The sequence below is a fragment of the Mesoplodon bidens genome, assembly GCF_964165515.1.
Source record: "Mesoplodon bidens genome assembly, chromosome: 1".
Taxonomy (NCBI): domain Eukaryota; kingdom Metazoa; phylum Chordata; class Mammalia; order Artiodactyla; family Ziphiidae; genus Mesoplodon; species Mesoplodon bidens.
The window spans coordinates 46,519,464-46,591,552 of NC_138176.1; the positions used below are offsets into that span (position 1 = coordinate 46,519,464).

A 72,089-nucleotide genomic window follows, 5' to 3' on the forward strand; every position below is an offset into this window, starting at 1 on the left:
AACACCAACTTCCTGACTCTGGGCTAAAGAGTTGCCCCTTTTATGAGAGGCCTGGGCTGGGCAGCACAGGCCACCTTCCCACAGTCACCTGGATGATTTAAGATCTCATCAGGAAAGAAGCTGTAGATGCCAGTTCCCAGGTCCACATTCAAACAAAGATTCAAAGGGAAAGGCCTTGGAAACAAATATGCCTGACTCTTTCAGAAGCAAAATGTCAGCTGGTCGCAGCCAAGCTCTGAGTCCATTTTAAAGGTTTCATTGTTAATCAGGACCAACTCTGTGAAAATGAATTTTCTTATGAAAATTCAGATGCTGTAGGCTCTCCCTCAGCCCTGGCAAAGGGAACATAGGGCCCACATATAGAATAAAGAGTAGGTCCCACTTAGAGCACTCAGTTGCTTTGGGTACTCTGGTTACCAGCTTGATACCTTCCTGCTTGCCTCAGATCTGGGGCTAGTCCAGGATGGGGTGTCCTGAGAGCCACCCCACAGAGGTATGTGCACCTGGGATCCCTGTCTCCCACCCTGGGCTGGGCCCACCCGCCCCACCCTCCCCCACTGTCCCTCCCTACCCCCCATGCCCAGGCCCCTCATCAGCATCCCTTCCTGTCTGAGTAGGAGCATCTGCCAGGTTGACTGAGTCTGAGAGGGACCAGGACAGACCCTCCCTCATGTTTTCTTTGGTCCCATATTCCCAGGCTTCCTGGCTGTCAGCTCAAATAGTGGCCAACAAATGGCATGCCCTAAACAGTCCTGAAGGAGGCTCCACGCAGGAATCCTGCTAAGACTGGTACTCGGAATACAGCCGAGTGGGCTTCCTTATCCTGGCCCAGTGCCGCGGAGCGGGACCTGCATTCCACGGGGGGCCCAGGATGCTTTGACCTCCAAGCTGCTGGCCCAGCAGCCTTGGCTTTGTGTGGCTCCGAGCAGGCGGGCCTTTCTTCATCGGGGCCTCCCAGGGCAGTAGAGAAAGTGCCCCAATCCCGTTTCCCACCCTCTAAAAAGCAGGGACTTTGACTTCCCTGGGTGTTCTAGGCCCTTCTTGTTTCATCAGGAGGATCCTGTGCGTTTGATCTAAATCTGGTCTCCCGCTGGAAAGACCCAAACAATCTGAGTCAAAACAGTATTAACAGGAAACCTGTTTCTTAAGGCCAAGAATGCAACCAAAATAGCTCCAAGTCTTTAATTCTGATAGCAGCACCATTTGGGGAAGGCCTTTACCTGAGAGAAACAGTAAGTGGAACTCTGTCCCCAAATATTCTGGCCTGCAGGGCCTTGCCAACCAGGGAGCCTGGGGCTGCAGGGCTGCATAGCGCACAGAGGGGGCAGGACCCCCTACGCACACCTGAGCACAGAGAGCAGGGCATTCCCTGAGAGCCACGCAAGCAAAAGGTGTGTTTTCACTGAGTGAACTGACCAGGTATTTCTGTTTGGTGGAGATAACTGAGAATTTTAGGAGGAAAAAAAAAATCCTGTTTTTTTTAAAGGGACTTTCATTTTCAATGTGGAATATTTGTGAACTCAAAACACTGCAAAGAAGAAAAGAAAAATCCCCCATAATCTTACAATACAGAAAGAACCGCAGTAAGAGTTTTCTGGGAACTTTAATGTTTCTTTTATTTATGCGTGCACACACATACACACTTTTTAATGGTTTATGTGCCTCTTGTTTTAGTTTAGTTTTTTTTTTCTCTTTTTTCTTTTTTGGCTGCACCACTCGAACGCGGGATCTTAGTTCTCGCAACCAGGGGTGGAAACCTCAACCCCTGCAGTGGAAGCATGGAGTCTTAGCCACTGGACCACCACGGAAGTCCCTGTTTTAGTTTCTTGGCCACCTATTTCTCCCTCTCTACATGCAGTCACTGCTGCCAGCTTCTAGACATATTCTCCCCATGTGCAAGCATTTATTTTTGTATTTATGTATTTATGTTTTCATATGCAAGTGGTAGCATAGCAAAATACTTTTGTGGGCCTTCCTTTTTTTTTTTTTTTTTTAACTTGACCATATATCTTGGAGAGTTTTCCATATCAGAATGTATAGATCCATTTAACTCTTTAAAAAAGTTGTATAATATTCCACTGCATGATTGCACCATAATTTATTCAGTCCCGTATTGTGAACATTTAGATTGTTTTCAGACCTTTGATATTAAAAAAATACCATATCTCACTTCCTAAAAGTGACATTATTGGGTCAAAGGATTTCACATGTTGAGAGCTGCTGCCAGACTGCTCTCCACAGAGCAGCTAGTCCCAGTCTTCACTCGCACCTGCAAGATATATGAGGGTGTTTATTTCCCCACACATATGGCTCAGAGTTTGCTATCATAGTTTAAAAATTTTGCCAGTCTCAGAAGTGAAAACTATATCATTGTGTAGCTTTACTTTGCATTCTTTTCAAGAGTGTGATTGAAAATATTCTCCCATATTTGAAAACATTTGCATTTTTGTTTCAGTGAAATGTACATGTTATTTGTTTGCCCACTTTTCTTCTGGGCTGTTGGTATTTCTCTTTCTCAACTTCCTTTTTGAGAATAAGGTTTTTATTTTTGGGTCACTACTCCTTTACTTCTTTCTTCTTAGCCCAACAAGAATGGAAGCTAAGAGCTGCTCACAATACAGTTTCTTTTTCTTCTTTTTAATCCCTGCCTCACTGGCTGTCTGCTTCCTGAAAATATGGCTTACCTGTGCAGTTCCTCATTCAGATAAAAACTCTCCAGAAAGTGGGCATAGAGGGAACCTACCTCAACATGATAAAGGCCATATACAACAAACCCACAGCAAACATCATTCTCAATGGTGAAAAACTGAAAGCATTTCCTCCAAGATCAGGAATAAGACAAGGATATCCACTCTCACCACTATTATTCAACATAGTTTTGGAAGTCCTAGCCACGGCAATCAGAGAAGAAAAAGAAATAAAAGGAATACAACTCGGAAAAGAAGAAGTAAAACTGTCTCTGTTTGCAGATGACATGATACTCTACATAGGGAATCCTAAAGATGCCACCAGAAAACTACCAGAACTAATCAATGAATTTGGTAAAGTTGCAGGATACAAAATTAGTGCACAGAAATCTCTTGCATTCCTATACACTAATGATGAAAAATCTGAAGGAGAAATTAAGGAAACACTCCCATTTACCATTGCAACAAAAAGAATAAAATACCTAGGAATAAACCTACCTAAGGAGACAAAAGACCTGTATGCAGAAAACTATAAGACATTGATGAAAGAAATACAAGATGATACCAACAGATGGAGAGATATACCATGTTCTTGGATTGGAAGAATCAATATTGTGAAAATGACTATACTACCCAAAGCACTCTACAGATTCAGTGCAATCCCTATCAAATTACCAATGGTATTTTTTACAGAACTAGAACAAAAAATCTTAAAATTTGTATGGAGACACAAAAGACCCCGAATAGCCAAAGCAGTCTTGAGGAAAAAAAACGGAGCTGGAGGAATCAGACTCCCTGACTTCAGACTATGCTATAAAGCTACAGTAATGGAGACAGTATGGTACTGGCAGAAAAACAGAAACATAGACCAATGGAACAAGATAGAAAGCCCAGAAATAAACCCACGCACCTATGGTCAACTAATGTATGACAAAGGAGGCAGGGATATACAATGGAGAAAAGACAGTCTCTTCAATAAGTGATGCTGGGAAAACTGGAAAGCTACATGTAAAAGAAGGAAATTAGAACACTCCCTAACACCATATGGAAAAAAATAAACTCAAAATGGATTAAAGACCTAAAGTTAAGACCGGACACTTTAAAACTCTTAGAGAAAAACCTAGGAAGAACACTCTTTGACATAAATCACAGCAAGATATTTTCTGACCCACTTTCTAGAGTAATGGATATAAAAACAAAAATAAACAAATGGGACCTAATGAAACTTAAAAGCTTTTGCACAGCAAAGGACACTATAAACAAGATGAAAAGACAACCCTCAGAATGGGAGAAGATATTTGCAAATGAATCAGCGGATAAAGGATTAATCTCCAAAATATATAAACAGCTCATGCAGCTCAATATTAAGAAAACAAACAACCCAATCCAAAAATGGGCAGAAGACCTAAATAGACATTTCTCCAAAGAAGACATACACATGGCCAAGAAGCACATGAAAAGCTGCTCAACATCACTAATTATTAGAGAAAGGCAAATGAAAACTGCAGTGAGGTATCACCTCACACAAGTTAGAATGGGCATCATCAGAAAATCTACAAACAACAAATGCTGGAGAGGGTATGGAGGAAAGGGAACCCTCCTGCACTGTTGGTGAGAATGTAAATTGATACAGCCACTATGGAGAACTGTATGGAGGTCCTTAAAGAACTAAAAATAGAATTACCATATGATCCAGCAATCCCACTACTGGGCATATACCCAGAGAAAACCATAATTCAAAAAGACACTTGCACCCCAGTGTTTATTGCAGCACTATTTACAATAGCCAGGTCATGGAAGCAACATAAATGCCCATCGACAGATGAATGGATAAAGAAGATGTGGTACATATATACAATGGAATATTACTCAGCCATAAAAAGGAACGAAATTGGGTCCTTTGTTGAGATGTGGATGGATCTAGAGACTGTCATACAGAGTGAAGTAAGTCAGAAAGAGAAAAACAAATATCATATATTAACGCATATATGTGGAACCTAGAAAAATGGTACAGATGAACCAGTTTGCAGGGCAGAAATTGAGACGCAGATGTAAAGAACAAATGTATGGACACCAAGGAGGGAAAGCGGCGGGTGGTGTGGGTGGTGGTGTGATGAATTGGGAGATTGGGATTGACATGTATACATGATGTGTATATAAAATTGATGACTAATAGGAACCTGCTGTATAAAAAAATAAATTAAATAAAATTCGAAAATTAAAAAAAAAATTCTCCATTTCAATGAAAATTTCCCCCTTGTGTCGTTTTGTTTGTATATTTGTGCTGTCTTTTTTTCTTGCTAGTGTTTCTCTACTTTGTAGATTTCCCCCCAAAGCAATAACTTTTTGATATATTTATTAGTTTTATTGCTTTTTAATTTTCTAACTCAATGTCTGATCTTTATCCTTATTAATTTATGTCTTCTGCTGTATTATATTAGCTTTCTTTCCTATTTTTTATTGATATAGATATTTAATACTGTGATTTTTTTTTTCCCTCCAAGCACAGCTTAACTGTGTTCTATAGTCTCCAGCCTGTGTCTGCATGTTTCTCCTTTCATCTTCTATGCTTGGCAAACGTTCTGTGTTGTCAGGTGCATAAATATTAATAACATATCTTCATTATGAAATTATAGCCTTTAGCATTAAAAAGTGTTTTTCTTTGTCCTATTTATTGCTTTTTGTCTAGAATCCTACTTTGATATCAAGATATGCCTAGTATGAATTTTCTCATCCTTTAACTTTTATCTTTTCTGAATCTCTTTGCTTACTTGTCTCTGTCTAGAGCACAGAGTTGGATTTTGCTTTGGAAGTGAACTTGATAAAACTTTGTTTTTTACAGATGAGCTTAGCTCTTTCTTTTTGACACAAACAACATATTCAATCTCAGTTTGACCATGCTATGTTTTACTTATTCTTTTATTTGGTATTGGCTTTAGTATTCAGGAAGATTTGTCTGTGTTCTAGTAATTACCTCTATGCTAATTAATGATTTATATAAAAATCCTACTTATCTTTTTGTTTAGATACTATCTGTTGGTGTCCTACTTTGAGCACTGTGGAAATTATGGAAACCACTTCTCCTTCCATTTTCCTAAGCTTTGAATTTTAGGCACTAGTTTTATCTTATTGTTAATCTCTGTACTCTTCAATTTACTTAAGCTTCTTCTACTTGACTTGTCAGCCTCAAGTGACATCCTTTTACTCTCAGTTAACATTAACAGGCAATCAGTGATCTTATTCTACTTTACAATGACTCTGTTATCTCCTCATCTATTCTCTGATGAAGAGTGTGTTCAAATATTTTGCTCCTTTTCTTTTAAAACTGAGTTTTTGTTTCTTTATTGTTGAGTTTGCAGAGTTCTTGATACACGTTCATTTAAAAAACTGGGATTTGCAAATATTTAATCTCTTCATTCTCTTAACAGTGTCTTTTAAAGAACAGTTCTTAATTTTGATGGGGTTAAATTAATCAGTTTTTTTCCTTTGGTAAGAAATCTTTGTCTAACCCAAAGTCACAAAGATTTTCTCCTACATTTTCTTCTAGAAGTTTTATGATCCATTTTGAGTTAACTTTTGCATATGGTGCAAAGAATGGGTCAAGCTTATTTTTTGCATCTGGTTATCTAATTGTTTCAGTCTTATTTGCTAAATTAACCGTCTTTTATCCATTGTATGGTCTGTGCCATTTGGTTAAAAATCAGTTGTCTATCTATATACATTGGTCAACTTCTGGTCTCTCTATTCTGTTACACTGACCTCTTTTTGTATCTTTATACCAAAACCGTACTGTCTTGACTATTATAACCTTACAATGAGTTAGGAATCAGGCCCTTTGTTTTCAAAGTTGTTTTGGATACTGTATGTCCTTTGCATTTCCATATGAATTTTACAGTGACCTTGCCAATTTCTCCAAAAAAGCTGACTAGGATTTTGATTTGGATGAGGTGCTGTATCTATAGATCAATTTGGGAATAACTGGCATCTTAACAATATTGAATCTTCATGTACCTGTTATATTTCCCCATTTATTTACATCTTCTGTAATCTTCTTCAACAGTGTTCTATTGTTTTCAGTGTATAAGTCTTGCATTTTTCTCATCTATTCCTAAGTATTTCATAATTTTATGCTATTGTATGCTATTGTAAATGGTTTTGTTTTTAGATATAGAGCTCTGCTTTTCCATTGCTAGTATATAGAAATATAATTGACTTTCTATACTGATCTTGTATTTATAAACTCTCTTATTAGTTCTAGGAATTTTTTTTGTAGATCCATAGGAATTTCTGGGTATATGATCATATGATCATGTTTTCTGTGAATAAGGTCAGTTTTATTCTTTATTTGAGATCTGGATGACTTTTTTTTTTTCCTCTTCCTTGGCTTATTGCACTGGCTAGAATCTCCCGTACAATGCTGAATAGAAGTGGTGAGAGAAGAAATCCTTGGCTTGTTCCCAATCTTGGGGGAAAGCATTTAGTCTTTCACTAATAAGTATGATGTTGGCTCTAGATTTTTTTTTCCAATAGATGCCCTTGATCACATTGAGGAAGTTCCCTTCTATTCCTAGTTCACTGAGAGTTTTTTGTCAGGAATGGTTGTTGAATTTTGTCAAATGTTTTTCTGTGACTACTGAATGTTCATAGAGTTTTTCTAATTATATTGACTGATTTTTGTTAAATCAGCTTTGAATTCCTGGGATAAGCCACACTAGGCTATGAAATGTTATTCTTTATATTTATTTGGTATGTTTTAAAAAAGAAGTTTTGCATCTATGCTCATGAGGGATATTAAATTGTACTTTTAGTGTAATGCATAACTTGTTTTGGAATGAGAGTAATACTGGCTTCACTGAATGAATGGGGAAGAATTTTGTATTATTAAATTATCTGGAAAAATTTGTGTAGCATTAGTATTATTTCTTCCTTAATTGTTTGATAGAATTTACCAGTAATAGATTTCAACAGTCTTCTGGACTTGGAATTTTATTTCTGGGAAAGTTTTTAACTACAAATTCAATTTCTTTATAGATATAGGGTTTTGTTTTTCTCAGGTTATCTACTTTTTCTTGAGTTAGTTGTGGTAGTATGTATGTTTCAAGGAAATTTTCCATTTCATTGAAGTTACCAAATTTATTGGCATAAAATTGCTCATGATATCCCCTATTATTTCTTTAATATCTGTAAAATTTGTAATGATTCCACCTCTCTCATTCCAGATATTTGAGAATTTTTTATTTTCTACTTTTTTCTTTAGTAGTCTGTCTAGAAGTTTATAAATTTCATTGCTCTTCTCAAAAAACTAACTTTTGTTTCATTACATTTTCTTCATTGTTTTTCTGTTTTCTATTTTATTATTTTTTGTTATCTTTATTAGTCCCTTGATATTGCTTACCTTGTGTTTAATTTGTTCTTCTTTTTCTAATTCCTAAAGATGAAGGCTCAGATAATTGGTTAGAAACTTTTCTTCTTTTCAAATACAGGTATTTATTGCTATAAATTACCCCCATATACTGCTTTAGTGGCATCCCAGAAATTGTGATATATTATGTTTTCATTTTCATTCAGTTTGAAATACCTTCTAATTCTGTTTTAGTTTCTTTTACATCCCATTGGTTATTTAGAAAGCATTTTCTTTAATTTCTAAATATTTGAGAATTTTCCAGAGATTTTTCTGTTCTTGACTTCTAATTTAATTCCATCATGGTCAGAGAATGTATTCGATGTAACTTGAATCCTTTAAAATTTATTAAAATATTTAATCCATTAAATTAATTTAAATATATTAAATTTATTTTATAGTCTAGAATATGCTCTTTCATGATGATTATTTCATGTGAACTTGAAAAGAATGTGTATTCTGCTGTCATTGGGTGGGTTAGTAATGTCAATTTTAGATTTCACATATAAATGATATATGATATTTATCTTTCTCTAACTTACTTCACTTTGATTTCTTTTTCCTTTTAAGTGACTGGGTAGTTTTGTCTGGATAACAAAATGATTCTTCTGAATTTAATACTCCTTTTTCAGTTTTAACTACTGTTTTCAGATTATCCTCTCTTGCTTTCTGTTGGACATTTTTTGTTCATTGATTATAAGTGTTATCAGAAGTCTCATAATCTTATGTAGGTCATGGGGTTGTAAATGGTTTGTTCCTGCCTACGTGTGATTTGGAATCATGAAGATATGTTGGCATCTCAATATTTTGGTAGATATTGCCTGTGGGCTTTGGTTTTGCTATCCTAGTTGCTCTATTTATGAGAGGGGCCTCTTAGGAAGATTCACAACCTATGCAGTTGTCGTCATGGTTGTTTTCTCAGACTCCTCCTAATATGTTTTGAAAATCTTGGATGTATTTGTTTGTGTTTTTGTTTGCTTTTTTTTGCTTTTGTTTTTGGTCTTCGGTTTTCATCACTTATAGGGTACCAGGGCCTTCCTCTCATTTTCCTAACTTGAGTCCTACAGCTGCTGATCTCCTGTGGTCCTATTCACCCACATCCCTTATTCAGGTTCATAGAGGATTCCCTATCACCCAGTGTTATTGAAGAGGTTATTCATGGATTTATTTCCTCACTCTTATGTTTGGTCTGTTTAGTTTTAAGGAGGTTGGAAGATTTAAAAAAATGCTGCTTGGCCTCTATGGTTAGTTATATCATTGGAAGCTCATGGCTGTAAAAAAAAAAATTACCTAAGTGTTATCCCATAAACATTACTATGTCATTATGCAACTTCCTCTTTTATACTTAAATTGTTTTTGAAATCTATCCATGTTAATACATACATACAAACCTGAATATATAACTTCTTTAATTGCTGCATGATATTTTCCCATTGTATCAATATACCACATTTACCAATTTTCCTGTTCATTTGCATTTCAGCTATTTCAAGTTTTTCACTATAACAAAAAAGACTGCAACAGAAATTCTGATAGATTTCTCTTTGAAATCATGTCTGAGGGTTGCTATAGAATTTATTTATAAAAGATTATCTCTACTTTTTTAAAATTTAAATAACATGAAAGAGTTTTGTAAATGAAATATGGTATACAAATGTTAGGTACTTTAAGTATCTTAGATTCCGGCCTTTTCCAATCTTTTACAAAGCTGTCGTATGTTTTGATATTCACTATTTTGGATAGGAAAGACCTGTTTTATTTTTTTTTAAATTAAAGGTTATTAAAGTAACCATCTCATTTCCCTTTGCAAGTTCCTTGATTCTGCTACCTTTTCCTTTAATGGCTCAACAGACACTTAAAGAAACACACACACACAACAGAGAGCCTTGTGTGAAAATCCCTGTGTTAGTAGATTTCTATGGTGGTTACCCTTGTAGTTTGTTCTAAATCAAATAGTCTAAAAAGAAAAAGGAGGGGTATATTGGATTCCTTTACAGGGGTTTCCACTCTCTATCCATGTCCTGGGGGTTTCTGCTAGGATCCAAGCAGTTCTATCCAGGCGACTTAGCCTGAATTGAAACAAAGTTTCTTAGTTGCATAATATTTCATTAACAAATAACAGCCTGATTCTTTAGCCTGGAGGCCTGTGCTTTTCATTTGGGTCAATTAATTTAGGAAACTTAAGTTCAAGTCTTTGAATTTCCTGTGTATTCTTTTGTGGAGGAAAGCAGTGATCCTCGTGTTTTTAGATGTAGTCCAGGGAGTGTGACTGCCCCAAATCAGAGTAGGTAAAATTTCTACTTTTACCCAAGTCATTGTTTAATAAGTACATTTATTTGTTCATTTGTTTGACAGAACTTTATGGAGCACCTGCTGTGTGACAGGCTTGATAGGAGCTAAGGATGCAAAGATGATAATGATGATGGTGATGGTGTTGATGACACTGATTACAGTGGTGCTGTGTATAGGTGTATTTCCTTAATGGCTGGAGGGTATTTTTCCATTGTATGAAAACACTGCATTTAATTTATCAATTTCCCTATTCATTCACATTTAGATTGTTTCATAATGTGTATTAATTATTCTAGTGATTTTCATGTATTAACTGCTTTCATCCTCACAATAACCCTATGAGATTGGCAATTTTGCTATTGTCCAGATTTTACAGATGAGGAAATGGAGACACAGAGAGTTGAAGTAATTTTCTTTTAAGGGCTAATAAATGGTGAACCTGGGATTCCATCCTAGGCAACCTGGTTCCAAAGACCAAAAATTCTGTTCCTTCTACCTGCCTCATAAGTATTCACTGTCCTAAGGATTCACAGGCTAATAGCTTGTCATGTAAATAAACAAATTATAGTAAAAAGTAATAAGAAGCAATAAAGGAACATTTAAAGTACAGATGTGGCATAGAGGAAAGTTGACCAGTTGGCCTTTGGGAGGTAGGAGGAAGTCTGTCAGGGAAGATTTACTGTCTTAAAGGACACATAGCCCAAGACAAATCAGTATAGATTCATTGAGGAGGGCATTTGCACACATCCAGGCACAAACAGCGTGAGGTCCTGAATGACAGGGTGGTCCAGTGGACAGGGCTGCTCCCTGGAGTGTGTCCACTGGCGGTCAGAAGTTCAGGCGCTCCACTTCTGCGTCTTAGTGGCCTTTGGCAAGTCACTTTACTCTCCCGACGTGGTTGTCACTGAACAACCTCACATGGTTGGTGCCAGAGATCTGAGATCTTCATGCATGAAACAGACCTGTGTTAAAGAAGAGGCCTGTTTCTTAAAAGTGTGGAGAGATGGCTGTTGATGGGATGCTCTCTCTCTTCATCTCAAGGGCTACCTGAGGAAGCGAGGGCCCCTGAGGGGTGTCCACAGTTGTAGCTCCCTGTATTGCCTGAGTGCTCTTCCCATTGCCTTCTCTTGTCTGCTCTCTCTGGGTCAGGATGAGTGATTTCTCTTGTGCGAGCATTTTCTCTTGTCTTCTCTCTGAGCCAACAGCTTGGATCTCTGGCTGAATCCCCCACCGCTCAACTTTATGGCCTTCAGGGCCATCCACGTGACTCTTCACTTGGGGCCAGTTCACCGGGTAGGCACCTCACTGTAGGTGCACTGGAAACCCTGTTATGCACCGATGCTCAGAAATTCAGTCGGTTGGTTATTCTTTCCCAGATGAGTTGACCTGAAAGACTTCCTGTCACAGGGACACACAGAGTGCAAGTGAAGGCTGGGGCCTCCCATGGCCTGCAGATCCAGTGGGAACAGAGCCAGTCCCTTCCAAGGACTAATTTTGCTTCTCAGTGTTCACATCACGGTGCATATTACAGTTGTCTGCTTAGATAAACTCTCCAAGATAAAGGGCCTGATATATTGGCAAGAGACTTGGATTTTGGAAAACACATTTCCTCAAATTTGAAGTTTTAAACTCTCTTTTCTCTCCAGCTTTGTGGAAGAAAATACCTTTGACAAAGGTCAGATGGGCTGGCACCTGTGTCTGCTTAGCCTCAGGGAGAACTGGCTCGTGCAGTAAGAACCTGCTTCTTCCAGATCTGATTTAGAAATCTCATTGATTGTATGGTCTATAGTCAAACCTAATTCCCTCTGGCCAGTGTGCATTCTATCTACTTGGCTGTTTGGTCCCATTGCAATCCTACTTTAATTGTGATTCTTTATGCCATGAGCTGGGTGGTTGTCTGAGAAGACCTATCATGCATGGGCTGGCAGGGTCTGCCTGGAGCCTGTGGGCCACCACTCTAGGTGATGCACAGTCGTAGTTGGGGGTGAGGTTGATTTCAAGGACTTGCTACATTTTCTAAGTGAAATTTATTGCCGTAACACCATTCTCATTCATTTGATCTCTGATGATGTGCTTTCTTGAGCAGGAGGAAAGGGTCAGAGTGTTTCACTGTGTGCCAGGAACTGCCTTTATCCTTAGGCACCCCCAGAGAGTTCTGGCTTGTTGGACCAGAGAGAGCAGTTGCACACATGCCAGGGCTCTAAACACTCAAATCCCACCTGCCTTTTGTTTTGTAAATAGCAAATCCACATGAGATTGTGTGATGAAGAAGAAAAGTGCCTCTTCCATGCTGTTAAATAGCCTTGAAGTGCATTTACAACTTGAAGAGTGAGAAATTCTCCATCAGCTGGGGACTAAGGCCAAATGGCTTTCTCGCCTTCAGGCCGCTCTGTGGCAGGACTAGGTGTGCATTGCAGATCTCACACCTCTGACAATCCCAACCATATGGGATGAGGGTCATTCAGGTGGATATTTAATTTCTAGATTGTATATAGTACAGCCACCCTATGAAATCTTACGGCAACTATTTAAAAGCATGCTTTTGGAGATATTTTAAGACATGGGAAGATGTTTATGGTGCAATACTAAGTTAAAAAAAAAGGTCGATCTAAAACTTCTTATTCAGTATGATCTCAGTTTTGTTATTTGTATATATGTCCACGCCAAAATGTTATAGTAGATATTTTTGAGTGACTCCATTATAGGTACTTTCCAATATTTTTTCAAATGTGTACAATGTGTGTGAATTGTTTTTATAATGAAAAAGACATGCCATTGAAATAGCATAAGATTTTAAAAACTTTTATTGTGGACATATATAATGAATCCCCATCCGTGGACCATGATTCAGCTTCAAAAATTACCAACTATTGGCTAATTTCGTTTCATCGATACCCTCATCTACTCACTCTGCCCACATTATTATTTTTAGTTAAGACACTTTTTATTTTTTAGAGAAGCTTAAGGTTCACAAAAAATTAAGCAGATGATATGCAGCATTCCCACCTCTCCCTCCTCACCCAGTTTCTCCCATTATTAACATCTCGCATTAGTGTGGTACATTTGTTACAATTGATGAACCAATACTGAGACATTATTATTAACTAAAGTCTATAACTTATATTGGGGTTCACTCTTTGTGTTGTACAGTTCTATGAGCATAAGCTTTTTATTCCACAATTTATAGAGTCGATTATCCCCAAGACCATAAATCTCTGGACCAAATCTACCATTTGAAGTATCTAAACTGCCTTCTAAATCTTTAGTCCAGGAACCAGTGAAGTGATAAAAAAGCCCTTGGAACTAACTGAAAATTGTAAAGTTGAGAAAACAGCAGACCATATTAAAAATCACCAATCCTGGTACATAAAACACCCATAGTAAAAGTCGTCTTTGCCCATAGTGTGGGTGGGGCTGTGGGCTGGGGAGGAGCCTGTGTCCTGCCCTGGCCCTTGTGGGCCTGGAGGAGACAAAACCCCCTCTTCCGGCAGCAGTAACTTTAATTGAAGCAACATTGTTGAGGCGGCAGGAGTGGGAAGGAGAGCATAGAACTTTCCACAAGCATGACTGCCATCAGAACCTACAAGGGAATTAAAAAAATAAAAAAGTAATGCTTCTGGCAGCCTAATTAAGTGGAGGATTTCTCAGCAGTGGAGTGGGGGTGGGGCATGTGCCAGTCATAACCTCACTGCTGCCCTGCAGCTCTTTCCAGACACCTGCTAGATGCTAATTAGTCAAATCCTCCTGCTGGCATCCAGGCGGGGGGTGGAGAAGACCTTACATGAAGACCTAAGGAGCTGATCTAAGAATCCCGGGCAGAGGTGGGCAGGAGTCTGAGCTCAGGACTGGATGGGAGGGGCAGCAGCTTGGGAGCCTGGTGCTGCAGGGCCTGAGATCACCTCTCCTCTCACGGTCTCTGTGTGGTCAGCTGTGCAGGCCATGGAGCAGTCATGTGTCTGAGCTGCAGTTAGTCCTTAAGGCCTTACTAGGAGGCCATCCATAAGTGACCTGAACGTTGTTCATTTCCAGCCTGAGACAGAGCAGTTCTGCCAGCCCAGTTCAAGGAAGACATTGCCTTCCTTTCTTTAGAAATGGCCCTGGCTCAGAACCCCAGGCCATGATTAGCCCTGTCATGTCCTGCATAGGAATCACTCTGTGTTGACCAGAGAACTGCTTGCCTCATCATTTACTGACCCCTTTCTTCCACCCCATTCTCTCATAAACCTTCTCTTTCTAGATCCATTCAAGGGAACAGCTTCCACCAACTGCAGATCAGAAAGTGGGGGACAGTAGATAGCAGCACTTGGTTTTCCTAATTCTTCCCTTGCCTTCCACCCCTACATGGGTGACCAGTCTGGTCTCCATGTAGTAACTATAGAGGTTCTTTTAAAGTGTAAGTTGGATCATGCTGCTACTCTGTTTGAACACCTACATGGGTTTTTCATCTCAGGGTAAAAGACTTTCCTCCCAATTCACTCCACTTCTGACACTAATGGCCTTGATCTTTCTCAGTACATCAGGTGAGCTCCTGCCTCAGGGCCTTTGCATTTACTGTGCCCTCCTTCTGGGATGTTTTTCCTCCAAGTGTGTGCATGCTCTGCTGTGCCCACTGTCAGCTTGAACAAGGATGAGTGCTGTGTGTCATTTACAAGTCTGAGAACCTTAATTTCTGGAATACTGGTAACACAAGAAAAAGTTTTGGCTTAAACTGGAGAAGTTGCATCTGTCTGCCCTTATGAAGTCTCTTAAAAATACTTAGTGGTGATGCAACAAGGGGGAAGTGAACTGATCTTCGCTCCCTTAAGTGATCCACCAAAGAGAGGAAGGGAAGTCAGAACTTTGAGGAACAAAGTCACATGTTGGAAAGTTTCCCATTCACATATTCATTCAATAAACACAACTGAGCACTGACTGTTTGAATCAATGGATTAGGAAGTGGGGATACACTACACAGAATCAAAGTCCTTCCCTCAACAAGCTTATGGTCTAGTTGAGGAAACAGATGTTAGTTAAGTCATCATACAAATAATTATAAAATCATAACTGTGATAAGTGCAGTGAAGGTGAGATGGACAGTTCTAGATTTGTCCGTTAGGGAGGTCAGGGAAAGGGATATTTGATGTGGGAAATGACAGATGAATTGAGAGTTGTCAAATAGGGCTATAAGAATTCTGGCTTGCCTTGCTTGATGGATTGTAGTAAAATCCAGCGAAACACCAGAAGACAGGAAGATGAGTTGTGGGTAGGGTGTGAAAATAATAAGTTCTGTTTGAGACCTTAGTTTGAGGTACATTTGAGACATTTAAAAGCCAATATCATGTGGACAATTGGATATTACTAGATACGTTAAAGAGAATACACAGACAAAATGTGGAAATCTGGCTCAGGTCACCTGGCACACCATGTGGTAACAGGCCTTGGGTGCACGTAGTTCATCTGAGGAAAGAGTGTAGATGGAGAAGAAGAGGGGCCTACAGGTAGCCTTGAGGAGCTGCAAGATTCCAAGTTTAAGAAGAGGAGGATGAATGTGCCAAGAAAGCAGAGAAGTTTCCAGATCTTTAGAAGAAAAGCAGAAGAGTGTGGTATGAGTGAAGCTGGGGGAGAATTCTCTGTATTATTGTTGCAATACTTTTGAAAGCCTGAAATTATTTCAAAATATACAGTGAAAAATCATTTTGTTAGAGCTTATTAAGATGGAGAAGGGGCCACCTCACTATCTTGGACAACTGCCCCCCATCCATAAGGACCTTCCTTAATGGGGGTCAAATCTTTCCACATCCTCTTCAAGAGCCAGTTTAACTCTTCGAAGCCTATGTGTTCCTCTTCAAGTATCTACAGATTATCATCGCATCCTAACTGCTAACATTCTAAAAAGGTAGATCATGTTCAAAAAAGGTAGATCATCTAATTTTTAACCCTTTGTATTTAAAGAAATGGTGCTGGCTTGTTAAATGTACATACACTACATTTTAATGTACTCCCACCTATTTATTAAACAAACAAAATGTTTAATTGAGAGCACAAGACAAATAGCTATCAGTTTGTGCCAGTCAGGATAGGCTAGGTTTTATGGTAACAGACCAGTCCCAAATCCTAGTGACTTAAAAGACCAAAGCTTTACTTATTGCCCAAGTACCACATCTAGTGCAGGTTTTCAGAGAGCTCTGCTCACAGTGACCACTCTGACTGTACTCCTTCTCGATTCGATCCTTACCTCCAAGGTCCTTGTGGCAGGGAAAGAGGCCTTAGAGTCAAGTACTGAAGCTCAGTGCTTTGGCCTGGGTGCTACACATGTTACTTCTGCTCAGACTTCCTGAGCTGCAAGTAGGCATGTGGCTGTGCCTGGCTTCAAGGGAGTGTGGGTGTATCCTTCCTGTGCACCCAAAGTGGAGGAAAGCGATAGTAACTTGTACCATGCAATTTCAGTTTCTACCACAGAAACGATAAAAACCATGACATTGTGGCAGAAATGGCCAACTGCTTACCCAATATTTCTGTTCTCCTCTGCGTCCTTACTAGTAGAACCTTGGTATGTCAATTCCTACTGAAAAGTATTCAACTCTACAGATGCCCCGATAGCTCTGGGTGGACATATGTCCCAATTTTGGCCGTTTAAATAGAAACAAGTGGAGCTTAAAGCAAAAAAAAAGATTTTTTTTGATTATCAGACAAGGCTGCCTTGTGCCTTTGGCTCTCTGCCCTTCACCACCCATCATCCATAATCCTTCATCCTTCATCCATCTTGCAATATGGCCTAGGAGTGCAGTAGCCACCCTGTAGCTGGTACAGAAGCCTCATGCTAATGTTAGTGGGTCAGGACTACTGATGGGGCCTGGATCTTTGTAACACTGTGAGCCTCCATACCAGCTGTGGGCTGCTTCCCCCACATCACTTGTTACTTCAGACAAATAAGCCAGTACTGTTGGGTTTCTGTTATTTGCAAACAAACTCAATCCTACGTGATGCAAATAAACTGTTTTTATTAGTATGTACCATAAATGACTTATTTATATAGTATCATGATTCTGAGAATTTGGAAAATACTTTAAAAAATTGTTGAAATGTCCTCATTTCCCTTCAGGTAGCTAAATGGTATGTAATTTTCTATAATTAATTTAGAACATTTTTTCTACTATAACACTGAGGGAAAATTAAATATTATCAAAAGCCTATGTATAAGATCCACTTTGGGAACTTCCCTGGTGGTCCCGTGGATAGGGCTGCACGCTCCCAATGCAGGGGCCCAGGTTCGATTCTTGGTCAGGGAACTAGATCCCGCATGCCGCAACTAAGAGTCCGTATGCTGCAGTGAAGATCCCGTGTACTGCAAATAAGACCCGGCGCAGCCAAAATGAATGAATGAATGAATGAATAAAAGAATAACTATTATAAAAAAGATCCACTTTGGAGAATGATGAGTTTTTTTTTTAAAATAAATTTATTTATTTTTATTTTTGGCTGCTTTGGGTCTTCATTGCTGTGCACGGGCTTTCTCTAGTTGCTGTGAGCAGGGGCTACTCTTCGCTGCAGTGCGCGGGCTTCTCATTGCGGTGGCTTCTCTTGTTGTGGAGCATGGGCTCTAGGCACACGGGCTTCAGTAGTTGCGGCACGTGGGCTTAGTAGTTGTGGCTCACAGGCTCTAGAGCACAGGCTCAGTAGTTGTGGTGCACGGGCTTAGTTGCTCTGTGGCATGTGGGATCTTCCAGGACCAGGGCTCGAACCCTTGTTCCCTGCATTGGCAGGCAGATTCTTAACCACTGTGCCACCAGGGAAGTCCCCCAACTTTTTTTTTTTTTAACATTTTTATTGGAGTATAATTGCTTTACAATGGTGTGTTAGTTTCTGCTTTATAACAAAGTGAATCAGCTATACATATACATATATCCCCATATCTCTTCCCTCTTGTGTCTCCCTCCCTCCCACCCTCCCTATCCCACACTTCTAGCTGGTCACAAAGCACGGAGCTGATTTCCCTGTGATATGCGACTGCTTCCCACTAGCTAGCTATTTTACATTTGGTAGTGTATACATGTCCATGCCACTCTCTCACTTTGTCCCAGCTTACCCTTCCCCCAACCCATATCCTCAGTTCCATTCTCTAGTAGGTCTGCATCTTTATTCCCATCTTGCCCCTAGGTTCTTCATGACCTTTTTTTTTTTTTTTTAGATTCCTCATATATGTGTTAGCATACGGTATTTGTTTTTCTCTTTCTGACTTACTTCACTCTGTATGACAGACTCTAGGTCCATCAACCTCACTACAAATAACTCAATTTCACTTCCTTTTATGGCCAGTAATATTCCATTGTATATATGTGTCACATCTTCTTTATCCATTCATCTGTTGATGGACACTTAGGTTGCTTCCATGTCCTGGCTATTGTAAATAGAGCTGCAGTGAACATTGTGGTACATGACTGCTTTTGAATTATGGTTTTCTCACAGTATATGCCCAGTGGTGGGATTGCTGGGTCGTATGGTAGTTCTATTTGTAGTTTTTTAAGGAACCTCCATACTGTTCTCCATAGTGGCTCTATCAATTTCCATTCCTACCAACAGTGCAAGAGGGTTCCCTTTTCTCCACACTCTCCCCAGCATTTATTGTTTGTAGATTTTTTGATGATGGCCATTCTGACCGGTGTGAGATGATATCGCATTGTAGTTTTGATTTGCATTTCTCTAATGATTAATGATGTTGAGCATTCTTTCATGTGTTTGTTGGCAATCTGTATGTCTTCTTTGGAGAAATGTCTATTTAGGTCTTCTGCCCAATTTTGGGTTGTTTGTTTTTTTGATATTGAGCTGCATGAACTGCTTGTAAATTTTGGAGATTAATCCTATGTCAGTTGCTTCATTTGGAAATATTTTCTCCCATTCTGAGGGTTGTCTTTTGGTCTTGTTTATGGTTTCCTTTGCTGTACAAAAGCTTTTAAGTTTCATTAGGGCCCATTTGTTTATTTTTGGTTTTATTTCCATTTCTTTAGGAGCTGGGTCAAAAAGGATTTTGCTGTGATTTATGTCATAGAGTGTTCTGACTATGTTTTCCTCTAAGAGTTTTATAGTGTCTGGCCTTACATTTAGGTCTTTAATCCATTTTGAGTTTATTTTTGTGTGTGGTGTTAGGGAGTGTTCTAATTTCATCCTTTTACATGTAGCTGTCCAGTTTTCCCAGCACCACTTATTGAGCTGTCTTTTCCCCACTGTATATTCTTGCCTCCTTTATCAAAGATAAGGTGACCATATGTGCGTGAGTTTATCTCTGGGCTTTCTATCCTGTTCCATTGATCTGTACTTCTGTTTTTGTGCCAGTACCATACTGTCTTGTTTACTGTAGCTTTGTAGTATAGTCTGAAGTCAGGAAGCCTGATTTCTCCAGCTCCTTTTTTCTTTCTCAAGATTGCTTTGGCTATTCGGGGTCTTTTGTGTTTCCATACAAATTGTGAAATTTTTTGTTCTAGTTCTGTGAAAAATGCCAATGGTAGTTTGATAGGGATTGCATTGAATCTGTAGATTGCTTTGGGTAGCACAGTCGTTTTCACAATGTTGATTCTTTCAGTCCAAGAACGTGGTATATCTCTCCATCTATTTGTATGATCTTTAATTTCTTTCATCAGTGTCTTATAATTTTCTGCATACAGATCTTTTGTCTCCTTAGGTAGGTTTATTCCTAGGTATTTTATTCTTTTTGTTGCAATGGTAAATGGGAGTGTTTTCTTGATATCACTTTCATCATTAGTGTATAGGGATGCAAGACATTTCTGTGCATTAATTTTGTACCCTGCTACTTTACCAAATTCATTGACTAGCTCTAGTAGTTTTCTGGTAGCATCTTTAGGATCCTCTCTGTATAGTATCATGTTATCTGCAAACAGTGACAGCTTTACTTCTTGTTTTCCAGTTTGGATTCGTTTTATTTCTTTTTCTTCTCTGATTGCTGTGGCTAAAACTTCAAAACTATGTTGAATGATAGTGGTGAGAGAGGACAACCTTGTCTTGTTCCTGATCTTAGCAGAAATGATTTCAGTTTTTCACCATTGAGGACGATGTTGGCTGTGGGTTTGTCATATATGGCCTTTATTATGTTGAGTTAAGTTCCCTGTATGCCTACTTTCTGGAGGGTTTTTATCACAAATGGGTGTTGAATTTTGTCGAAAGCTTTCTCTGCATCTATTGAGATGATCATATGCTTTTTCTCCTTCAATTTGTTAATATGGTGTATCACATTGATTGATTTGCATATATTGAAGAATCCTTGCATTCCTGGGATAAACCCCCTTGATCATGGGGTATGATCCTTTTAATGTGCTGTTGGATTCTGTTTGCTAGTATTTTGTTGAGGATTTTTGCATCTATGTTCAACAGTGATATTGGTCTGTAGTTTTCCTTCTTTGTAACATCTTTGGTTTTGGTGTCAGGGTGATATTGGCCTCGTAGAATGTGTTTGGGAGTGTTCCTCCCTCTGCTATATGTTGGAAGAGTTTGAGAAGGATAGGTGTTAGCTCTTCTCCAAATGTTTGATGGAATTCATGAGTGAATCCATCTGGTCCTGGGCTTTTGTTTGTTGGAAGATTTTTTTTTTTTTTTTTAAAGAAGATGTTGGGGGTAGGAGTTTTTATTAATTAATTAATTTATTTTTGCTGTGTTGCGTCTTCATTTCCACGTGAGGGCTTTCTCCAGTTGCGGCAAGCGGGGGCCACTCTTCATCGCGGTGCGCGGGCCTCTCACTATCGCGGCCTCTTGTTGCGGAGCACAGGCTCCAGACGCACAGGCCCAGCAGTCGTGGCTCACGGGCCTAGTCGCTCCGCGGCATGTGGGATCCTCCCAGACCAGGGCTCGAACCCGTGTCCCCTGCACTAGCAGGCAGACTCTCAACCACTGCGCCACCAGGGGAGCCCTGTTGGAAGATTTTTAATCACAGTTTCAATTTCAGTGCTTGAGATTGGTCTGTTCATATTTTCTATTTCTTCCTGGTTCAGTCTCGGAAGGTTTTGCATTTTTAAGAGTTTGTCCGTTTCTTTCAGGTTGTCCATTTTATTGGCATATAGTTGCTTGTAGTAATCTCTCATGATCCTTTGTTTTTGTGCAGTGATGTGTTTTATACATTGTGTTTCTTGTAAAATTAATCCATCTAACCTAATAACATAAGACACTAAAGTTAGTTGTTCAAACACTGATAGTCATGAATACAGCACTAGTAAATGTTCTTCCTCCAACTAATCATCACCCTAGTTAGTGATATAAATTATTAGTTTTTAAATGAATTAATTAATTTATTTTTGGCTGCATTGGGTCTTCATTGCTGCGCACGGCCTTTTTCTCTAGTTGTAGTGAGTGGGGGCTACTCTTCGCTGCGGTGTGCAGGCTTCTTATTGCGGTGGCTTGTTGTTGCGGAGCATGGGCTCTAGGAGCATGGGCTTCAGTAGTTGTGGCATGTGGGCTCAGTAGTTGTGGCTCACGGGCTTTAGAGCGCAGGCTCAGTAGTTGTGGCACATGGGCTTAGTTGCTCTGTGGTATGTTGGATCTTCTTGGGCCATGGCTCGAACCCATGTCCTCTGCATTGGCAGGTGGATTCTTAAGCACTGAGCCACCAGGGAAGCCCCAGTATAAATTATTCTTAAATATACAGTTTATTTAGCAATACATGTAAAAATTAAAAAATATACCTTAAGAAATAAAAATTAAAAAAATAAAGAATACAACATTAAAATGTTGCTATACTGAACAAAACTTAGCTAACTGAGATAGCATTTTGGAAATCACTAGAGAAATTGCCCACTATGTGAAAATAAGAGAAAACTTTGGGTGGGACAAAATTACAATCAGTAAACTTTCTTACTCAAATAGCTCATGAATTTCTGTTTCACCAATTCTACTTTATCATAAATTATGTGAGAACTTATTTTAATATGTTTGCTTTACTTAAAAATAGGAATTACAGTAATCTTTTTATCATGTTTTCCTCATAGGGGGAAAACTCTTATCAAGAGCAGTTCTGGATGCAAGAGCCCCACGGCAAACCTGCAGCCTTTCAGAAACACCCATGGAAGACCTGGAGAGCGTCTAGCAGGTACCTTTGTTTAGGCAGCTCTGTCTGCATCAGTGCACCTTCCCTTTGCAATTCATTACTTGGCGCCGAACTTGCTCTGACTTCAGGAAGAATCAGTCTATATTGCAATATCTCCATTGAGCCACTGACATGGGCCTGAGAATTGCTTTTTAAGTGGTCAGATGAAGCTAGCAGGTACTTTCAGATCAGCAGTACAGTTAGCGGAGCCTAGAAGGATCATAGTTGCTGGTAAATTTGGTGTTCTTTCTAGATGCCCCAGACCTAAGGATGGGGTGATGGTCAGTGATGCTGGTTGGAAACCATTTCTTCCTGAGCTATGGACATCCAATATTTCTACACCCCACATTTCTACTACATTGGTGTATTCTCCTATTTTACTTCCATGCAAATGTTTTTCCCATCTACCATCTCACTGCTGAGTGGCTCAGCTCTAATCCCACCTCCCTGAACAGCTTTTCCAGATCTTATCAGTCACCCCCCTATAGATTCCCATAATTTTTTGTCCATATCCCAGTGGACCTTGTATCTTTTTAAAAATAAATAAATAAATAAAGTAAGTAAGTAATTTACTTTTGGCTGCATTGGGTCTTTGCTGCTGCGCTCAGGCTTTTCTCTAGTTGCATCGAGTGGGGGTTGCTCTTCATTGTGGTGCACAGGCTTCTCATTGCAGTGGCTTCTCTTGTTAAGGAGCACGGGCTCTAGGTGCGTGGGCTTCAGTAGTTGTGGCATGTGGGCTCAGTAGTTGTGGCTCATGGGCTCTAGAACACAGGCTCAATAATTGTGGTGCACAGGCTTTGTTGCCCCGCGCGTGTGGAATCTTCCCAGCCCACGGCTCGAACCCCTGTCCCCTGCATTGGCAGGCGGATTCTTAACCACTGTGCTGCCAGGGAAGTCCTGGACCTTGTATCTTGTGCTTGCTTTCTCACTGGACAGCTGAGCTCTTAGAAGGAAGACATTGTTCTTATCCATCTCTGACTTCCTCCTCCCCATCCCCAGCCTCTGGGTTTGGCACAGTGTATGGACCTTGAAGGAGCTTCATGTGTACTTGAAGGAGCTTCATGTGTACTTACTTCTGTAAGGGACATTTGAGATTTTCTCCATCATGTGGTTTATTCTGTCTTTCTCCCATAAATAAGTGGAGATTGGCTTGGGATCTCTGGAGTGGTCTGTGGCCCTTATAAAATCCAAAGGGGGAGAGAACCTTGGTTAAAAGAAGAAATGAAGAAGGACCAACTTCTAATTTTGTTTGCCAAAGCTCAGGTCATTGCTTCTTCTCTGAATTGCTCCAACTTGCTGAAATGGAAACTTCCTTTAATTTGGGATAGATAAGAGTAATTTGGGGCAGATAAGAGCCCTGTGAAGCTGTCATTGCCCACTGGCCTGGCAGGGATACTACTACAAAATGATTATGCAAGATTTTTTTCTGTCTACTTTGAATTATTTTTTAAAACCCTAGATTACTTGATTTAAAAACAATAGATCTGGGACTTGCCTGGTGGTGCAGTGGTTAAGAATCCACCTGCCAATGCAGGGGACCTGTGTTCGAACCCTAGTCCGGGAAGACCCCACATGCGTGGAGCGACTAAGCCCGTGTGCCACAACTACTGAGCCTGCGCTCTAGAGCCCACGATCCACAACTACTGAGCCTGTGTGCCACAACTACTGAAGCCCACACACCTAGAGCCCATGCTGCGCAACAAGAGAAACCACTGCAATGAGAAGCCCGTGCACCACAACGAAGAGTAGCCCCCACTCACCACAACTAGAGAGAAAGCCCGCGCGCAGCAAAGACCCAATGCAGCCAAAAATAAATAAATTTTAAAAAACCCCATAAAAACAATAGATCAAGGTCTACTTCTGGCACTAATGAAACCCAGAGTGTACAAAGGGGGCCTCAGGTGTCCCAGACAGCCCAGCATTTGGTAGATGTAATGATTCACCATCTCTTTGGATTTGTTTGTCATTTGTTAATTACTTGATGGAAATATTAGAATGAAGTTGTGCACTGGGGTGAAGACCTTTTAAAGGAATCAAAGAGGAAACCTTCACATGCCAGGTCATGTAAAATCTCTCATGGGAGGATTTACCTTAAAAAAAAAAAGGTGAAATTGATTAAACTTATTTCTGGCAAAACAAAAGAGGCTGCAGTAACTTCCTGAAAGGCACAGTCTCACCTCTTCGGCCCTGTACTCCTCCCCTCCCCTCACTCCAGTCCTCATCGGGGAGTGTAGGAGGCTAATCAGAGAAACAGAGAGAGACACGTTACACCCCCAGCCCTCTTCTCTGCCCTGAGATGCCCATAAAAACCTGGGCAAGGAGAGACATCTTGACTGACTCTTCTTGTTTGGGGGCACCAAGTCCTCACTTCCGGGAGACGCACACACTGGTTTCCCTGCGGTGCTGGGGTCTATCCTGCCCGTCTGAGGAGGACCGGCGTTGTTCCACAGAGTCTGGAAGTCTCAGGCCCAGCAGGCCCTTCCAACCCTCAGAGGCCCTGTGCGCCGCGCATGGCCTGGGTGAAGGGAGGGGACCAAGAATGACTGGACTGGTCAGGGAGGGAGGAAGGAGGAAGGAGAGCACCCTGATGTCTGCGAGGCCTAGCAGGCTCCAGAAAGTGTCAAAGTCAAGGCCTCACAAGCATGGCCCTGGCCATTCCCTCCCTGCAAGCACCAGCCTCACGGATGTTTGTACGTGCTTTAAAATATTCTAACAGGCTCCCCTTTCATTGCTTAACCCTCAGTATCCTGCTGTAACAACATCCTTGCATTTGTAGAGGACTGTGTGTTTCACAGCAGCACCTCGTATTCCTGAGACAGGCCTGGTAGGTACTCTGACCCCGGGGAGGCATCGGGCTGTCTGTATCCTACAGCTCTGGGGAAAGGCCAAGCACAACCTGTAGTGAAGAGCCTACGCTGTGCTAGGGACTGCTGAGTTTTGAGATGTGGACATGTAGGGTGGGGAGACTTAAGAGCAAAAGGAAGGCATTGGGAGATCCCTGCGTCGTTCCCCTTCTGCTCCAGGGCGCACTTGGGACCCCCAGTGTGCTGCCATCCTGGCCAGTCTCTCCGCCCAGGGGAAGGAGGGCAGCCTCTGAGGTCTGCCTGATTTTCCTTCCTCACACCATTTACTCTCCACCATTCCCTGATCCCTCTTAACGCACACAACCCTGTGCACTGACTCCTTCCTTTATTCTGGAGATGCTCATTTTGGGAATAAAAAGGAGAGGGAATGACTATGGATGGGACATGGGGTAGAAAGTCTCAGAAAATGAAGATCTCTCTGAGGTCAGAAAGGAGGTCTACTCCTCACAGGTAAGGATTGCGATTATCTGATTGTCCAACATCACAGTCAGACAGGAGCAGGTATCCTGTTGCTTTCCATCCACTCTGCATGGGTGAGTGTGAACAAGGTATAACAAGGTTTCAGCAGGCCATGTTCAGTTGTATACTGTTGGTGTTTGAAAGGGTATTACCTTCAGGAATAGGGCTGCTTTAGGCTCTGGTGGTGAGCGAGGATGAACTGGGAATGAGAAGACCCTTGTTCTAGGCCCAGTACAAAATCTCTGTGTGACCTTGGATATGTTATTGAAGGCAAGTCTGTGTGCCCGACGCACAGTGAGGCCAAACAATACCAAACCTTCGGAGTTTGGAGCAGATAAAGGTTTATTGCAGGGCTATGCAAGGAGACGGGTGGCTCATGCCTTAAAAACCCTGAACTCCTCGAAAGCTTTCATCAAAGCCCTTTTATAAGAAAGGTGAAGGAGGGGCGTGGTCAGTTGTTGCAGACTTCTTGGTGTCAGATCCTCTGTTCTTGAGGTCAGGTCATGGTCAGGTCATGATGTTCCTGTAAACCTCCACCAAAACAAATGTTATTCTGTTCTGACAAGAAAGGGCAAGGTCCCAAGGCTCAACTTTCATCCTCTGAGGTCCAGGCCCTGGTCAAGAGGAGGGGGTCCCTGCACATCCGGTTACCCTGCCTGGGAGCGTTCGTCCAGCACCCAGTCTGGGTCCTCCCGCCAGTGCCCAGGTCCAGCTGAAGAGGCAGATCTCAGCTGGCGGTGCCCTCAGGGCCAGGTCCCCAGACCCTGCCCAGCTATCATCACTGAGGGAGCCAGGCCCCAGGACCCGCCCTCAGGCTTTTCATTTAAACCGGAGAGAATCATTTGTATAGGAGCAATAGAAATACATATTGTAGCAAACACCAATCAGGTTAATTCCCAGCTCACAACAGTTGTCCTTTTTTGAGAACAATTGCCCAACTACAGAGGTGGATCTGAGGTAATGATGTGCAGTGTCTTTGCAACTTAACCCTGACCTCTGGCCACCTCCTAGGGGTAGACAACTGATCTAAGCTGGACCAATTTTTGAAACTTGAATGGAGAGACTGAAGCTATTACCCTAATGGCAGTGTCCATGTAGTCCAGTTGCTGAGGCCTCCACAGACTGTGACCCATGGAGACTGCTGCTGCCATTAGGTCCTGGAGGTGGGGATGGGGGAGAGGTTCTGGGCTGCTTCAAGGTCTGGACCCAGCCAGTGGGCGGCCCTGGCGAGGACTCTGGAGCTCTATAGGACACAGCCCTCAGGCTGTCCCTGGGCCCCCAGCTCACCTGCTGGCCTGAGGCCAGAGGGCCTGGAGGGCCCCAGGGAGAAGGCTGCGACCTGCTTCTCACTGTACTTGCCGCCGCGAGGACCACTGCTGGGCTGACCGTTGGCAGAGCGGGACCTCTAACCACTGCCCTACGGGTCTCGCGCTAATGGTGGCACACTAACGGTTGCGCTAACGTCTGTGCACCTGCTCCGCCCCTGTTACAGGTTGTTCACTCAGCTAGCTGCTGTCTCTACTCCCTCTGATGGCAAACAGGGGACTCTGAGACACTGAACTGTATCTGCCTCTGTTTCCAGCAAACTCGTGATCAACTTTCGTCTCTCTCCGCGTTCCCCCCCCCAAAAAAAAAGGCCAGGTAAATTTTATCAATGCTTTCCTTAAAAAAGAGTCAATATAAAATTAAAGCAGAAAAGGAGACTGAACTTTGGTAACACAGTTGCAGTAATTGGTGGCACTGGCAGCAATGGGAGAAGAGACTTAATTGATTTTCTGTGGTTGTTAATTTTTTGCTAATCTCCTGGTGATGGAAGCTGCACATTTTTTTTCAAAGGAAGCAAGAAGCCGCTGGACTTCTAGTTCTCCTGGCAGCAACCTGTCACAAACCAAGGATCTGGGGAATCTTCAAACCACCCCATGATCCCAGTGGGACATACTTTTGAAGGATGTTAAGTGGTCAGTCATGAGTGTGGCAAAAACTGACAAGCCCGAAGCTTATGTGTTCAGTAAGAATAACATTTTTGTCTCCAAGAGATGTTTCATTTTGAAGATGTGTGGTAACACCTTCTGCTGAAAGCACTGGTTCCCCTGTTGAAGCTTGCTAGGAATTACAACGGTTTCGATTCAATTCAAAGCTTCTTTTATTCTCCTAAGAATTTCATGAAGCTTTCTCACCAAGGGAACCCACACGGGAATTTCCAGGAAGAAATAGTTTCTTAATATAATTTTTCCCAATGGAACAGCATATTGTATAGGATGGATGAACTCTGACTGTTCATAGTGGTATACTCTGGATTTTTCAGAGAGCTGGGTAATCAGTCAGCTAGATCAAACCCAGGAAATACTGATGAGTGAGCTTGACCCAGAAGTTATGGACTAGTTTTACGTGAAAGATGGTGTTACTGCAAAGATGTCATTAATGAGAGTAGAACTCGTGCTAGGTTCTGTCACTGATGTCACACAGTTCAATCCTTGTGGGTATTCAGTGAGTGGAATGAAATCATAGGGGACTTACTGGGCTATTCACGCCACTCCAGAACCAGAATTTTCTCACGGTAGCTTTGAAACAAGCTTCATATGAACTCTTATAATGACCTGATTAGGAAAGTTGTGGGTTTTTATGCCAGGAAAATTTTTGATTACCCTGTTTGTCAACAGTGCTTTCTTTGCCCCACAGGATTGAAAGTTTTAAATGCCTTGGTTACCACAGGAGTGCTATGTTCAGTGATTACAATTTTGTTTTTACCAGTTTTGCTGAGAAACAATAATAACAGCAGAATTAAGAAAAATGAAGTAAAAATGCAAAAAGAAAACATATAGAAGAAGGTGATGGCTGCTTTCTATATACTGATACTGAGGTCCGTGCTTTCTACAACCACTACCTTGTAGTTGCAGGAAGCCCTAGATGTGATGACAGCATAATCATTTTGGATTATATGCATTATTATACCAAGGAGTTAGATATCTTGCATGAATGCTCTCTTGTGTGTTTAGGTATTCTATACCACTCTTGCTGTGAAACTGAAGTGCGTATAGAAAAACCCTTTACTATGTGAAACTTTATAACACTTGTGAAAACAATTCAGTTTGGTTTATGCACAGCGTAATATTTCTCCAGGTATCAACCAAAATTTCCCATAGACAAAGGTTTTGTCCTCATTAGGTGTTGGCCTCAGCCTAACCATCTGGGATTGTTCTATTAAACTGCGGTCAGAATTTGTACATTCTAGTTACTGTTACTTTCTAGAATGTATTCTCTGCTAATGTTATTGAAACCAATTTCTACTTCATACAGATGTTTTTCGTATACTAATTAGTTTTTCTTCCACGAATCAAGTCCTCCTAAGAAAATGATTGCAGTTATTCATTTTTTGTATTTTACTATTTTAATATTATTGCTCCTTACATTCCTAGTCCTTTAATTGATTTTTTTTCTTACCTGGGTGTCTCCCCTGCACCCCTCAAATAAAGCAATACACTGTTACACTGTGGATTTATACTAATCTTTTTTTTTTAGATGTTGGGGGTAGGAGTTTACTAATTTATTTATTTATTTTTGCTGTGTTGGGTCTTCGTTTCTGTGCGAGGGCTTTCTCTAGTTGTGGCAAGCGGGCACCACTCTTCATCGCAGTGCACGGGCCTCTCACTATCGCAGCCTCTCTTGTTGTGGAGCACAGGCTCCAGACGCGCAGGCTCAGTAGTCGTGGCTCACGGGCCTAGTTGCTCCGCGGCATATGGGATCCTCCCAGACCAGGGCTCGAACCCGTGTCCCCTGCATTAGCAGGCAGATTCTCAGCCACTGCGCCACCAGGGAAGCCCGATTTATACTAATCTTATACCCCATAGGGGAAGCTGGAGTAGATCTTGGGCTTAATATTCATTTAAGGTTAAGAGAATTTGGCTTCGTTGTAAGTGGCATGGGCTCTTTTGGAAGATAGTGACAAAATAAACTTCATTCATTGATTTGTCAAGGATGACCCATAGAGTGTTGTAGATTGTGATGTAGGTGTACTAACATGACTGTACAGAAACCATTTGCCATCCTGTGCTTCCCAGTAAATGAGGTTAGCTTCTCGTGAGCACTGTGCCTTTACTAACGTGTGAAGTAGTGGTATGCAAGGATTTTTTTTTTTTTTATCACCGAGTTTATTAGCAGGGAGATTTAGCATAAAGGTTGTACTGGATTCAGTAAGTCAAGACGGCTTGGATCATTCACTTTAAGTTTTACATTAGCAGCCATTTCCATGAATTTCCAGTGACAGTTTCTTGTAAACTTTGTTTTAAAGCAGAATCAATGTCTTTTTCACCTTGTGACTTAAAATCCTGTGATTTCGCGATGCATATGATAGTGTTCTGATTTCATCTGTGTCTCTCAATGTGATGTTCCCTTCACCATGGCTTCATAGGATCAAGGGAATGACTGCTAGAATGAGAGCTGTCCAGGTTATTCAGATATATACACAGGGAAGCAGAGTGCTCTTCATAAAACATAACATACAGAATTCCGATAGTCATTTAGAAATGCCTGGAAATATAGGCTTTCATGGGTTAGCATCTTTTAGCTATGTTTGCAGATATTGTGGCATTTGAGCAGCCAAGAGAACAGCAAAGTTGACTAAATTTTGTATTTCTTCTTGTCCTCAAAATGTTTTTTTGATTCTTTTTGAGTTGATGCAGTGATGTTTTGTTCCTTCTGTATTTATAAATGAACCACACTTCTTTAGTGTTTCTAAACAAAAAATCTACTTTGCTTGAAATCAAGTGGCTGGAATACTGTTTTGACTTAAGCATGCTGTTGATTGAAAGTTTCACTTAAGAAGCTTTCAGTCGATGTGATCAGCTTGATTCTGTAGTTAGCACAGAAGTTAACCTAATTAACTTCTGTAGTTAGCTAACCTAATGTTTCAGTGTCCTATTTTGAGGACCAATGTTCAGAGTGAATTTTGTTCTTGAACAAAATCCTAGTAGATATCCTAGTAGATATGACAACATTTGTTGGCTCAAAGTCTGATTTTTTCCTAACAAGTTCAGGAATTCTATCTAATGTTGAAAAACTGCACACATTGGTATGCAGCAAAGCCTAGAAAAGTGAAAACTGTAGATTGAATAGTGATGTAAATTAATCATAGTATTATTGAAGAGGGAATTTTTGGTACTATAATTTCTCCCCTCACGGTGTTGGATTTAAATCAGTTGAAATATATTTCTGTACCACAATTTAAGTGTCAGTTAAAGTTTGCTCAATTAAAAAAATACTTACGAGCTTGTTTTCTCTACAGTGGGCAGAGCATCTTATCTCTGAGTTGTGCCCAGTGTGGGACGCTCGTGGAGTCCTGCACATCCATTGCTGCCGGTTACTTATTAGCTCTGAACAGTTTCCCGCCTAGCTTCTGAGATAGTGCTTATTCTGTTAGAGGAAGAAATGATCTGATGTGAGAGACACTGGTGGTAGCAGAGCTTAGGGAAGTGTGTGGTAGAAATCCAGAAGGTGGGCATGGTCTTTAGGACCCAGGCCCTGGAGAGTAGGCAGTGGAATCCTCAAGACATAGGATGCAGAGGTGCTAAAAGCGAACCTCACTTCATTGATTTCATGTTTGTACCTGTCCTGTGAGCAAGATCCCAGGCTGAGCATTGTGAGAAGTACCTGCCTTCAAGGACTCACCTCTCCTGCAGGGCCGCTGAAGTGGGACTTATGCCAAATTTGTATTTGCAACAGAGAAATGTCCCATGTACCTGTGAATAGCATTGGCTGTCAGTTACCTTTGGAAAGGGTCTGTCCCAGAGGAGGCTTACCTTTCCTTTGTGAAAGGAATTCAGAAGCAGAGGGACAAAGACTTCTCCTCACCCCAAGTGTTCTCCTCAAGCCCCATGGCTGCTGACACCCGGGCGACAAGGGTGGATTGCCTCTGGAGCTCACAGGTGGGCCAGCAGCTGCACTGACAGGGCTGATGGGAGTCAGGCCCTGGACCACAGGCCTGTGAAGTGCAACCCCAGGAGTGGGGTTGGAATTCTAGTCTTCTGAGCATCCTCTGCCTGGACTAGAGAAAATCCTTGTAAAATAGACCATAGGCAGATGATCTCAATAAAGTCTGTAAAATGATGAGTCTTTTTTATATGCTTTAGCCTGGCCTCCTTGTCATTTTGTATCATGCAAACAGGAACTTTATTGTATACAGGCATACATCTTTTACAGCACTTCACTTTATTGTGCTTTGCAGATATTATTTTTTTTTAACAAATGAAATTTTGTGGAAACCCTGCATTAAGCAGGCCTATGAGCGCTGTTTTTTCCAACAGCATTTTCTCACTTCATGTCTCTGTGTCACATTTTGGTAATTCTTGCAATATTTCAAATGTTTTCATTATTATTATATTTGTTTTGGTGATCAGTGATCTTTTTTTTTTCAGGAAGAATTTTATTATTGTAATTTGAAGTAGAGGGTCACTCTATAAATTGTTATTGTAGTTTCAGGTAGCACTTACTAATGGTAATACTTTTTTTTTTTACATCTTTATTGGAGTATAATTGCTTTACAATGGTGTGTTAGTTTCTGCTTTATAACAAAGTGAATCAGTTATACATATACATATGTTCCCATATCTCTTCCCTCTTGTGTCTCCCTCCCACCCTCCCTATCCCACCCCTCTAGGTGGTCACAAAGCACCGAGCTGATCTCCCTGTGCTATGCGGCTGCTTCCCACTAGCTATCTATTTTACGTTTGGTAGTGTATATATGTCCATGCCACTGTTACCATTGCAATTGTTTTGGAACTCCACGAACCACACCCATATAAGACAGTGAACTTAATCGATAAATGTTGTGTGTGTTCTGACTGCTCTACTGACAGTCGTTCCCCCATCCCTCTCCCTTTCCTCTGGCCTTCCTATTCCCTGAGACACAACGATCTTGATATTAGGCCAATTAACAACCCCACAATGTCCTCTAAGTGTTCCAGTGAAAGGAAGAGTCTCACGTCTCTCACTTTAAATCAAAAGCTAGAACTGATTAAGTTTAGTGAGGCAAGCGTGTCCAAAGTCAAGATAGATCTAAAACTAGGCCTCTTGTGACAAACAGCCAGCCAAGTTGTGAATGCAAAGGAAAAGTTCTTGAAGGAAATTAAAAGCGCTGCTCCAATGAACACATGAATGATAAGAAAGTGAAACAGCCTTATTGCTGATATGGAGAAAGTTTTAGTGCTCTGGATAAGAGATCAAACCAGCCACAACTTTCCCTTAAGCCAAAGCCTAATTCAGAGCAAGGCCTTAACTCTTTCTCTCTCTTTTTTTCTACACTTGCGGGCTTTCAGGGGAATCAGTGGGAGGGAGGGAGTGTGTACAGAGCCTGCTCAATCCCCTGCTGCTGGCTTTATGCGCCCGCAGCACCACCCTTGCTGACAACACCCTGGCTCGCCCCTCAGGGAGCCCGGGGAGGCCACAGCACCAGGGCCCAGGAGGAGGGCATGGCTCCTGCCTACCTTTCCTGCATAACCCACTTGCCCACTGCCCCCCACATTCACAGGGGAGCTTCACTGTAATTGAGGGCTGCCTTGGTTTTCTCATCACTTTCTTTTTCATCTTCCTCAGTCCTAATTGTCTTTAATTCCATGAAGGCCTAGAGAGGTGAGGAAGCTGCAGAAGAAAAGTCTGAATCTAGCAGAGGCTGGTTCATGAGGTTTAAGGAAGGAAGCCATCTCCATAACATCCAAGTGCAAGGGGAAGCAGCAAGTGCTGATGTAGAAGCTGCAGCAAGTTATCCAGAAGATCTAGCTGAGATAATTAATGAAGGTGGCTACACTAAACAACAGATTTTCAATGTAGACAGAATAGCCTTCTATTGGAAGAAGGTGCCATCCAGGACTTTCGTAGTTGGAGAGGAGAAGTCCATACCTGGTTTCAGAGCTTCAAAGGACAGGCTGACTCCCTTGTTAGGGGCTAATGCAGCTGGTGACTTTAATTTGAAGCCAGTGCTTCTTTACCAATCTGAAAATCCTAGGGCCTTTAAGAATTATGCCCAATCTACTCTGCCTGTGCTCTATAAATGGGACAACAAACCTGGATGACAGCACATCTTTTTTAAAAAAATAAATTTATTTATTTATTTTTGGCCACGTTGGGGGTCTTCATTGCTGCGCGCAGGCTTTCTCTAGTTGCGGTGAGCCAGGGCTATTCTTCATTATGGTGTGCGGGCTTCTCCTTGCGGTGGCTTCTCTTGTTGTCAAGAATGGGCTCTAGGCGTGGGCTTCAGTAGTTGTGGCTCATGTGGTTCATGTGGCTCTAGAGTGCAGGCTCAGTAGTTGTGGTGCTTGGGCTTAGTTGCTCTGCAGCATGTAGGATCTTCCTGGACCAGGGCTCGAACCCATGTCCCCTGCATTGGCAGGCAGATTCTCCTGGTGACAGCACATCTTTTGATAACATGGTTTACTAAATGTTTTAAGCCCACTGTTGGTCTCAACAGTGGGCTTAAAAAATTTCTTTCAAAGCATTACTGCTTATTGATAATGCATCTGGTCACCCAAGAGCTCTGATGGCAATGTACAAGATTAATGTTGTTTTCAAGCCTGCTATTGCAACATCCATTATGAAGTGCGTGGATCCAGGAGTAATTTTAACTTTCAAGTCTTATTATTTAAGAACTACTGGGCTTCCCTGGTGGCGCAGTGGTTGAGAGTCCGCCTGCCGATGCAGGGGACACGGGTTCGTGCCCCGGTCCAGGAAGATCCCACATGCCGCAGAACGGCTGGGCCTGTGAGCCATGGCAGCTGAGCCTGCACGTCCGGAGCCTGTGCTCCACAACGGGAGAGGCCACAACAGTGAGAGGCCCATGTACCGCAAAAAAAAAAAAAAAAAAAAAAAAACATCTCACAGAGCTATAGCTGCCATATGTAGTGATTCCTCTGATTGATCTGGGCAAAGTCAATTGAAAACCTTCTGGAAAATATTCACCATTCTACATTAAGAACATTCGTGATTTGTATAAAGAGGTCAAAATGTCAACATGAACAGGAGTTTGGAAGAAGTTGATTCCAACCCTCATGGATGACTTTGAAGGGTTCAAGACTTCAGGAGAGGAAGTAATTGCAGAAGTGGTGGAAACAGCAAGAGAACTAGAATTAGAAATGGAACCTGAAGATGCGATTGAAATAGTACAATGTCATGATATAACCGTGACATCTGAGGAGTTGCTTCTTATGGATGGGCAAAGAAAGTGGCTTCCTGAGATGGAATGTACTCCTGGTGAAGAAGCTGTGAAGATTGACAATAAAGGATTTAGAATAGTACATAAACTTAGTTGGTAAAATAGTTTCAGGGTTTTAGAGGATTGACTCCAATTTTGAAAGAATTTCTACTGTGGGTAAATGCTACCAAACAGCACTGCATGCTACAAAGAAATTGTTCATGAAAGGAAGAGTCAGTTAATGTGCAAACTTCATTTTTGTCTAATTTTAATAAATTGCCACAGTCACTCCAACCTTCAGCAACCACCACCCTGATCAGTTAGCATCTATCAACATCTAGGCAAGACCCTCCACCAGCAAAAAGATTGCAAGTTGCTGAAGGTTCAAATGGTCAGCATACCCTACAGTATAGGGTAAACATAACTTTTATATGCACTGAAAAACCAAAAAGTTTGTGTGACTCACTTAATTGTGATATTTGCTTTCTTATGTGGTCTGGAATGGACCCTGCAAAATCTCTGAGGTATCCCTGCATTGATTTTTATTTCTAATCCATAATAGCACCTAGTATAATATTCTGCACGTTAATTCTGAATAATAGATTTATCTACCTTATTTTTTGTGAAACTTGTTGCTCCATGAGAGTATCTGTTTAGGTTTTGAAAAAGACATTAGATTTTTTTCTTTTGTATACTATTTGATATATATTTTGTGTAACATATGTCAGTAATGAAGCCCAACATAAAAATGAACATCAGTGAACTTACCACATAACTTGAGAGGCTGTCTTTGTGTTCTTCCCAGGTCTCATCCCTTCCTGCTTTGAAATCCTGAATTTTGTGCTTAGTATATACCCATAATTGTCTCATATATGTCTGTATCTCCAAACAATATAGTGCCTGGATTCTGCAGATACTGGCTTTGTTTGGGAGAAAGTGGTACAGTGGTTACCAATAATGGTTTTGGAATCAAACTGATTGTGTTGAAATCTCAGATGAACCATTTCCTACCTATGTGGTCTTGAATGCATTATTTACCCTCTCTGAACACCTACAAATGGCAGTAATCCTTCCCACCTCATCTCCCTCCTAAGGTTGCCCTGAGGATTTAATGGAATAAGAAATGTTAAGGACCATGTACATTCCTAGTCCATGATTGACCCTCACAAATGTTACCTCCTTCCTCCTTCTGCCTCTGACTCTCTGGGAACTCCTGTGAAGCACACTCAGCCCTTCACCCTTCACTACTGGCAACCACTCCAAGATACCAGCCTTGAAACAACAGAGAACAAGAAACCTGTGGAATGAACAAGGGCCCCAGGCTGTATTTACGGTCCTTAATCTGTCCACACAGGGAAGACAAATGAGACAGACAGCGGATAGTGGGTGCCATTACCAGATCATTAGTTAGCAACTTGCTTGTCCTTGACAGGAAATCGTTAATCATTTTCAGATGAGTAGAGAACTGCAGAACCTTCTATCTGTCCTCCCTCATTCTGAACCAGTGTGACAGATGCTATTGTCCTCACCAGAGTTTTCCCTCCCACGGTGCCTTATCGAGATAAGTGACCGGGATGCTGCTGCCTTGTGATCTGCTGATTGCAAGAGCCTGAACTCAGGAGAGGTCCAGGGCCAAAGGCTTCCAGGGCTGGAGAGCCATGCCAGGAATCCAAAAAGATAAATTAAGGCTTCTGGAACAAGATGAGAAGATGAATAAACTATTTGCTTTGAGAATGGACACAGTGTTCCAGAAAAATCAACTTTAGCTGCCAAAGTAACCCTTTTAGAGTTCACAAAAAGCCTCATCAGGGCTCCCACATGCGAGCTCATGCTCAGGGGTGGCGTATGAGGCTTCACAGTAATCGAGTGGTGCAAGGTTACTGAGCTCCTAGCACAAAGGAGGAACCAGAGGACCAAAAGGCAATAGTTAGTGTCCAAATGAAAATATTTAGTAAGAGGCTGATTTGCATTTCAAACCAACATCTGACTGATTCCAAAACTCAGGCCTCCTCTATGACACCATCTTGTGTTCCTCAGCAGGGTGACAGGTCGCTATGAACAGGACAGCCTCTGGCCAGTAGTGTCTTAACCACTGATTGCCTGCTGCCTTTAAACACCCACAGGTTCTTTGTGCTGAATAGATGTTGCATGACACATCTTTGGCCTTTTTGCATGTATCTAATCTTAGAGGCCCACTGTCTCTTGTTGAAATGATTTCAGATTGGCTAAGGTTTAAAGGCAATGACAAATTCATTGTTAGAAGTGAGAGGGAAGTCCACATTTTCCCCTGTGCTGATAAGGCAGAGAGACTGTCTCAACCAATTCATCAAGATAGGAGACTTTCAGGAAAAGGACATGGCTGAAAGTTCTAATAGCAGAAGGAAGGAGGCTTAGCAAAAAGAAGCAGGGGAAGGTGTCTACGTGGAATCTCCCATCTAAGTTGATAGGTAAAGGCCATGAGATACCAAGGAAATGAACAGAAAACATTGTTTTGAGTCCTCAGGTCTTGGCAGGAGAAGAGAAGACTTCACAACCTGGAGCTGGGTAGTCAGGAGATTGGGTTTCTGTACCTCCAAGAGCAACCTGTGCAAACTGCAGTGCCTGGCCCAAGTTGTGGGGAGGCAGCATGGTGACTGAGGCTACAGTTGAGTTGTTTCCCCAACAAGAGACCTAGGGTTGGATGCTACTATTGGTTTTGCCAATCCATTGTGCTTAAGGTGAGGGGCACATGAACAATATTTAGGAAACATCTTAAATAGCCTTAGATTTAAAACTCAAATTATTGTCACAAAATCTTATGTGATTCTTATTCTCTGATAGAATTAAGAACAAATTTATTGGTATCTGTATCTAGAGAGTATTGGTATCTAGAGAGTAGATATTCAGATTAGGGAAACTGAGGTTAAGCCCTAAGCTACAATTTTTTTCTTGTTTCACTTGTATCTCATCCCTTCCAGCCCTGCTTTAACTGCCCCCTCCCAATGAATTATTTAAAAGAAAACCCAGATATTATATTATTTCATTAATAAATGCTTAACTATATATTTCCAAGAGAAATGGGTTATTTTTAAAAACATAACAATTTTACCATTATCACACTAGAAATATGAAAAATAATTCCTTAATACCATCTAATATCCAGTCATTGCTAAAATTTCCCTGATTCTTCTTGTACTAACTAAAACACTGCACTATCTATATCTATATCTATATCTATATATCAACAAAAAGTTCTCCCTCCTTCTTTTTTCCCTTTATTATTTATTTGTTGAAGAAACTGGGTCATTTGTCCTGTAGAATTTTCCACATTCTGCATTTGCAGACTTCACTCTGTTGTGCTTTTCCTCTACCTTGTTTTGTATAAATTAATAATTAGATCTAGAGGCTTGATTAGATTTGGATTTTTTGTAAGACTATTTCCCAGTTGGTGTGGTGTCTTTCCTATTGCATCTCATTAGGAGCACTGGAAGGCTGGCACCTTTTTTTTTTCCCTTTCAGGATGTGAAGATTCATCAGTGGACTCAGGTGATATCAGCCTGATCCACCCAATAAGAAATTTCTCATCAACCTTGCACCCAGTGGATTTGGCAGCTATTGATGACTATTTCCAGGTTCATTATTTTATTAAGGGTGCAAAATGGGGATACTCTACAACAGTAATTTCTCTCTACATTTATTAGCTGTAATTATTCTATAAATAAGAACTTTTGGTCATCAATTGGTTGGTTTCCCTGAAAGATAGTTTATACAGGAAAGTCCAGATACATTCTTTCCAGTTATTTACCAGTTTTCAGAAAATTCTTTGGTGTTCTAGCAATCTCCAATGTGTCCAGTGCAGTCTTTTTTTTTTAATCATTATTGATTCACGGATTTTAGCTTCTTTGATACAGTTCAACTCATTGTAGGCATTGTTCTTTTTGATGCTTAAATTGTCCCATCCTTGGCCAAAGAGAATTCTTTCAAATTGGCTGCTAGGTCCTTTTGACATTTCCTTTGTAGTCTTGGTTAGCTTCCTTGCTTTCTGGTATGATATGATAGTCTAGAATCATCTCAAACATTTTCTGCAGAGACCTGAATACTAAGGTCTGCATGCTAGGGGTTATTATTGCTACTTGGTTTTCACTGCCTCTAGTGAAATTTTTTCAGTGGAAATATATTTTTTCACTGAGTTCAAAAATACATATTTCTTTTTACTTGAATAAGAAAAATACACAATGACCATATGTGCATGGGTTTATTTCTGGGCTTTCTATTCTGTTCCATTGATCTATATGTCTGTTCTTGTGCCAATACCATATTGTTTTGGTTACTGTAGCTTTGTAGTATAGTCTGAAGTCAGGGAGTGTGATACCTACAGCTTTGTTCTTTTTTATCAAGATTATGTTGATTATTTGAGTTCTTTTGTGATTCCATATAAATTTTAGGAGTATTTGTTCTAGTTCTATGAAAAATGTCATGGGGATTTTGATAAGGATTGAATTATATCTGTAGATTGCTTTGGGTAGTATGAACATTTTAACAATATTTATTCTTCCAATCAATAAACACGTGATGTTTTTCTATTTCTTTGTATCGTCTTCAGTTTTCCTCATCAGTGTCTTATAGTTTTCAGAGTATAGGTCTTTGACCTACCTGGTTAGTTTTGTTCTAGGTATTTTATTCTCTTTGAAACTATTTTAAACAAGATTGTTTTCTCGCTTTTTTTCTGATAGTTCATTATTAGTGTATAGGAAAGCAACAGATTCCTGTATATTAATCTTGTATCCTGCAACTCTACTGAATTCATTAATTATTTCTAATAGTTTTTTGGTGAAGACTTTAGGGTTTTCTACATATGCTGTCATCCGCAAATAGTGACAGTTTACTTTTTCCTTTCCAATTTGGATGCCTTTTATTTCTTTTTCTTGTCTGATTGTTGTGGCTAGGATGTCTAATACTGTGTTAAATGGAAGTGGTGAGAGAGGGCATACTTGTCTTGTTCCTGATTTCAGAGGAAATGCTTTCAGTTTTTCATCATTGAGTGTGATGTTAGATGTCAATTTGTCATAAAGCAAATGACTAATAAGTGGAAATAAGCATAATTAAAATGGGTGATAAATAATGTAAGAAAAAAAGGAGCAATCTAAAGGGGATCTAGAGTAGAATGAGTGGCAGAGAAGGCCTTCCTGAGGAAATAACCATTAAGTGGGTGACTGAAGGAGGAGTGGGGGATAGGCCAGGCAAAGATGTGGAGGAAAAACATGGCAGGCAGGGTGAACCTGATGGGAAAAAGTGATGAGGCAGAAGAAGGGATAACATTTCAAGTAGTAAAAGGAATGTGAGGCTAGATCTTGTGAGCAAAAAGGAGGGTGACAAGAGATGTGATGGGAGGTGTGTGTGAGGGGCAGGTGACAGCTATCTGGTGGGACTGGGGACTCAATCCTAAATTAAAGAGGATGCCACTCAAGAGTTGAAGCAAGTGGTGTGATCTAATTTATTTGTTAATATATCATTCCAACTTCTGTGTCCAGTATGATTTGGGAAGTATAAGAGCAGAAGCACTAAGACCAGCAGTGGGGATGATTGATTGCATACATCCAGGAAATTCATGACAATGGCTCAACCTGGGGTGGTGGGGTGGAGATGGAGAAGAGAGAAAGGGGTTGAGCCCTTTGAGAGGTGGAATAGATCAGAATTATTGAATGGAAAGATTGGACTGGATGAGAACGAAGAAGGAGATCTCCAGAATAACTCCTTGGTCTTGAGCACAAGAAACTAGCTTACTAATGGTGACATTGAAAGAGCATCAGGTTGAGGGTGGGAGAGACCATCACTCTGGGACATTTTGAGATGACTATGAGAAGTGGAGATACAGAGAAGTTTGTCTGAGTGCATATACTTGAACGTCTGAAGGTATCAGTCTAGAGGTTGTGGACACAAACAGGACAGGAGGACCTTACCCAGGGGAAGGGAACCAAGTGAGTAAAGAGGCTCTAGGACTTAATCTGAGGAACTCCAACCTCATGGGCTCCGGGAGAATAAGGTGCTGGCCAAGAAGATGGGATTCTTTTTAGCAATTGCAGGAATAAAAATTAATTTTCCTTAATTTATATTCACAACATTTCAGAACAAAAGAGATCCTAGAGATATGTAGTCTGCCTCTCTCATTTAGTAGAAAAGAAAAGACAAGGAGTTGTAGAATTCTGGAAGTTGTAGAAGTCTACTGCCTTCCAGCCCTGTACAGATAGCCTGACTCCTGGAATAACACTGACTTCCACACCAAAGGAGGAAGTAATCAGTTTAGTTCTGTCCATGATTTGTCAGTGATTTCATCAAGATATAATTCACACTTAATTTTTTTCCATCTCCAAAATTGGTGCTGGTTCTTACTCATAGCTACTTTTCTACGGTGATTCTAACTCAAGGTAGAAAAATTAGCTTGCAAATGCAGAAAAAAAATGAAACAAAAAGTTAAAACTATGAAGGGGCTCTTAGAAGCCCTTCTCTAAGGTGAAAGATGGTTATCTCCTCCCTGTTCTGCTAGAAGCACTATGGCTCTCCTTGAACATCACCACAGTCGTCTTTGGAGCAGTTTCTTTGGAGCTACTTGCAGGTCTTACTGGTCTGAGAATTGATACTACTGATTATAGGAGGCAGATGCAGCTATACATGACCATCGTTAATGCTGTTTGCCTCATTTTCTTCTTTTCCCTCCCTCTAGGCATGTGGTAGGATTGCATTTCTTGGTTGCCTTGTGGTTGGGTGAGGCCATGTGATTCCCTCTGGAGAATGAGTTATGAGTGGAAAGAATGCTTTACCTCCAGACCAGAGCTTTTAATTGCTGATGTGAGATCTCCATAGTGCTCTTGCCCTCTGCGACAATGACTTGAATCCTGGAAATAGTGGCCACTCCCTCAGGCTGGATTGCTGAGTGACTCTGAGGAGCAGAGGCTCCTAGCTAACCCAAAATGGGCATGTGACATGAGAAGACATGGACCTTTGTTATGTTAAGCACTGAGATTTGGAGGTTGTATGTTACTGCAACATAACTTAGTCTTATGCTGACTGATACCTGGTTATTCTGTTGTCTGCTTTTCAGGGGCTTAATGGGCAGCCTGTATATTTAGTTCTTCAAGGAGACACAGATACTTCCATTTTCCCTGATTCCTCAAATGCACTTCACACACCAAGGAGGAGGGAGGGTTGGAATACACCATGGTGATCTTTTCTGCCAGTAATAAGTAGACTAGATATATAGGCTTTCCTGAAAGAAGTGGTCTAAGGGAGGAAGAAGGCTGAAGGAGTGAAAAAAGCAAACAAGCAAACAAACAACAGAAATCTTTGCCATCAGGAATGGAAGAGGTGAGGGGAGATGGTGATCAGGGCTTATGGGAACCACACAGTAGGGACCAACCCTCAAAATGATTGTGAAATTTTCATGGAGTCCACATAACTGTTTCTTGTTACTTCTTGTCTCTTTTCCCAAAAGGAGCTGGAAAAACAGTAACCCACTCCATATTTGGTAAGAGAAAGAACAGATCTAGCAAAAGTAAAAGGCAGCAACATAAATTCCTGGGATTTGAGATGAGTAGGGCTTTCTCATACAGAGGGGTGTCTGGAACCTAACTACCAAGAGGGTGAAGAAGTAGGAGTTCACGGTCACCACAGCCCCTCCATCTCTGGGCCTCTAGTTTCTGAGAGAAAGCCCAGAGGTCAGGTGCATAATTTGCCAGGTTACGTTCTAATGTTGCACAGGAGCACTCACACCCAAAGCCTGAACCGGAGGACTTGAGGTTTTTTGAACAGGCTTCTCCCACATTCTTCTACAGCCTCCCTGACCTCCCTCTAAGCCACATCAGGTGATTCCAGTATTTTCACCGACTACTTAATTTCCCACATACAAATCCCTGGGTGTTCTTACAGGGAACTCAACAGCTAAGCACACATATGGATTCAGTTTTGGAATGGCCAGGACTTTGTTGTGTGTGATCAGATATCTATCAGTGTCTCTCAAGAGAGCGGCAGATGTTCTCTCTTTGATATATATGGGTGTATGAGAAGGAAGTTCCTAAGGAATGTAATTCTTGACTGTTTTGACTCTGGGAGTCAGCTTACCTTTTGCACAGAAGCTGTTCGAGCCTGTTTTAAATGTTGAGATATCATCCATCTTTCCCACCATTATGGCCGAATCCTCTTTATGCCAACAACTATAACCCAGGAAAACAGAGCTGGTCCAGGACTCCCCAGATGCATTTGCTGCTCTGCTAGAGGCATCACAGCAGATGGACAGAGTTTCACTGTCATCATTCCACCTACTCTTGTGTTTTCCAGGGCACACTTTGCTGCCTTGTTCCCATTATGTATGAGTGGGGCTTCCCTTTTAAGTGGCCAATAACAGAAAATGAGTACAGCATTTTGGGTCAGCTAGGAGTGGGTCTCAGGTCTTGGCTCTAGATCTCTGAGATTCAGTTTTCCTCTTCTGTGGACCCACTGAGTTGTTGTGTGATGGAGAGAGACACTGGATGCGAGGAAACTCTCTATATTCCTGGTTCATTTGTGTCGCATATTAGTTATCACCATTGCTACTGCTGGTTGTGGTGTAGGTAGGAGAAAGGTAGAGAATAGCTAGGAGAGTGGAAAGGTGGCAGATTGTACCCTGCTGATCTTTTATGGGCTTCCCCTTTTGCCTTTTTCCACAGAGAATCATGTCTCTCTGTTGCCCATTTTCTTTGTTATCTTCTCTGTCTCCATTCTGGGGCACTCAGCTCTGGAGATAACCCAACCTCTTCCAAAGTGACATTTCTCATGATGATAGTTATTAATATTAATGTTATTAATAACCATAAGTCAATCTTTCCTGTTACAATGAGTTACCATTATTGTTACTGGTTGTTATGTGTGATTGTTATTTATATATTATAATTATGTCATTATGCTGTGCAAGATCTGATATCCTTTTCATGGCAAGTCAGTTTAATATGTGGCTCCTACTATTAAAACTGTTCCTGAAAGAATCAGCAGGGGAAAGACACCCCTGGAAGTGGCTACAGTGTCCTTGTGAACATGTCTACTCCAAGTGTTGCAAGTCCATCGTGTTTTGTGGCCTGTCCTAGCTCTGGAAGAGAAAAATTAATTACAGACTAGCCTGCAAAGCAGAACAAGTAGACAGCTAAGTGAAGCTCTGTATTTCAAACATGAATCACTGAAGTCACAATTTACAGGTAATAGGTCACAGATGATAAGGTGGAAAGGGATCTCCAGGAGTTCCACTGAGGAGGTGGCATTACATCTATCTGGGCTCCGAATGTTGATTAGTAGATGCAGTTTGGGGAAGAACATTCATGAATGAGGTGACAGCTTTCACAAAGGCACATAGTATGTTCAAGAAATGGTGGGGGCTTCCCTGGTGGCGCAGTGGTTGAAAGTCCACCTGCCGATGCAGGGGACGCGGGTTCGTGCCCTGGTCCGGGAAGATCCCACATGCCGCGGAGCGGCTGGGCCCATGAGCCATGGCCGCTGAGCCTGCGCATCCGGAGCCTGTGCTCTGCAACGGGAGAGGCCACAACAGTGAGAGGCCCGCGTACCGCAAAAAAAAAAAAAAAGAAAGAAAGAAAGAAATGGTGAACCCTACAAGGGTCCATAGACTGCATCTGACTCTCTAACCATAGACCCTGGCAGTCCACGCTGGGGGAGGACGTCTTCGCCTTACTAAGATCTGTGATCCAGCTCCACCTGAATGACTGCGCTGAAGTGAAAATTGGGCTACGGGCTCTATTTATCAGCTCTCCAGACAGTACTCGGAGGGAGGGAGGGTCATTGAACTCCTCAAGAGGAAGGATGGGGCAGTGACCCAGGGCAATTCACATCCTGTGTCTGTCAGTGGATGCCAAGCCTGGATACAGTTTTTTCTTGTATGAGCAAACATTAAAAAGAAGTTTCTGTGGAATAATCCTGCAACCCAAGGAAAATAACATGTTATCTAGAGGACTTAGAGAAAGCGCAGATCTTTAAAATCATTTACAGGAAAGAAAAATGTTTTAGAAAATATCTGTTTGGTATCCTCAAAAAGGAGACAAGAAGACTTAAAGACTATGGAATGAGAGTGGAAAGACACAGGGAGAACATATGGGTTATGGGGAGGGTAGAACCAACTTCAGGGGCCCCAAATGAGATGCCTCAGAGTTTTGTCCACCTACTTGTATTTGCCTTGGTGGAGAGAGAAGTCCATGTGAAATCAAATGCAGTGGCAAGGGTGGTCCTGCTCCTATCAAGTGCAGCCTGGACAGTGCCCCAAGAATACCGAATATAAACCATTTAGCACTCTGCTTAAATCTCCTGTTACTGTCATCTCCAATTCTTAATCCATGCCTATCCCCTACACCCTATTGAAAACTTACCTAGAAAAAAGGAATGCCTAGAAATCTCAACTCTTCCATTTTTTGATTGTAGCCTGAGAGATTCTAACTGCAAGCCAGCGGTCTCTGACAGACCCCTCCCAATGCTGTGTGGACTTCCCTTTTTAGAGATAAGCAAGCAGAAAAAAGACACCACAAACCTGTTTGCATTTGGAATCAGAGCAACAGACTGACTCCAAGAAAAAGGAGAAATCATTTGCAAGTCTGGATTTGAATTCTCAATAAAATGTAAGAGTACTGTGAATTTATGAAGGAGAAAAAACTGACAAATGAATGGATTTAAGGTGAAAAACATAATTACCCAAAACAAAAATGGCACAGAAGCAGTGATGAATAGATTAGGTGTTGCAGGAACTTTTCATGAGCCAATAATTAGTTGGTAATTGCTATATGGCTGTTAAAGCATAACATAAATGTCCTCCCACAGGAAAAGGAAAGTTGTAGAGAAGACAAAGACGAGAAGCTGAGGTTAGATCTACGGAAGTCCATGTACTGAGGATAACAGCAAGAGAGCCACAGATGATGTGTGACACACACACAAAGTTGCAGAATTGTTAGAGAAAAGTTAAAGAGTTATGGACACGGGTAACATGGAAAGTTCAAAAGTGTTCACAAGTAGAACAAAACTAGAAATAAATGACAGAAAGGTAAGCGGGCATACGTTGGAAGCTCAAAAATATTTTTAAAAACAACTCTTTATGTCACGGAGAAAAACAAAACTGCAATTACAGGCTATTTAGAAAATAATAATATGTGGCTGAAACTTAAGGAACAGATAATTATTTTACTGGAACTGTTCCAGAAACTACTGCAAAAAGAAATTATTGCCAAATCCCTTTAATGGATATGGCATAAGCCTGATGACATAATAAAAATAACACTTAAAAATTAACCTGCAGAACCATGTTCAGGATGAATTATTCAGTGTTGTATAGATGTCAATTCTTTCCATTAATATGCAAACTTAGTGTAACCCTAGTCAATATCCCAACATGATTTTATTTCGATACTTAACCAAAAGATTCTGAAGTGTATTTGGAAATGAAACATGCAAGGAAAGCCAAAAAAATTCTGGAAAAGAAGAAGGTAATTGTCTGGTAATTGCTGTATAGCTATTAAAGCACATCACAATGTTTCAGCGATCCAGATAGCCTTGAACTAACCTCAGAGGAGACAGATCAATGGGGAGAGATGGAGCAGAAACATGCACCCGGAAACAGATGTATATAGGCAAGAAGATTTCTAAAATAGTGAAAGTGGTGTTTAAATCATTGTAGTACAGGTTTATTACTCAGTAAAATACATTATCTCAAACGGCTACTTATTTGGCAAAATGCTAACAACAAAAATTACAACAATGGTACCACATTTAGATCCTTATCAGATTAATTAAATATAAAATAATAAAATCAGTAATTATCAGAAGGAAATCCAGAAGAATAATTTTGTAATTTTGGGATGGGGGAGGCTTCTTGAATTAAGATCTTAGAGTCAGAAAACTTTAAGGAAAATTTGAAAAATCTTCAGATGGGACAGGAAAGAATGCCTACAACAGAGAGAACGAAACATATGATATCCCAGTAGGATGTCTTTCCACTTGTGTGCTGGGTTGTCCGCCCACACGTGCTTGTGTGTACTCCTGCCTTCTCCTGCCACCCCTCTACTTATGCAGGAAGGTAAATGCATATCCTGCTTACACATCTGACTGCTTCTACCCCAGCAAACTGCAACTATTCCTAGGTGTTTTGCTATTGGTTGACTTTATGGTCATTCCTGAATAATGTTCTATTGGCAAGAGGTTTTAAAGCAACAGAAAACCCAAGGTTTGATGGATTTACCATCCCCTTTATTTATGTAAAATGGCTTCCAGTAAGGAATTCTGCTACAATTGGCTGCCAGTTTATTTAAGGTCCAGTGGAACATGAAAATAAACAAGTATTAATCCTGAGAACTTTTTTGTGGAATTATGAAAACAGTCTGTTATAAAACACATCCAGATGTCAGCCAGGACTGAGTCAATTAGAATAATAGCTTCAAGTAAAATCAACAAAGGTCAACCAGTCAGGCTGAGGGGTGAAATCTCCAGAATACCCAGTTCAAAGGGGCAGGGGAGGCTGCTGTTATGTATGCCCCAGCCTTGAGCTTTGTCCATGAAACATAATTGTTTAAGTGATCTATAAAGAAGAAATTATGGATCACACAGATCAACATAACTTTTTAAAAAGATTAATTTTGTCACAGTTTAGGGCAGATTTATAGAAGACCAAAATAAGAAAGAGTGTCATTTGAGAATGAGCAGAAACTTTGAAAGAGTAAAATGAAAAAAACAAACCCAGCTTCCCCTATATTTGAAAATTATTAAATTTTTATATCAGTAAAAATTTTAATTTTATAGAGAACTATAAAAAATTTCCTATTGATACAATTTTTCAAAAATTGTGTGTAAGGATAATCACTGGAACATTTAATATTAAACCCTATTAAACCCTCTGAAGTCATCTAAATAGTGACCTGTGGAATGCTGGTTAAATAAATGATGGCACACTTGCATAGTATAACAAAATGCAACTGTTGACAACCACAGTAAACCTGTTTGTGAACTGCTAGGAACATGTTTAATATATATTAAGTATGAAAGAGCAAGTAACAGAGAATTAAATATATCATTATTCAGCCATTTTTTATTAATCTATTGATCTGTGTTTCTCGGATTGTGTATGCAGGGAAAGTTCTAGAAAGAAACGGGTGTTTGTGATGACTGCCTCTGGGAGTGCAGGAGCTTAGGGCAGAGGATCTTTTCATTTTTGTGTTATGCTTTTCTATAGTGTTTGAATTTTTTACTTTGGGTATGTATTACTTTTATAAAAAAATTTAAAAGATTAGTTAAAAGCAGCAGGAGAGGGAAGGAAAGAATGAGGGATCTATTGAAGTGGAAAGCTAACTAATGGAACGTTGATCAACTCGTTCTTAAGAGGAAATAGGACAGCTGTGAAAATATTGGAAGCCTCTGAAAATGTTAGGAGTTAAACAGTCACCATAAGAGAAATAGTTTTACTCATTATGCTTTCTCCAATGAATGAGTAATTGCCTAAAAATAAAACACAATGTTGTTACATCGGTTCAGTACCTGTTGAAGGTTCTGATGGCCAGTAGCATCTCATGTGCCTGAAGCCAACATCAGTTTGAAATTTACTTTTTCTTTAAAAAAAGATGACTGATAATTTCCGTCAATGGAGAAGCTTGGAAGTTTTAAGGTCCCTGTTACCTACCTAGAGGACTTGATGGCTGCAGTTGGAAGACTTTGGCTGTCAAATATCCTGAGAGTTTCAGATGGAACGTAACTCTGACTGCTCACTTATCACAGGGACAACTTCTGCCCTTGCAAAAGAGCTTGGAGCAGTGCTGTTGCCCCACCTCTCTCCCTGATGCCCTGTGCTCCAGCACGGGATGACCCACACTCAGATGTTTTCTGCCAAGCAAAGCCACTGGTTGACTATATGAAACAGAGCTCAGCCTACTGGTCATTATGGGCACAACAGACCAAATTAAACATCTGATGGGATGTTTCACATACTTGAGAACAGCACCTTCTGGAGCCAGAACATCTTTGGATTTGAGGGGACTTAGTAGTCATAAAACTGGAGCCCATGGGCTTCCCTGGTGGTGCAGTGGTTAAGAATCCGCCTGCCAATGCAAGGGACATGGGTTCGAGCCCTGGTCTGGGAAGATCCCACATGCCATGGAGCAACTAAGCCCATGAGCCACAACTACTGAGCCTGTACTCTAGAGTCTGCGAACCACAACTACTGAGCTCGCGCCACAACTACTGAAGCCCGCACGCCTAGAGCCCATGCTCTGCAACAAGAGAAGACACCACAATGAGAAGCCCGCGCACTGCAACGAAGAGTAGTAGCCCCTGCTTGCTGCAACTAGAGAAAGCCCACGTACAGCAACGAAGACCAAACAGAGCCCCCCCCCCAAAAAAGGGGGCCCATGATACATGATACTAGAGTGCATTTTCCACTTCATTTGGCTCTTTATCACAGTGACAATGTTTATGAAGGTTAAAACCTTTTCTTATTGACGTCCACATGACAACAGTATTTGAAAACAAAAATATGCAGCAAGAGAGTCTTCGTTTGTACAGGTGTATAGTAGAGTGTGTGTGTGTGTGTGTGTATGCTCACATGTTGAATGTGTGAATACTCTTGCTTGCATATGTCCACTAATGGAGAGGAAGAACAAGAAATGAAAGGGAATGGTTTGTTTCTTTTTTGGAATTTAAGAACAATACTCAAGATAAAGAATTTCCCTTTACTTTCTTCCTCAGATGGCTGGAAAATGAAAAAAAAAAAAGCAAAAGCAAAAATCCCATAAACTTCAAGCACTCTAGTTCCTGTGTTAAGGGTAGGTTCAAATGTTGTCTAAATCCTATATGGCCTAAAGGTTTCTACATTTTATGTAAGGTGGTACAATATTAACTCTAGGCTGTAAAACTTAAGGAAATGTATCATAATTTCTAAGTAGCACTAAAAATGTAGTGCAATGAAATATTGCTAAAAAGCCAATAGGTGAATTAAAATGGAATTCCAAATACTTCAAATAAACAGAGAGGAGAGGTGAGGAAAATTTATTTAAACCTTTGGGGGCAAATAACAGACCTGAGATGAATATAAAAAATAATTAAGCAGAAGAGGGCTTCCCTGGTGGCGCAGTGGTTGAGTATGCCTGCTGATGCAGGGGACAGGGGTTCGTGCCCTGGTCCGGGAAGATCCCACATGCCACGGAGCGGCTAGGCCCGTGAGCCATGGCCACTGAGCCTGCGCGTCCAGAGCCTGTGCTCCACAACGGGAGAGGCCACAACAGTGAGAGGCCCACGTACCTCAAAAAAAAAAAAATTAAGCAGAAGATCAAAGAAAAACAAAAACAAAATGGAAAAAATTCTATACCTCCTTTTCTAAAAATTTGAAGAATGCATCTGGCAGAATATGATAAAATCCTTCTGAAATAGCACTTGCTTAGTAAGATACCTAAATATCTTACCTAATAAGATAATTTAAAAAATAAATACTTATACTTTCAAGGGAATACAACCTTGAGCCCTGTAACCTAGAGATTAAAGAATGAAATGGCAGGAGAATTAATAAGTGGAGAACATTTTAGGACTACTGAATTTATTAAGGTTGACATTGTAAAAAATGGAATTGTACATGGAAATGAAAAAAGATAATAAAAGAATACTATGAAGAACTCTCTGCCCACAAATTTGATAACCTGAATGAAATGGATCAATTCCTTGAAAAACACAACCTGCCAAAACTTACAGAGGAAATAGATGATTTGAGTAGGCCTAATATCTATTAAGAAAGCTGAACAAAAACTTAATAACCTTCCAAAACAGAAAGTACCACACCCAAATGGGTTCACAGGTGAATTCACATCTAAGGAAGAAATGATACCATTGTTTACAACCTCTTTCAGAGGATTAAAGCATACACTTTAATCAGAGAGCACACACTTCCTAACTCATTCTTTAAGTCCCACATTACCCTAATACCACAGTCAGACAAAGACATTACAAGAAAAGAAAACTACAGACCAATATCTCTCATGAACCTATATGCAAATATTCTCAACAAAATATTAACAAATCAAATCCAAAAAAAATATAAAAAGAATTATACACCATGACTAAGTGGGATTTATCCAAGGTATGCAAGGCTGGTTCAACATTTGAAAATCAATTAATGTAACCCATTGCATCAGCAGACTAAAAAAGAAAAATCACATGATCGTATCAACAGATGCAGAAAAAACATTTGACAAAATCCAATACCCATTTGTGATAAAAACTTTCAGTAAACTTGGAATAGAGGGCAACTTTCTCAACTTGGTAAAGACTATCTATGAAAATGCTACAGTTAACATCATACTTGATGGTGAGAAACTTGAAGCTTTCCCATTAAGATCTGGTATAAGGCAAGGATGTCCCCTCTCACTCCTTTTCAACATTGTACTGCAAGTTCTTGCTATTGCGGTAAGGCAAGAAAAGGAAATAAAAGGTATACAGATTAAAAAGGTAGATATAAATCTGTCTTTTCTGAAGACATGATTGTCTATGTAGAAAATATGAAAGAATCCATGAAAAAACTCCTAGAACTAATAAGTGATTATAGCAAGGTTGCAAGATACAAGGTTAACATAAAAATCTCTATTGTTTTCCTATATACCAACAATGAACAAGTGGAATTTGAAATTAAAAAACGCAATGCCATTTACATTAGTACCCTTCAACTGAAATACCTTTGGTGTAAATCTAAAAAATATGTACAAGATCTATATGAGAAAAACCATAGAACTCTGATGAAGGAAATCAAAAAAGAACTAAATAAATGGAGAAATAGTCCATGTTTATGTATAGAAAGACTCACTATTGTTAAGATGTCAGTTCTTCCCCAAATGATCTATAGATTCAATAAAATCTCAACCAAAATTCCAGTAAGATATTTTATGGATACTGATAAGCTGATTCTAAAGTTAATATAGAGAGTCAAAAGACCCAGAAAAGCCAACACAATATTGAAGGAGAAGAACAAAGCTGGAGAATTTACACGAGCTGACTTCAAGACTTACTTACTATAAAACTACAGTAATCAAGACAGTGTGGTACTGGCGAGAGAATAGACAAATAGATCAATGGGACAGAATAGAGAGCCCAGAAATAAACCCACATAAATACAGTCAACTGATCTTTGACAAAGGAGCAAAGGCAATACCATGGAGCAAAGACAGTCTTTTCAGCAAATGATGCTGGAAAAACTAGACATCCATAGGCAAAAAAAAAAAAAAAGAACCTAGACATAGATCTTACATCCTTCACACAAATTAACTCAAAATGCATCACAGACCTATATGTAAAATGCAAAACTATGAATTATTAGAAGATAACATAGAAGGAAACCTAAATGACCTTGAGTCTGGTGGCACATTTTTAGATATAAAACTAAAGACACGATCCATGCAATAAATAATTGATAAGCTGGACTTCATCAAAGTTAAAAACTTCTGCTCTTCAAAAGACAATATAAAGAGAATTAAGAGAAGCCACAGACTGGGAGAAAATATTTGCAAAATACATACCTGATAAAGGATTGTTACCCAAAATATACAAAGAACTATTCTTTAAAAATTTTTTTATTATTTATTTATTATTGGAGCTAACGGGTTCGCGGGCCCGACTGGAGGGCTACGCGGTGGTGGAGGGCTCGGAAAGAAGTGCGAGTGCCCTTGAGTCGTGTGACTTCGCTCCTTCCGCGCCCTGCAGCGGAGCGACCTCCCTCCTTCCGCGCCCTCAGCGCCGGCGGAGTGGTTAAAGTGAGCAAGCAATGGCCAGTAATCACAAACCTTCAGCAGCTCGCCCTGTTTCTCGAGGTGGGATTGGATTGACAGGAAGGCCTCCTTCTGGAATACGGCCCCCATCAGGAAATATTCGAGTGGCAACTGGAATGCCACCTGGAACAGCAAGACTGGGCTCTCGTGGTGGTCCCATAGGGACAGTAGGGGTTCTGTCCTCTCAAATCAAAGTTGCTGATCGTCCTGTGACACAACAAGGTTTGAGTGGAATGAAAACTGGGATGAAAGGTCCCCAGAGGCAAATTTTAGACAAATCTTATTATCTTGGGCTTCTTCGAAGTAAAATAAGTGAACTTACAACAGAAATCAATAAACTTGAGAAAGAAATAGAAATGTACAATCAAGAGAATTCAGTATATTTGTCATATGAAAAGAGAGCTGAGACTTTAGCTGTTGAAATCAAAGAGTTTCAAGGACAACTAGCAGACTACAACATGTTGGTAGATAAACTTAATACCAATACTGAAATGGAAGAAGTAATGAATGATTTCAACATGCTTAAAGCTCAAAATGATCGAGAAACACAAAGTATGGATATTATATTTACTGAAAGACAAGCGAAGGAAAAACAAATTAGAAGTGTAGAAGAAGAAACTGAACAGGAAAAACAGGCAGCAGAGGGCATTATCAAAAATATGCCTCCTGAAAAACAAGTCAAGTATATAGAAATGAAAACCATGAATGAGAAATTGTTGCAGGAATTAGATACACTTCAGCAACAGCTAGATTCACTGAACATGAAAAAAGAGAGCTTGGAATCTGAAATAGCACACTCCCAGGTAAAACAGGAGGCTGTATTGTTGCATGAAAAACTTTATGAGTCGGAGTCCCATCGAGATCAAATGATTGCAGAAGACAAAAGCATGGGATCCCCAATGGAAGAGAGAGAGAGATTACTTAAGCAGGTTAAAGAAGATAATCAGGAAATAGCCAGCATGGAGCGACAGTTAACAGATATAAAAGAAAAAATAAATCAGCTTAATGAAGAAATTAGACAACTTGACATGGATTTAGAAGAACACCAAGGTGAAATGAATCAGAAGTACAAGGAGCTAAAAAAAAGGGAGGAAAATATGGACACCTTTATTGAGACTTTTGAGGAAACTAAGAACCAGGAACTGGAAAGGAAGGCACAGATAGAAGCCAACATTGTTGCACTCTTGGAGCACTGTAGTCGAAATATAAATCGTATGAAACAGATATCCTCTATCACCAATCAAGAGCTGAAGATGATGCAGGATGATCTCAATTTTAAATCTACTGAAATGCAGAAATCACAAAGTACGGCTAGGAATCTGACTTCAGATAGTCAGCGTCTACAGTTGGATCTACAAAAAATGGAGCTACTGGAAAGTAAAATGACTGAGGAACAACAGTCTCTAAAAAGCAAAATTAAGCAAATGATAACTGATCTGGAAACATATAATGATTTGCCAGCTTTAAAATCATCAGGTGAAGAAAAGAAAAAGAAATTGCATCAGGAGAGAACAGTATTATCAACCCGCAGAAATGCCTTTAAAAAAATAATTCAGAAACTAAACACATAATATGAGACACTAAAAACACAATTGCAAGAAAACGAGACACATTCTCAGCTTACAAATTTGGAGAGGAAGTGGCAACACCATGAGCAAAATAATTTTGTGATGAAAGAATTCATAGCAACCAAGAGTCAAGAGAGTGATTACCGGCCAATTATGAAGAATGTGACCAAGCAGATTGCAGAGTATAATAAAACCATCATGGATGCTCTACATAGCACGAGCAGAAACTGAGTCTGAACCAACTACAAGTCTCTATAGAAATATCCTTTTGCTGCTAAACTTCATACATGCCAGCTGAAAAATAATAGCTTACCCTTGAAGAGTTTTACCTAAAATTTTTGAATGTTACAATTTTTGTGGCCTCTTTGAAGTGTGAAATTTTAAATAGTATAATAGTTTAATAAATAGTTTCTTATAAAAAAAAAATTTTTTTTTTCAAAATATACAAAGGACTCTTAAAACTCAACAGTAGGAAGAAAAACCAACCTGATTAAAAAATGGGCCAAAGACCTTAACAGATATCACACCAGAGAAGATGTACAGGTGGCAACTAACCCTGTGAAAAGTTGCTCCATATCATATGTCCTCAGGTAAATTCAAATTAAGGCAACAATGAGGTACCACTACACACCTATTAAAATGGTCAAAATTCAGAACACTGATGATGCCAAATGGTGGTGAGGATGTGGAGCAACAGGAACTCTCATTCACTGCTGGTAGTAATGCAAAATCATATAGCTACACTGGAAGACAGTTTGGTGATTTCTTGCAAAACTAATAATCTTATTATACAATCCAGCCATTGCACTTCTTGGTATTTACCCAAAGGAGTTGAAAACATGTCAACACCAAATACAAAAACCTGCACATGAATGTATATAGCAACTTTGTTCATAATTGCCAAAACTTAGAAGCAACCAAGATGTCCTTCATCAGGTAAATGGACGAGTAAATTGTGGTACGTCCAGGCTATGGAATATTATTAAGCACTAAAAACAAATGAGCTGTCAAGCCATGAAAAGACATGGAGGAACATTAAGTACTTATTACTAAGTGAAAGAAGCCAATCTGAAAAGGCTACATACTATATGATTCCAACTATACGACGTATTGGAAAAGGCAAAACTATGAAGACAATAAAAAGATCAATGGTTGCCAGGTGTAAGGGAGTGGGAGGGATGAATAGGTGGAGCACAGAGAATTTTTAGGGTAGTGAAAATACTCTGTATGGTATTATAATGATAGATATATATAATTATACATTGGTTAAACCCATACAATGTACAATACTGAAAGTGAACCCTAAGGTAAACTGTGGACTTTGTGTGATTATGATGTGTCGATGTAGGTTCATCAGTTGTAAGAAATAAATGCACCACTCTGGTGGGGGTTGTTGATAATGGGGGATGCTATGCATGTATGTGGGCAGGGGATTTATGGGAAATCGCTGTACCTCCCTCTCAGTTTTGTTGTACTTCTAAAACTGCTCTAAAAAAGTCTTTAAACAAGAAAAACATGGAATTGAAATATGGATGAAATTTTAGAAATTACACAGGATGTGAAGGATAAAGAATGATTTGGAGACTTTGGTAAGTACAGATGACAGCCAAATACATTCTATCATAAAAATTAATTGATGTACTTGAAATAGAAGAATACATGAAAACAGAAAATTTTATTTAGGAAGGGTTTGAAAAAACTTTCTTGAAATGACAAAAAAAACTATATTTTAGATCAAAAGTACTTATCACATCTTAGGAAAAATATGTAAGAAGTAATCATTAACCAAGACATTTTCTTTGAAAGTGACTAAACTTTAAAAATGAATATAAATCCTATAAGCATCCAGGAAGAAGAAAATCATTTATAAGGAGAAAAAGATAATTCTTGCCTCAAACTGTCCCAGCTATATTTAGGGAGGGAAATCCTACAGAAGGTGAGAGAGAAATATTGTGACCTATAATACTAATATGGAAAGATTTAAAAAATATGGATAAGTTCCATGTCCCATAAAGTGAAAGTACCATATATAAGGATCTTTGGACAAAGATGTTTATTACAGCTTTGTTCATAGGGGCTAAACATTTTTCAATTAGGGAACAGTAGTTCTGTTTATATCATAAACTCTTATGCAGCTGACAAAAGGAGAGAGAGAGAGAGAGAGAGAAAGGAGGAGGAGGGGGAGGAGTAGAGGTGGGGGAAGGGGAAGAGGAAAGGGAAGGAGGGCAAGAGGGAGGAAAATTAAATTAGAGGAATTTCCATCTGATATTGTTGAGTGAGAAAAGCAAAATGAAGAAATCACATATAGTACGATTCCATTTGAGTAATCAAACAATTGTTGAAGATTCATATCTATCCATCTACCATGCACACTAATATTTAAGTATTGTACATTTATACACACAAACACCAAAGATGAGTATATATTTGTGTATGATTATAAGAGCAGGGGGCAATATGGAAGTAGACATAACTGGTTGTAAGCATGGACTCCTTGAGTGTGGGAACATGAGCTTGGAGGCTGATGTGGCTGCAAGGAAGAAAGATAAAAGGAGGAGAAAGTAAAAATGAAAAAAAACTGCTAAGCAAGCAAATAGTATGTTTAATGTATTTATGCCAAATCTGAACTCTTGGTTTTATGTATTCATTTTCTTATTACTTTCTAATATATTATTTTCTATCATTATCTTTATCTCCTTACTGTCTTAACTATTTGAAAAAATTCTTTGCCTCTTGTGGATACATAACTCTTTGTCACGTGTATTATATTTTCCCAAGTTTTTATAGTGTCTTTTGATTTTGGTCATGATGATTTTGTGGAACGACTTATGTTTTACATAGTCAAACTTGTCCATCTCTTCCTTTACTATTAATTAGTTCTGTGCATCTTTAGAAAGGTTTTGTATAGCCCAGCATTATAAAAATATATTCTCTTTGTGCAGTTATAAATTTCATTTATGTTTGAATGTTTGCCACAACTGCAAGTAAGTTTGGTATGCGGATTTAGGTAGGAGGTTGTGCTTCCTGCTCCCCGCCCTCCGCTCCAAATCTAGCTCATTTTCATGGTACCGCTTATTCGATAGTTCATTTCCCCTCTCTTACTGAAATGTCACATTTATAAAATTCAATACTTTCATTTATTTTTGCTTGCATTTCTTGATTCTGTCTTATTCTATTCATTTATTTCTGCATCTGAACTACTGGATTTTTAAAATTGAAATGTATTTGACATAACATTGTGTAAATTTAAGGTGTACAACATGTTCATTTGGTAAGTTTATATAGTGTAATATGATTGCCATTATGGCAGTAGTTAACACTTCTATCATGTTACATAACTGTCATTTCTTTTTAGTGGCTGAACCATTGAATTTTAATTATTTTCTAGCTTTTAACATCTGGCAGTACAAACCTCACTAACTTTCCACTTCCAACTACTTATTTCTCTGATTTTTGTCAATTACTCTTGTATATTTAGTCTTGATATTGAAAAAAAATTTTAAGACCAAGTTTCTAAAAAGAAAAATGTTTGGATTTTTATTATGATTATATTAATTATTACTATATGACATATCCTAAGAATTCCTCTCCCTCTCCCAGACCGAAACATGTCTGTCCATTTACTTGAGTCTTATTTTATGTCTGTCAAGAGAGTGGGTGAGGCCTTCTAAGCAAAATAAAACAAGACCCAGAAATTATAAGGGAAAATAACAGATATGAGAACACATAAAAAAAAAATCGCCAAAGGAAAAAAATGGCAGAAGTTAAATGAAAAGACAAGTCAAACTGGAAAAATATTTGTTACACATGTCAGAAAAAACATGTCACTAGGGTAAAGCCAGGGGTTTCTCATCAATCACCAAATTAGCAAAACCCAATAGAAAAACTGACAACATGCAAAGCAATCCACGAAGAAAAGACTAAAAATAACAACAGCAACACAACCAATAGCATACTGTTGTTCACCTGTCAGCCAAAGAGTAAATTGCCTGTCAATAGCCTGTTTGGCAAGAGGAGGGGAAAGGGCCTCTCTTACACTTTGGCAAGAGTGCGAATTTGTGCATTGCTTTGGAGAGCAATTTAGCAGTTTCCAACAAATGAATAAAAGACAGATTCTTGGATCTTAAAATTGCCCCTCTAAGAATTTATTCCACAAGGCACACTCCAGCGTGTCCAAAAAGGCACTTAAACAAGGGTGTGATATTATCTGTAAAGGCCAAAGATGGAAAGCGCTTAAATGCCAAGCTATAGCGGTTTGGTAAAATGCTTTCTCATTCTTCCATAAAATAAAATACAATGCAGTCTTGAAAAAGAATTAGTTGGTCTGTATGTGCTGAAATGTATTGTTACAGTAAAGAAAAGCTAGATGCAGAGGAGTGGGTTCTGATGCTCTCATTTGACATAAGAAGGATACGTAAACATACACAGCTAAGCACAGGGATTGCACATGCAAGGGAACTGGAGAGGCACACAGAAACTATAAATGATGGTTACATCTTGCAAGGAGTTTGGGGGTCTGGTTTGTGAGGGAGATTTGCTCTTCATTTTTTGACCTTTATGTAGTATTTGGATTTTTTCTAACACACACTTGCCTTATGTTTCAATAAATAAATAAAAGAGGATTAGATTAAAAACCTAAGAATGAATCTGAGATATGAATCATCAATGTTTGCAAACAGATAATATAGAATATCTCTCTCCGAACTCAATTGTAATTTGCAAAATTGGCCCAGTTATGAGCTTCTAAGTTTTGTGAAAATTTGATTTCCATCCCATTTTGCTTTTGAATTTTGAGAGCAGGTGGCTTGAAACCCAGATGTGAGTGGAACTGCATGTCAGGGATCACTTTCAATTAAAAAAAAAAAGAGGTTTAGATTGATTAGCTAGGGTAAGATGAACTTTTACAGAGAAGGTAAGACTGACATGGTGGTGGGGAGAGGAAACAAGAAATGATGGGGGTAGATTTTGCTAATATTACACAGAAGGCTGAAACTTGCTCAGCCTTTGCTTTCTCTTTGTTCAACCTCTTATGGGAAATGCACTATCAAACTATTTTCCGTTCCTTTTCTGTACCTGAGTATGACTTTTGTTTCAACCCTCTTTGGCATAAGAATTTTAATTATTTCCTTGACCTTTGGTCTAATCAAGGTTAGAGTCAACTTCTTCTTGCTGGATCTTTCCGGATTCCCGGCTGCAAGGCTATCTGTGGGAGTCATACAGAAATAGGTTGTAATCTATTAACTGAACGATTGCTCATATATCCTTTGTGAGTCCTGGGAGTGCTGAGAGCTTTTTAGAATAGTCTGGAGATAATACCCTGGCCTTGTCCATGTTCATTTTTGAAACAAAGCAGATGTGGAATAATTAGTTGTTGGTTCCATATTTTTGGAAGACATGAGTAATTTTTTTTTCCTGAAAGAATGCACAGAGCTGATGCATTTCCCCATAGCAGGAGGAGTGCAGTACAGGGTTGTGCACACAGGGTTTATGGGAATGGAGTGGAAGGAAACTGGGCAGGACTCAAACAATGAGGAGACATTCTCTAAGGGGAAAATGGTCACAGGACAGAATTAGAGAAGGCAGATAGGTATGGGGGACTGGAAAACAACTCTTAATTGAACAGGCCCGACACACGTGTGAGACACTCCTGGGGCCTCTGCACTGTCAGGGGATCTTGATGTGAGAGCTCTGGGGATATGACCCACTCCTCCTTCCTGCTAAGTAACTCCCTTTGGAGGCACAGAGACCTGGCTCTCAGGTAAGGCCCCTCCACTCACCAGGTGATGTCCATATGTAAATCGCTCACCCTCTGAGAGCCTCCATTTTCTCATCAGTGAAATGTAAATGTCTAGCACCAGCTTCACAAAATCTTGTGCCTGGCACATAGCAGTTGCTCAGTAAATACACGTTCTCTTTATCCTTCATGGATTCCTTTTGTCTAAGTACTGTTTGTGAATCAGTTTAGCATTCAAAGTCTTCCATGTTTGAGCCCCTCATCTTATTGAACAAATGTAAACTACTAATGTTTCTGAATGTTTGACTGATTTTGATAATAGAAACAACTGACATTACTCTAGCAAGTTACTCCTTACACAGGCTTCTAGATCCTTTTACCATATGCACCCTGTGATGCAGCTGGGCTAGGATTAATACGGTCCCCAATAGATGAATGTGGAAATGGGGGCTGAGGCGCTAAGTGACAGGTAAGGTCATAGTGAGTGATGGGCATAGACAAGCCTCAACCAGGTGCTCTGGCCTAAGCTGGTAACCGTCCCCTAAGCAGGTCATTAAATGTCAAAGTCATGTGGTTCTCCCTTTCCCATATGTTCTTCCTTTTTGCCTGTGGAAACAGATTCATTTTCAGGATTCATCTTAAGACTTTCATATACCAGGAATTTTTCCAGCACCAGAGTGAAATGTGTGTGTGCGTGTGAGTGCGTGTGTGTGCATGCTAAATGTTCTGGCATTTTTGTAGGACACCCTTTGGAGGCTCTGGAATGCCTCTATAACAATCCTTCCTTTGCATGGGAAGAAAATGTGGGCAACAGGCAGTGACCGTGTTCTTAAGCAAGGAAGTGCGGGGGTGGGTGTGTGTGGGGTGGGTGTGTGTGCCTCTTCCTAGAAGACAGGCTTGGCAGACTGCAGCATAGGAAAGAAGAGGGACGTGTGATGTTTCTAGGTGCCCTGGGAGAAGTCCCTTTTTGTATAGAAATTATTTATGCTTCCCTTTATAGAGCTTTTGGAAGAATAGAAAGAAAAACCTATTTCCTGTATGAGATAAGAATTTTTTGATTGGGTGTGTCTACTGAACCAGCCTCAAATGATATAAGAATTGTGCTTGGATGTCACTGTTGATCCCACAGTACAGTCCTCATAAAAGTAATAGAAGCCTTCAGACACTCCCCCTCCCCTGTTTGGGGTGCTTGCTGGCTTACCCTGTGGAGGCTTGGCTTTGGTAGCAGGCACCCCCATCTGCTTTTTGCACAATATAGGAGTCAAGTCGATCTGGTTCTGGACCATGAGTGTGATGTCCAGGTGTTCCTTGTTACCAATTTTGTAGGAATTAAAGGGATATTAAAGCCCCTTTGTCCTGACATTTCCATTTCCTTGTGAGGAAAAGAATCAAAGTGAGATCTGGCCTGTAGGGAAGTTTTCCCACGTTGGGAGGGTCCTGAACCACTGAGTGAGCCTTCTTGGGACCAGAAGACCTGGATGTCAGCTGTATTGCTGGCAAAGTGCTCCAGCTCCCTGGTGCCAGAGCTGCATCTGGTGACAGTGATGGTGACACATGGCAAGTAAGAACCTTCTCTCTGGGGGAGGCGGAGTTGGGCATGCAGTGAAGGTGTGTGAATCTGCATGCTGGAGAACAGAAGCTGAGAGCCTGTGAGGCTGGGCTGGAGGAGGCCGCTGACGTCCAAGTGGGGGCATGGTAGGGGAGGTCTCACGGCGAAGGCTTGTACATAGAAAGGATTATTTCCCCAGAACATATAGGATAAAACTGCCTGTGCTGAGTTTTAACGTAGCACTTATCACAGAGTCTGTAATGGGTTAAAGTCACAACCTGGGGGAGGACATGGGTCTAGGGATGATTGAGGCCACTACTCTCATTGGACAGATGAGGAAAGTTAGCCTCAGAAAGGAGGATTGGAAAGCCCAGCTTTCCTGCTCAGGCCACCATATGTCACTGGGAAGGAAGCCCTCTGGGTCTGAGAGCCCTGACTAGAGTCAGTGGCCATAGCTGGCCCAGGCCTAAGCTGGTCTCAGGCTTAAGAGGGAACCCTGGTGGCCAGTCAGCTCTGCTTGGGCTCTCCTCTATGGAGCTGGCCACCCCAAGGGCAGCTGTGATTTGCGGGTCCCAGAAAGAGGGTGTGGCCAGAAGCACAGCAGAGAGGGTCGCTTCGGGAACAGCTCCCTCCGATGGTGTCCAGAAGATGTGGAGGAGGCCGAGGTAAGGCCATTTGCGGAAGGCACCTTGAAGTTAAAAATAATTTCACAGAGCTTTAGATAATTTATAGGCAGGGAAAGTGAGTTGGAGAAGTCACCAAAAAATAGATTAATGATTCCATTATCAAATATCTTGGGTTTAGCTTTCTGGAAATTAGTGTTCTTCTCTTTAAAAATGACAGCTGGCCTTTTCTATGAACATCGCTGCCTCTGGCTCTCCCTCTGAAGTTAGAGTTATTTGGTGCCCTGTGAGCCTGTAAGATGTGTGGAGGGGGCTCTGCGGTTCGTCAGGGAACTTGCAGAAGCAATCATCTGTTTTTTCCCACTGGTTGTGACATTCCATGGCTAAAGGGTTAGTGGACCCTTTAGTGTTCTCAGTCTTCCTAAAACCAGGAGAGGAATTCTTCCCAGACTGGAAGGTGCCCCAGAATGAGCTAGAAAGAAGATTCTTTTTTAGTCCCAATGCGGGCTTCAGAAAAAGAAAGATGGATGGCCAAGGTTACGTGTCACATAAATTGGACAGTGAGAGTCTCTCATTCAGCATGAAAAGTGAGTTGGAACTGGGGACCCTGGGCAAGCCAAGGAAGGACCTTTTGTTCTTCCTGGGAGCTTTGTCACCTTAAAAGGCCTTTAATCAACCAACTAATCAGTCCATCAGACATGGCGGCCTAGTATTACTGTTGTTACTGCACATCAGTTTTTAATGAAATTCCATCACTTTGAAGGAGGGATTTCTGGACGATACTGGACTAAATACTTCATCTCAAGAATCTCACCATCTAGGTAAGGAAATTGGGTGAAGACAAATGACATACATGTAAATGCAAACAACTAGATGTTTATCTCTGTGCTCTGACTGTGAATGCAGTTTGAATGGAGAGAAAGGTGACATGTCTGTGGTCTGGGGTCACCAGGGACAATTTCTTGGACTAAGTTGCACTTGAGTCAGACCTTGAAGATGGTGTTAGTTTCAGCTAGTTTCAGCTAGACCAAGGGGAAAAGTCTATTTCTGTAAAAAACTGTATCCCACAGACGCAATGGGCCCACTTCTGTCCCCACGTTCCAGCCACTGCACCCCAGGGAATACCAGCATCACCAGAGATCACTACTGCCCAGTGCCAGCTGGGAAGTGCCCCTCATTACCCTGCCAGAGCCATCTGAAAGCCTGCTAAATCAGTTCAAGAGATAAAAGTGATACCACTAAGCCTAGCTCTGCCCCTTTTTAGAAGCAGCCCAGAGTTTGATGACACACCATAAATACAGAGTTCTCTGTGAAGAAATTGCTGACTTTCTGGTGAATCTTGAGATTATCACTAGCGTGCAAGGGGAAATTATTCTTCTCATTATGTTGACTGGGAATTAGAGCTTTCCAAGGTCTCTTTACTACTTCCTTATCCTGTCAGTTAGAATTTTACAATTATATAGTGGAATCACCCAAACTTCCTAGGAGATGCTTTCTTTGAAGCCACAAACATCATAGAGAAAAGCAGAGAGCTAGAAACTCCCTTCTCCAGACCTGAATATCAGAGGATACATTTGTTTTCCTGGACAATTTTCCCAAAGAAAATCAAACAAACTAGGGCCTGTTAGTCTTTAATTTGGCAGGAGGGGGAATGGCTGGGGAATCCTGCATTCTGAGGTTTGTAGGTGCTTCAAGTAAAAGGTTGTAGGTAAGAAGGGAGAGGGAGAGAACAGGGGTGAGCAGGGTGGGGCTTCTAAAGGCTTATAAGAATAAGGCTAACGCCAGCCTGACTATTACAATAAGGTGATAGGCCACTCCGGCAGCCCTCCAACAGATAAATGTCGCTTCGGCAGAGAGGTGAGGCCAGGTGCCGTGCACATGAGCCTCTGCTACTTGCTGACTCCCAGCGGGCCTGGAGGGGTGGATGTAGCTAACCCTTTCCTCCACCTCACCCCTACTCCATGCAGATGAGGGAGGAAGGACTCCAGTTGCTGAGGGGCTGGGTCTGTGGAGGGGCTGAGCCTGGCCTCAGACCAGCTCAGGGAGCAGCACACACAGTAATCGGCTGGCCTGGGATTTGGCAGCGTACCTTGTGAGGAGCGGTGTCCACATCAGACCAGTGCCCTCCTGTGGCAGTTTTAAAATTTGACCCCCAAGTCTGTGACATTTCTCCCATGGAGAAATGCGGTCTTTGAGCCCTCACCTTGCTCTGGGCGGGTTTTGACTGTTCCTACCCACAGAACATGGCAGAAGGGGAGCCGTGTCACTTTCAAGACTGAATGACGAAGGGCTTCCACCTGGTCCTCTGGGAACACTCACTCTTGGGACACTCCCTTCAGAAGAAGCCACGCGGAGAGGCCTCGTGCAGGTGCTTCAGTTGACAGACTCACTGAGGTCATCCAAGTGCTGACCGACACCAGGTGTGTGTTTGGAGAAGCTCAGCAGGGACAAGCCATTCCCACGGGTGCTCTGTGTGTCTGAGCTCCTGAGCTGCAGAGTCTGAGAGCATCGTAAAGTAGTTGTTGTTTTATGTCACTGACTGTGGGACATTTGTCACGTAGCACTAGATAACTCGCACACAATCCAGACGTTTTGGTTACTGTACGCCTAGGCCTTGTCTACCAAGCTCACTCAAAGGTGGATGAAGAGAAAAAGAAAGTGCACTGTGTGCCCTGAGAGGAGATTCTGGGGCATCGTGGAAATTAGGCATTGCCTTGATAATTAGAGGGAGGTTTATCCATTAGATTAGAAAAGAAAAACAATGTAGGAGAAAAACACTTCCATTAACTTCAGAAAAACCAAGAATAAAATGCATAAAAAACAAATCTTATGAGCACCTGACATTAAAATTAGGAAAAACAATTCTCTACAAAAGCTGGGCTAGTTTTAGTCCTCCCTCTGCCATAAGTCACCTATATGTAATAAGAATGCAAGAAGAGATTTTCACATATGTACGAGCCCAGCAAGTTTTTCTTCTACAAACCCTCTCCAAAGCCTGTGTGGCCCGCTGATGGACAAGTCACGGGAAACCTCCATGAGAAGCTGAAGTGTGGGAGAGCAGGCTCAGCGATACAGGTAAATGTCAGAGTCTTCCTGGAGTCTCCTCTCGCCCTCCCCTCTCCTCTTGAGTCTGAGTTTGCTCATTTTACCTCCTCAGTGTCCCTTACTTCCACGTCTTCCCGCCTCCCACTCCCTGCCGTGTTCCAAGCTGACCTACCCCTCTTCTACTCCTCAAGCTGGGGAAGAGAGTAACACAGAAGCATGACCTGATCGCTCTGCAGCTTAGAATGGCTCCCAGCCTCCCTTCCCAGCCCCTGTGGTACTCCCCTCTCCAGGGGGCTGTGTTCAGCCCCGCTGGTTCTACAGAGGCCTGCCCTGTCTGACCTCCTGTCCCATCCACACACAGCCCATGACAGGCCCCGCTCTCCCAGGGCACTGGGGGCAGGTGGTCATGCATCTGAGGTCATAGCTGTCCCCTCTCCAGCCCCTGAGCGTGAGAAGGTGGCACACTCTCAGGTCGGCGCATCATTCTGGACTTAATATGCCAGGTGGGCAGTGTGTGTTCAATCAGTGTCGTTGAAGGAAGAATAATGACCTTCAGCTTCAGTTGAAGTTGTCTGCCATGCTTCCCTCTTCCCATTACCCCATGATGCCTCCATGGGCCTGTATCTTGCTGGTCTTTGTGAGTTCTTTGTATGTACGGGCTCTGCACAGGGTGAGTGAGTTGATGCTATGGAATGAGGCAAACTTAGATCTGGCTGGCATTTTGGGGATGAACAGAAGGTCACATCTTGACCTCATCCTTCAATTAGAAGGCCACCATCTACGTGAAATTTTCTCTAATTTCCCAGGCAAGCACAGATCCTTCCTGCTTTTAAAAGACCGCAGTATAACATTGCTCCCCACATTGTATTTTAATGTTAATTTATGTCTCATTTCACCTAAGTTGGGAGCATTTTAAGGGACCAGAATTCAGTTTGATCCATCCTGTGCACAACAGCATGAGGTACTGTTGGGAGAGACGGGTGAATGCAGTTAGGATGCGGGATTAGAGAAGGATACAGGAAGAGATGCTTCGACGGGTGGGAACCACAGCGGCCCAGATCAGGCCCTGTCTGCCTGGCCAGAGGCTGCTCACCTGTGCACCTCCTGACCCCGGCCTGGGCCACCTTCGGAAGCTTGTTTGAACTCCGGTTTCAGAAACATGCTCCTTCACTTCTGGGTATTGCACGTAGAGAAACTAATAAAATCTGGGAAAGCGGTAAAGAGTCATCCAGGCACGCACGTGGGGTTGGCGTGTTTCAGGGGATATCGTGTGACCTTTTCCACCTGCCTTTGGAAGAGAGGATGTAGGTTTGTCAGCAGAGCCCAAACTTAACCTTCAGAGGAGCCCACCACCTGCTCCCACCAGTGCATGTGTCCCAGCACGTTGCGGCTCCCCATCCCATGTGCACGGCGAGGGGGCAAGGTGACAGTGTGGGCAGTGGCTTCTCTGGAGAGACAGATGTCAGCTGGGGCAGCGCTGCCTCCGTGGTGCAGCCTGCAGGCCAGGGAGCTGGCAGCGTACTCTGCCTTAAGACAGAGGCTTCCCTAGTTCAATCAGCACTTTGTTAAATCCCGAGGGACACAGGCACAGAGCCGGTTACTTGTGGAAGGCTCCCTTGTGCTCCAGAAGGCTGCCAAAATTGCTGTGAATGCTCTGATAGAGGCAGGTTCAAAGGCCCAGGAGCACAGAAAGGAGGAATCTCTTACCTCTGATGAAAGGAGTTAGAGGTGGAGGAGGACTCAGGGAGAAGAAGGCACATGAATTAGACCTTAGAGGATGCACATGACTTTAGGAGTCTAGAAGGAAGGAGAGAGAAGAAAAGACAATGACCTGAGGGAAGGCAGAAGAGCCCGGGGGTGCTTGTATGTTGGGAACAGAGGGTGCTGAGGAGCTGGTAGGAGCTGACTCTGGGGCTGTGGCAGATTATTTAGGGTCTTCAGAGCTGCCTAAGGAGTCTGGACTTTCCCCTGTGAGTCAGACAGGAGAGACTGAAGATGTTCTACTTCAGTAGATGGCAGGTAGATGGCAGATCTACCTGCTGCATCAGAGACAGGAGACACGGTGATGAGTTAATATGTTAGGGTGGTCCTGGGGCAAGGCCCCGGACAGGAGAGGTGGGCTCCGGAGCATGATGGAACAGAGAGAAGCGCGGGGAGAAAATGCCACAGCTCCTCCCCTCATCAGACAACTGATGGAATTTCTACAACTTTATCTTACTTAAGAACTCTGAATCTTTCAGGATTAGAACCAATATTTTTGTATTTTTTTCATCTGCTTTTGTGCCTTGTGTACAGACACTAAAACATGAATCTAGCTGTGCTCAGGAAAGATTTGTCCAAAGGGAAAATAGGTTCTGTGACTTGCAAAATTGATGAATTTGGACTGAAATCACTGAGTTGCTGCTCTGCGAGTTCTATAAATGCTAAAAGAAGGCAGTTGAGAGTACTAATAAAAGCATGGGCTCTGGAGCCAGCCCACTAGGGTTCAAATCCCAGCTTTGCCACTTAGCAGCTGTGTGACTTTGGGCAATTATTTAACCTCTCTGTACTTCAGCTCTCACATTGTAAAAAGTGACATAATAGTATCTAGCTCCTAGGGTTGTTTCAGTGATGAGAACTTGACCCAGTCAGCACTATATAGAAGTTAGCTTTTACTTTTTTGCTGTTGATGTGGAATTCAAATGATTTGGTATTAGTAAAAGCAGGGGAACAAAACTTAGGGGAGGTTGAGAGGAAAATAATTTAATGATAAATCCAGGCAAAAAGCCTGTGTATAAAATTAAACATGAAAAAAATGCCTGGCTAGTAAAAAGTGTACTGTTTCTGGCAGAAGCATTATTTTCCATTGTAAATACTATGGTTATTAAGTCCTCATGCGATTTTTGGCATCTTTTCATTTTTTTTGGAGGATATTTTCAGTAGTTTTGTTTCCTTCTCACTACCCTTATATGACTTCATAATGCTATTTGGGGGAAATTATGGGAGCTAAGAGACCTTAATAGAGAATATTAAATGCATAATCTCAGAGTGTCTTAACAGTGTTGTCACTGATGTTCTCAGAATGCTGTTTCTGGTGTGCTTTCTCCACATATATAGGGTGTGACCTTTTCCAAGAAATGTATTATATTTTAGAATGTTGTAAGGAAAGAGTCACAGACTTGGATTTTATTATAAATATATTGATGATATATTATAGTTTGAATTTTCTTTTTCTAATTTTATTTGCTAACTCTGTCTTTCATGACAAAGAAGTTTTAGCACACCATGAGAATATCTTGTATATTTGGAACTGCTAAGAATAACTGTGACAGAAGCACAGAGCATTATTTCTATGATTTTATTTAAAAAACCTTTCTCTAATATCACTCTGGATATGCTCTCATCTGACTATGGAAGAATTAAGGTTAACATCTGAGACTGAAAATTCACTTTACTATAAAATTTGTCTATTTTTACTTGCTTTAAAGGAAAAAACTCAAATTGAACAGATGTATGATTTCCACATATCTAGACATTTGACATTATTATGCAAAGTGAATTTTGTAACTGATTTAAATTGCTTTACTCACATATTTAAAACTGTGTGGACATGTTCTTTGATTCACATCCTACCCATTAGAAATTTTAAAGGGCAACAGAAGCAACAATTTTTCTCAAACAAACACTATTCTGAAAGTTTGGTTCCAAATGCCATCATATGTCTGTTTTTTCACCAGTATGTTCTGGTTCATTTGCTTCAAAGGAAACATTTTAATTTGTTTTTGTTTTCTTTTGATGGCTTTCTACCTGCCAAGAAAAACCCTCTAGTACATTTTCCTGTGGTTCACTTTTCTGCATAAGTAGGACTAGTCTTAAATTAGTGGGCAACATTCATCTCATTCTGCCAGCTTAGAGAGAGGCAGCACCAGGGGACAGTGGGGCCTTGAGCCACTCTAGACCTTATTTTGTATGTTGTCCAGGAAGTTATGGGAAGAAACTTGTTTTGAAGCTGATTTAAGATCTCACGGGTTCCTTGAAGCTGATTTAAGATCTCACGGGTTCCCTATTATTATGTAACACTTATAAAGAGCTGAGACCCATGTGGTTCAGTCCCAGAGCAGTGTTGTGGTCAAATGAACACAGTCCAGCTACCAACAGTTATTTCAAAATAGCTCAAGTTCTTTATTTATATTTCTCAAAAAGAAGAAAAAGGAGGAGGAGGGGGATGAGGGAGGAAGAGGAGAAAGAGGGGGAGGAGAAGCAGGAGAAGAGGAGGAAGAAGTCACAGAGCTGGAACCCCTTTTTGTTTCTCAGGTTGCCTCAGGTTGGTTAGCCGTTTGAAAACCTCTCTTTAACCCCACCCAACTCCAGCCCCCCTCCAAAATATCCCTTTCTTCCCTGAGTGTTAATTCATTATTCCAGGTACTGAGTTAATAAAGTTGCAAAGAGTCTACCTGGAAGAAAAGAAGCTTCTTGGAGGAGGGAGCTGAGGGGGAGCATTCGAGAGCAGAGTGGGAGAGGCAGACACCTCCTTTACGAGCAGGCAGAGGGAAGGCTGGAATGACATTCATTAATATGAGAGAGAATTCTAGACACCTTTGGAAGTCTAGATTTTACTTTTTCTCCTTCTAACAATGTTGTGCTTATTAATAACTGCAGAGAGCCCTTTCCAGCATGTTAGAATGGGCCTGGGCTCTTTCCATGGGATGCTTTCTTAGCAACTGGAAACCAGCACATCCCAGCAATACTCTTCAGGAATGTTCCCTGCCTCCTACCACTCATGTTTTTTCCCACTGAGAAGCTTCCCCTCAATAATATTTATAGATGATTCTTCCTGGCAGTGTAAAAGAATTTCGCTGTTGCTTTCTAACTGCATAGCTATAGGGTGCTTATAGCTGCTGGGGGAGCTCACCTACTTTGCGAGGAAGAAAAGAAAAGAAGAGAAAATATGTAGTAACTGTGATATTGGTAAAACCAACAAGCAAATAAACAAACAAAGAAACTCTTGGGGCCAGGAAAGTCCCAAGGGAGGAGAAACGGCACAGAACCTGTAACATAAACCTTTGTTCATCAGGGGCCTTTATTCCTCATTCTCACGGCATCCCCTTCTCTGAGTTGGTGTGTCTGGGTCAGGGTGAGTCATCAGGACTTACCGTCCAGGTGGTCATTCTGAACCCAGAGGAAGGTCTTTGGAAGCCAGTGTGAAAAACAGGAGCACTTCACTGATAAATCCATACTCTTTCCACTGTGCACGTGTGAGTTGTGCGTACTGTGCCCAGATCCCTGGCTCTGGTTACCTTTGGTTAGCGCCTTCTTACCCAGAGCTTGGCTGATCTGCTGAGCACGGATGTTATTCTCCAGGTTCTGTTTAATTTAATATAGTGCTGATAGCTAAGTGACCCTAATCTTCAGCAAATGCAGGCACAGAGAGATTTATATTCGTTGCTGAAGGTGACACAGTTCCTGGGCTCCAAATCCAGTAGTCTGGCACCGGTGTCTGGGCTGCTGACTACTCGCTGTACCACACTAAAACAAACCCGGGGCCAACCCGGTGCTGAACTGCAGGAAGACGGCACTGCAGCCTGCAGTCTCCTGGTCCATCATCACAGTTGGCCAGTACCATAGACATCACCATGGCATTGTCACTAAGAGGCTGCTTGAATGTAGCACATCAGTGCAACTTCTTAGACCTCTTTCACTAACTTTTGCTCTTATGTGCCCATTCCAATTTAAGTAAAAATCTGGAAGTTCTCGATTGTTCCAAGGAGAGGAAGGATTGAGTGAACAGCAGCATTCATCTTGAAGCAGGGCCTGAGAGCTGTAGTGTGTCTCCTGGGCCAGCTCTGCCACTAGGACTTTGGGACCAAACAGTAGGCAGGGTCAGGGACTGCAGATGGGGCTCCATTGTAAGTGAAAATTGTAATTTGGTTGCATTTTCTAGTAAAACAAACGACTGCACAAGGGTGATTTAAAAAGTTGCAAATACAGGACTTCCCCATCTTATCAGAAATATTCTCACCACAGGACACTAAGTTGATTCTGTAAAATGTGAATATTACCCACCTTGCAAATTCTTTTCTGTTATGTTTTAGGATTAGAATTACTGTAGTATATGTAAAGTGCTTAGTGCAGTACCTGGCAGAGAGTTGATAATAAATAATAGCTATTATAAAAAACACATAATTTATCTAGCATATACCCCCCGCCATTGTATGTACATTGTATGGTTGATCAGTTGGTAATTCTTCACTTGAAATAGATTATAAAGAATTTTAATAACACAAACCATAATAAACCTTAAAACTCCAGAATTTAAGTAAAGGGTTATTTTTTTCATGTGTTGTCATACAAATATCACCCTTCACAAGGTTTTCAAATCAAAAAAGGAAAACTGGGGTCTTCTTGCTTGGGTCCACAAGGTTTTCCCCAGGCGTGAGGTCACCTCCTAACTCATCCCAGCCCTCTTAGCTTCTAGATATTTCACTGCTCCAATATCTTCTCCCAACTCTTTCTACTTGTTCAGACTCTGAAAGATCAACCACATCCTAACCTTGGTCTCTCTGGGAAAAGAACTTTTTTTTTTCTTCCCAGAATTGCTTCCATTTTCTTTCCTTTTGACTCTTCCCAAAGGACTATTTACTCACTGAGTAATAGAATCTTCTTTCACATTGTCCTTAATTAAACCCTGACCAATTCATCCTTAGAAGTGACCAATGTATTTTTTTTTTTTTTTACAGCTTACCCTTCCCCCTCCCCATATCCTCAAGTCCATTCTCAAGTAGGTCTGTGTCTTTATTCCCGTTTTACCCCTAGGTTCTTTTTTTTTTTTTTTTTTTTTTTTTTTTTGGCTGTACGCGGGCCTC

At 41.0% G+C, this 72,089-nt stretch overlaps 1 protein-coding gene and 1 pseudogene across 2 annotated transcripts; both read left to right on the forward strand.

Moving 5' to 3' along the window:
* Positions 1 to 27,576: 27,576 nt before the first annotated feature.
* LOC308618049 (S-adenosylmethionine decarboxylase proenzyme-like) lies at positions 27,577 to 28,537 on the forward strand (annotated as a pseudogene). Its single transcript has one exon. The product of its transcript is annotated as an S-adenosylmethionine decarboxylase proenzyme-like (transcript).
* A 24,129-nt stretch (positions 28,538 to 52,666) lies between these two features.
* On the forward strand, positions 52,667 to 54,692 carry LOC308618322 (intraflagellar transport protein 74 homolog). Its single transcript, XM_081235999.1, has one exon. It carries the CDS (start codon positions 52,725 to 52,727, stop codon positions 54,297 to 54,299), a length of 1,575 nt encoding a protein of 524 aa, XP_081092125.1. The 5' UTR covers positions 52,667 to 52,724; the 3' UTR covers positions 54,300 to 54,692.
* The last annotated feature ends 17,397 nt before the right edge of the window (positions 54,693 to 72,089 follow it).

Coding starts and splice junctions, on each gene's coding strand:
- LOC308618322 (XM_081235999.1), top strand. CDS start 52,725: ATGGCCAGTAATCACAAACCTTCAGCAGCTCGCCCTGTTTCTCGAGGT.